At 35.8% G+C, this 63,838-nt stretch overlaps 4 protein-coding genes, 2 long non-coding RNA genes and 1 pseudogene across 8 annotated transcripts; 4 read left to right on the plus strand and 3 right to left on the minus strand.

The window, feature by feature from the left end:
- Positions 1-25: 25 nt before the first annotated feature.
- Positions 26-2,563, minus strand: LOC135801677 (uncharacterized). Its single transcript, XR_010550423.1, has 3 exons — positions 2,401-2,563; positions 2,225-2,300; positions 26-187 (listed from the first exon to the last, which is right to left on the minus strand). It is a non-coding gene; the product is annotated as an uncharacterized lncRNA (long non-coding RNA).
- A 702-nt stretch (positions 2,564-3,265) lies between these two features.
- LOC135801710 (uncharacterized) lies at positions 3,266-7,618 on the plus strand. Its single transcript, XM_065315211.1, has 5 exons — positions 3,266-3,820; positions 3,886-4,632; positions 5,070-5,558; positions 6,219-6,380; positions 7,025-7,618. The coding sequence occupies exons 1-5, from the start codon at positions 3,436-3,438 to the stop codon at positions 7,564-7,566; spliced, it is 2,325 nt and encodes a 774-aa protein (XP_065171283.1). The 5' UTR covers positions 3,266-3,435; the 3' UTR covers positions 7,567-7,618.
- On the minus strand, positions 7,617-9,779 carry LOC135801697 (tryptophan 5-hydroxylase 1-like). Of its 2 annotated transcripts, XM_065315194.1 has the most exons (8): positions 9,644-9,779; positions 9,226-9,562; positions 8,999-9,164; positions 8,828-8,878; positions 8,478-8,759; positions 8,295-8,421; positions 8,006-8,235; positions 7,617-7,957 (listed from the first exon to the last, which is right to left on the minus strand). In XM_065315194.1, exons 1-8 carry the CDS (start codon positions 9,740-9,742, stop codon positions 7,696-7,698), a joined length of 1,554 nt encoding a protein of 517 aa, XP_065171266.1. In that variant the 5' UTR covers positions 9,743-9,779; the 3' UTR covers positions 7,617-7,695. The 2 variants fall into 2 exon arrangements, with proteins under 2 accessions (XP_065171266.1, XP_065171265.1); XM_065315193.1 differs by having other exon boundaries at positions 9,226-9,742.
- Positions 9,780-11,111: 1,332 nt separating this feature from the next.
- On the plus strand, positions 11,112-13,113 carry LOC135801699 (JNK-interacting protein 1-like). Its single transcript, XM_065315197.1, has 5 exons — positions 11,112-11,254; positions 11,391-11,581; positions 11,638-12,320; positions 12,379-12,554; positions 12,623-13,113. Exons 1-5 carry the CDS (start codon positions 11,169-11,171, stop codon positions 12,693-12,695), a joined length of 1,209 nt encoding a protein of 402 aa, XP_065171269.1. The 5' UTR covers positions 11,112-11,168; the 3' UTR covers positions 12,696-13,113.
- A 431-nt stretch (positions 13,114-13,544) lies between these two features.
- Positions 13,545-37,943, minus strand: LOC135801698 (basic helix-loop-helix ARNT-like protein 1). Of its 2 annotated transcripts, XM_065315196.1 has the most exons (8): positions 37,533-37,943; positions 26,745-26,841; positions 17,236-17,402; positions 16,993-17,162; positions 16,676-16,933; positions 16,383-16,614; positions 15,632-15,861; positions 13,545-15,573 (listed from the first exon to the last, which is right to left on the minus strand). In XM_065315196.1, exons 2-8 carry the CDS (start codon positions 26,831-26,833, stop codon positions 15,187-15,189), a joined length of 1,533 nt encoding a protein of 510 aa, XP_065171268.1. In that variant the 5' UTR covers positions 26,834-26,841; positions 37,533-37,943; the 3' UTR covers positions 13,545-15,186. The 2 variants fall into 2 exon arrangements, with proteins under 2 accessions (XP_065171268.1, XP_065171267.1); XM_065315195.1 differs by lacking the exons at positions 26,745-26,841; positions 37,533-37,943 and adding an exon at positions 24,664-25,185.
- Positions 37,944-47,720: 9,777 nt separating this feature from the next.
- LOC135801700 (tyrosine 3-monooxygenase-like) lies at positions 47,721-56,940 on the plus strand (annotated as a pseudogene).
- LOC135801702 (uncharacterized) lies at positions 53,564-53,900 on the plus strand. The gene is made up of 2 exons (XR_010550429.1): positions 53,564-53,630; positions 53,758-53,900. It is a non-coding gene; the product is annotated as an uncharacterized lncRNA (long non-coding RNA).
- Positions 56,941-63,838: the final 6,898 nt, after the last annotated feature.

Below are 63,838 nucleotides of genomic sequence, written 5' to 3' on the forward strand. Positions count from 1 at the left end.
TTATCACTTATCGTTCTAAACCGGCGTGCTCGCGTATGAATAAGACTTCTAGAACGATGCATGCGCGACCAGATGAGTTCAACAAAGACAACAATTTCAGCACAGGAAAATGAGGAAAACCTGTACTTACCTCTATTTCTCGACTTCCACGCAATTCCTTGAAACCAGAACATGACGGCCGGCGCAACTGGAACAGGAATACAACGACACCATCAGACGACACATACAAGAACGTCCAATATCACTAAACATCGGAGGTGGATTATCACAAAATACAGTTTACCGAAAGAAAACCTCAACCCGATTTAAGGAATACCAAACTCACAACGAAAACGATAGTAGCAAAAAACGTGGCCGACCCCATGAACGCCCGGTGCAGGCCTAAGCGCGCGCATCGCGTAAGTCGAGTACGCAGCGACGGCATGCGGCAACAGGCGATAAGACTCATACTTACTCCAATCCGATCGAATCTACCGCGAATTAATACTCTTAAAAACGAGGGCAGAGACAACTAACTATCTTGAAAGTTAATAATTTTTATCGACGATTTTCTATAATTAATATCTCTTAAACTAAAAGAGATAGCAACCAGGAAATTGCCGATTATGAAATATTGGAAAATTCTCTATCAGATAAAAATATAAAATAATTATATTTCCTACAGTAAAAGGTAAAAAATCGCCACCAAAAGTACTAAAAAGTGACATTTTTCAATTTTTGGACAATATTATAATTACACGTCGAACAAAACAAACAATCTGTGCTGTTTACTTATATACTCCACGATGGGTTCTAAGCTGAATAAATCAACACGGGGGCAACATGTATCCGATTCACTTAACAACTCTACACCTAGTAGTTACAATTAAATAGTGGTTTGCTAATTGAATATAATGTAAATTTAGAAAACAAAGGTCCGAACAAAAGATACGCGACGCGAGAAATACGACCCAACCACCCAGTGACCGGCACGCAACTGGGCGCAACCATCGGATAGTGCATGCCGTAGCCGAGCAAGCTACGACGCGACAGTTTACGATAAGAAAGCAAGAGATGCGCAAAGCCGGCGCGTCGATGCCACCTTGTGCGCGAATTGCAATAGACACAATATCGGCGATCTAAACAAAACTAGAATCTGCTGCATGCGGCGTGAGGGGATTTCAGCGCCGGCACTTGGGAATCTCATGCGTAACATTCAACGCGGCGGAAGCGATAAGAAAGTAAATTGTGTTCAAAACAAACACAATTTTCGTGCCGAATTACAACGTTTGCCAATAAATATAGAAATAAAGAATACAATTCTATTTTATGATGTTTAGTTCATGCTAGTGCCATCTCTGAATGACACAGGTAGGTGTGCCAGAATTTAGATTATTATAATTAATGAAAAATTGCGCTATTTTACATTAACGATTTTACATTAACAATTTTAGAAAATAGCAAATGATAACATCACGATTTTACTCAAAAAACGCGACTTTCATGTTATATTTCATATTCTAGATATTTAAAAAAAAATCCATAAAGTACACAAATGTGCTTCTGCAACTTGAAATGCTGTTACTCACTCTTAGTACTTTTGTGCTGACAATCTTACCACCGGGAACACTCGTGGATTTTTCCACGAATTAATATTTAAATAATGCTGACCAAAAAAATCCGATAAGAATTCGAAGCCACTGAAAAGATATAGCGGGTGGCAATCGGCGGCATAAAGGCGCGCAAAAGATAAAACCACTGAATTTTCGATTTCACGCGGGATTAGAACCAAAAGGCTCGGATTTTATAATCCGACAAAGTGTATGAAGTTGCTGCCAGAAGCAAATGAAAAGCAAATGAAACACATGCGCCTTTACAAAAGCGCAGATGCTGCCGACACTGCGCCATCTAATATCGGCAATACGAAACAATTGACGCCAGAAAGTAGCGTGCACACTAGCGCCATCTAATTTTGACGGCACATACTAGTTTTGAGTTTGCTATTGTATTACAGCTACCAACATTTGAATGATTTGAACGAACACAACTCAATTGCCACTTGTGTGATCCCCAATGTTGAGTGACGCAAACACTAACCGGCAAAAATGCATTCACTTGAAAACTCTTAAAATTTGATCTTTGATACACAATAGTTAAATTTTTCTGGCATCCGCGGGGAAATGATCTCAAAAGATAGTAATGTAAATAATAAATAAAATTATTATTTATAATTTGATGCAAGTACCTGTATCCTGTAATGTCGGGTTCTGTTGCGAGTGTGATGGGTAACACCTTAGCGGCCTGATGAACCGCAGTACACACTGAATACGAAAATATTATTACAAATACAAATTGAAAACAAAATTCATATCAGATAGATGAAATATTAGATTATCTGGTAAAGAGTTATTTGATTCTTACCACAAATTAAACTGTTGTACGAATATTCACGTGTAATAAAGTCTTGTCAAAACATCAAAGTGACAAATTGCACACAATGTATGATACAATTGCTCCGATTAAAATGTGATGTCTCGCAGTCATCCCAAAATCATCACTGGAATAACAACCCAACAGACCGACTCGTGCCTACCTCTGCATGATTGCATTCTATTGCGCCTGCAGCGTGCGCAATGACTGCTGTATGTTGAGTTGCCTACAATTTGATTTATAAATAGTTTTTGTATGTTATATTTATCTCTCGATCATTATTCCTTTCTGTTATTTAAATAATATAAAAAAATTAATTAATTTATATTAATTGATTAAATGTAATAAGTAGCACCGTCACATAAATTTAGGGCACGCTTTGTCACAAGTGTGATGTATCTACATGTAGATTACAGAATGTCGAATGAAATTACCATTAAATTATAATTTCAAGGAATTTAATTATTTATGTATATAATTTTAATTATAACCCTTCCTTCCAAAAATAAATTAAATGTGACCTATTGTTGTTATTATTTTTGTGCACTGTCATTTTCCCTCTTTTTGGAAATTTTGTTGCTTAAAATAACATTTTATCTCAACCATTTTGTATAATTATAGAATACATGGCATGATTTCGATAAATCAATGTATTATAGATAATTCAATAATCAATTACACTCAAAATGTATAACTACCGGGTCTTTCTAATACTCATAACGCTCATTAACCAATATAAACATAGAAACATATCTTATCTGTAAAGTATTATTTGAATCTCAAATTTTAATTGTTAATTTGAGTCCCGAGTCCGAGGTGCGACGATATAACGCGAACGCGCAGTTTTTATCCTTGCGCGAGTGGGGAATACATTAGCACAAAACTTGAAAATATTCTACCACAACTCAATCCGTAATGAACGGTTACGATGTGAATCACAATTACGGCGTCAGCAGATAACACGCGATCGTCGCGCGTTTTGCACTGGTTAACATTGCTGGTAAATCACACGCACCAAGAACCAAAATGACGATCGAACAATCGGAGTATTCGACGGACGTCGTCCCCAGTGTGTGCCTCAGTCCAAATCTCGGTTCAAACGTTGATCGGTACACAATCGCAAACGAGCCTACCGGATGTGTGCTCTCGAACGACAACCAAATTCAAATGGCCGCTGACGATCTAATGCTCAATCAAAACACGTACATTGTGGAAAACTCAAACGACGTGGTCATTGGTCCGGTCACACATTTTCATTGTCCGGTTACCATCATTCAAAACGCACAAGACGGTTCCAGCATTAATAGTTCCAGAGGATCTCTTCCATCATCAAAAGATGTGAATCTACACAAAGAAAATGCTTGTGATAACCATGTTATCACATCGAAACATCAACAAAAAGATAATAACGGTACACTAGATAGTTTATTAGTTTGGTTATGTTATGCTTGAAGTATTTATTGTTGCTGATTACAGGCACGCCAAATAAATGGTCATTATGGAGACAGTTCAAAACTCGTCGAAAACTATTCAACATTATCCTAATCGCGATTACTGTGGTGTCATTCGCACTTGCCGTGTCGATTGCGATAATATTCATACAGGATTCAAGCACTGATGCTACCTTCACAACGGCACATATTGATAAAAATATGTCCGACCAGTGTCCGACCTCCAGCGACGACAACGACGACAACGAGACTTTACCCTTCGATCCCGAGGCAATTCAAATGATTCCAAGAAGAATGTGGGGTGCACGACCTCCGCTTAGCGTCCGGTTGTTGGAAACACCAGTGAAGTATATAATAGTCGCACACACCGTGAGCAGACCCTGCTTTTCACTGGAAACCTGTGCGGGAATTCTGCAATCATTGCAAAGCTATGCGGTGGATCACAGATCCCCTGATATTGGGTACAATTTTTTGATTGGCAGCGATGGTAACATCTACGTGGGACGAGATTGGAACGCTATAAACTATTTGCAGAATCATAGTATAGCTGTGGCGTTCATAGGCAACTTTTCATACGATGAGTTTACGAAGAAGATGCAAATGGCGCTGCAGAAGCTTATCACCACTGGGTTGGTGTGGGGAGCCCTACGGGAGGATTACATATTGTTGAGTCACAGTCAGACTGGGGGCACGATGAGTCCCGGAATGAAAATTCGCTGTGAAATTGAAAAATGGGAGCATTATTATGACAAAGACTATATTGAGATTCCGAACTGAGTTTACTGGTCAATTCTGTGACCAAATAGTGAGGCTTTATGGGTTATCTGAGGTTATTTGTGATGTTGTGATGATGAACTTGGGATTTTACGTAAAACCAGGACCGAACTAAAATTAGCATTTATTTATGCAACAAACAGTGAGCGTGGACTTGCGTGCACGAAAAGGACCTGTATAAATATTAATTGTTATGATCACCAGTGACTTGTTTATTGCAAGACCTTGGTTTAGCTTGAGCTCGAAACTGGTGCTCGCGTGTATATGTGCGCGCGTGTGTGTGTGATGGCGTCAATCCTCCCACCAGCGATTACTGGAATTTTGTCGGCTCGCTAAACCGCAGTGTCGCTTTCGCCATGGCTGCGATAGCACTCGATAATTTTAATAAGCTAATCACGCTTCGCTGAAGCTGGTTTGCGGCAGCGGCGGGCGACTAAATGGTCTCGGAAGTGCCTGACGTACGGCCGCCGACCCAAGATGGCGGCCAGGGCGGGGACGACCTCATTCTGGACCTGCACCCGCACAAAGTTCACCTCAATCAACAACAAGACGTAACCTATATACAATCTTCGGATTGCTCTAGTGATAGTGATGAGAATGAACCTAGTATGGGCTATGATAATGCCCTTGCAGTGAACCCATCCGGAAATGACAATAATACACCGAATGTTTTCGTGTCGGATTCGAGTGATGTTCATGTGGGGACAAAGAACATTTATCAAGGACCAGTGACGATAAAAAAGATCGTATACGCTGGTAATGGTGGCGGTGAAGTGCCGGACGTGCTGCAAAATGGCGGCGCGCTGACCAACGGGACATTAAAATGTGATAAAGACACAAGTGATAGTACAGATATTGATAACAAAACGGACAAAGCCGGAGACAAAAATGAAAACAACCTCAAGGCTCACATTAGCAAATTAAGTGAGTTCTCGTATCTTATTTTAACAATGTAGACAAAAAATTTAAGCGTTCGCAGTTTATTTACATTGAATTTGCATAAATAAACGATCTAACTGACGTGTGTGCTGAGCAGTTGAGCATTCCGTCTACTTCCACGAAAAACTAGCGCTAAAATTAATAAATAAATTACTATTCAAGTCACGATGGTGTTTACTGCATGCAATTATTTATTTATTGTATTTTTTTGGTAATTTGCGCGATAACACGTTTGCAGCGCAACTTATTATTGCGATTTGTTCTTATCAAAACCGATAATTACAAACTAAGCGATAAAAAATATCAGATTGTAATCTTGTTTCCTGTCTGTGAAATTTTTCTATTATCCATATCATCACCACGCAATAATAGCAGCTACCTTCATGTGTCAACAGAAATAATCCGAATTATTATCTGCGTCAATTCACACACGCGAAACCAATTTGTTTATCATTATCACAAAGACTGCTGGGTTTTATTACTCACATATTTGCATTTGCACATAACTCATCGACAATATAATCTAAAATTAACTCGACTTGAAATGAAAACAAAAGGCTACACACGCAATTAGCAAATAGGAGAAAAATGTCCACATTTATTTGCAAAGTGTAACCGAGATGTAATGAAATTTGTTTGTTTTAGGATACAACAAACCGTTGCTTATAACAGCGATAGTCTGCACACTTGCTATCATTGGAATGATTGCGCTGTTGTTTCTTTTACTGCGCGGTGGCAACACATCAAACAGATACCCGACTGATAGCGACGAACAACTCGGCCGACCTTCAGTCGATCCACCTCTTGGTAATAAAACACAATTACGTGTTGATTATATAAATTGTATTCATGCATCAATCATAACCTGCACGTTATAGAAACGCCCTTGCCGTATAACTTGGTCACACGCACCGATTGGGTGGCGCAACCGCCTGCCAAACCCGCGCCCCAACTGAAACAACCAACGCCCTTTGTCATCATCCATCAGTCGGATACACTCAACTGTACAACCATCGGTGATTGTATATTCTTCGTGAGATATCTACAGACCTATCATATTGATAGCAAACAAATGTGGGATATATCTTACAATTTCCTTGTTGGAGGAGATGGTAATGTCTATGCTGGAAGGGGATGGACATCTGAGGGTGCACACACCTTCAATTACAACTCTAGGAGTATTGGTATAGCGTTAATTGGTACTTTTGAAGATTATCTACCCGGAAAAGAACAACTAGATACTCTGATGAAGTTAATTAATTACGGGGTGGAAGCTAAGTACCTACAAGCAAATTATAAGCTGATTGGGGCGCGGCAGGTGGACGCGGTGCGCAATCCAGGCAGGGCGTTGTATGAGGAGATCAAAACATGGCCCCATTGGGTCAACATTAAACTTTAACTCATTATTCAATCAAAATAATGCAACATTGTTGATATTTACCCAATTATAGATCCTGCTGAGCTTCCTCCGCAACGAGTGAAGATGATTCTACGTCGTGAGTGGTTGGCACAACCTCCAAAGCAAGCTTTGGACAACCTTACAACTCCAGTACCTATGGTGGTCATATGGCACTCAGCAACTGAAAACTGTACAGACCAATCATCATGCACGCTGTTGGTGAAGTCCATACAACGTTTTCACATGTTATCCCAAAACTGGTGGGATATAGGTTACAACTTCCTCGTGGGTGGAGACGGGTATGTCTACGAGGGACGCGGTTGGACCTCCGAAGGGTCCCACACGAAGTTCTACAATAAGAGGAGTATTGGTATTGCGTTTGTTGGTACTTTTACCAATTATATGCCACCGCAAAGACAACTCAACGCCGCACGTAACTTAATCGCCTTGGGGGTTAACGAGTCGTACATCCAACCGGATTATAAGCTATACGCCTCGAGACAATTGTCTGTCACGGAGAGTCCGGGTCAAATGTTGTATGAAGAGTTGATTACATGGCCGCACTGGGCGGAGACGCCTAAGTCCAGACATTAGTTATGTTTTAATTTTGTGAATATTTTGTGATATAAAGACTGATGAATCGATACTTTTTACACACTTCTAATATTTTGGAACAACTACAGGGAAATACACATCGAAGGTTATGTTATGAGGTTAGGTAGATTAGCATAGCTCGTCGGGTTTTGTCATTTCAGCGCCATCTGTAGTATTGAGGCCTACTTGTAACAAGTTGGCTATTTTATCAACGTCCAGTGTTGAGTCTCGTGCGGAGATTTTCTTTAATGCATCGTTTACGATACACAAATCTCCACGTAGCTCAGAAACCAAAGCTGTTATTTTTTGGGCGTTGCTTAGGACTTCTACGCTTTGCGTGTATGGGTTGTAACGAATGCCAAATGGACGTTGGATCGTTCCAGCGAAGGTCCTAAAAAAATTAATTTAATTTTTTTGAGGTGATTATAGGTTAACTAACCTCATTTTTTCTTTGGCTTCGTCAAATGTGTCTGTATAATAGTAGGCGTTTTGATACGCGGTGATAATGCACTCTTCTCGGCATGTCACTTCTGGATCGAAGCGTTTGATTTTCTCTGGCGTTTCTAACGCGTGTTGTAGTTCCGCAACAGAACTTAATAACCCAGCGCCATATACACGTAGTTCGCCATCTTGTTTACACAAACCAAACTCCACCGTAAAGAAATACAACTACAAAAGTAATTAAACAAATGAAATGCTTAAGCAACTTGAATTTAATTGAGTTATACCGTGGCCAGTTTTTCTACATCTGCGTCAGAAGCTCCTAAAGACGCGAGGCCCAATTCTTGAGAAAACTGTGCAAAACTAGGATTTGCCAGTAGGGGCATGTGACCAAGTAACTCATGACAACAATCACTAAATTTAAACAATAATTAGCACCTTATTTCAATTATAACAATTGTAATGCTTACGGTTCAGGAGTGTAGAATGGATCCGACGAATGTCTAATATACTGGGTGCAGTGAAACAACCTGAATGCGAGCCCAGACAAAAAGTCCCTCGGACTTAAATATCCTGCAACCGGTCGTATTTGAAAACCGGTCTTTCTTTTAAGAAACGCGTTAACATCTTGCAGTTGCGGAATATTATCCTCGCGATACCCGCAATACTTAACCAACTGTGGCCAGTTTTCCAAAAATTCTTTACACGCGTGTTTCTGGTACAGTTTGTACAATTCATTCAGGACAATACCCCTTAAAAACGTTTCAAGTGGTAATAATTAATAAGTTATTAGGTTTAATTTAATTACGTAATGCATTACCAGGTTTTAGTTTCCATCTCGGTATATTGCACGCGTGGAATCGGCTGGCCCCTGAAAGGTAGCAAGATGGGTGCTAATTAATCACATTAGCCGTGCGTCAATTATCAATACATTCATCCTCACTCAAGGAGTAAGTGTGAGAGTGTTTTTCAAGACGCCGGCGGTACTTACTGTTTGTAGTTGTGTGCGATGCGAGCAAAGTGTTCGCGTCTCTTCCGATAGACTGGGTCCTTGAAGCCGGGATGATCTGCGTCCAGCTCGCTGCCGTACATTAGGACATTCTGTGCTTGATCAAGGTCAGAGATCTTCTTGGGAAACCACGGCATTTCATCAAAATCTGTTTTTAATTATTTTTTTTGAAATCAAAAATTTTATTGTGAAGATGAGTTTGTTGTTACCAAAACTAGCAGCTGCCGATAATGGTGTAGGTGGTGGAAAACTTTTATCGTTTTCTCCATCTCCATAGGTCCCGATGACCATAGTGACCACTTCCCGACGTAGTAGTCTCCCGAGTTGTTCCACTTTTTTTGCTTCGCATTCTACATCTACGAGGAAATCAACTTGATTGTCTTCGGTGATGGATGGTCTGGATTCAATGTGTGCTACGTTGATTCCCAAATCTTGAAAGCACTGAAGTGCCCGTACCAATCCGCCAACTTTGTTCTTCAGTGTAAATATAACGGAGATCTTTTCCAATTTGGGTGGAGCCTTAGGATCAGCAGGTTTGGGAGCCGCCTTCATGGTGCGTGCCGTGGTCAAAGTCAAAGCGTGAGCGTTGTAGTGAGAAATGAGTTTCTTTGCGCAATCAGTGATTACCTTTGTGCTGACCGCTGGCATGGGCACGTCCTCTTTGTAACTCCAATCCTCTTCGCTGCGGTACAGCCACAAACCCAGCAAGGGTTTACCGGAACTCATTTTTATTCACTTTTGTTTAACAGATTTTAAGTTGTTGATTTTAATATTTCATCAGGTGTGAATGTGTAACACGAATGGCGATCAACTGAAGCGCTTCCTGGGCCTCGGTTGGCCTTTTATAGAGGGTTTGACGACGCAAAGTCGCGCAGCGCACGTTTACCCGGTCATGATTGGCAGAATCACGGTTTTACGCGATTCTCACCGCCTCGCTTCTCTTCTCGCGAGGGATGCGCGACTCGGCGAAATTTATTTTTAGTTTCGATTACATCAGGCCCAACGGTGTATTTGTAGGTTGTATATACTTTTTATATACGACACTCAAAGAATATAAGAACACAATGACATTGTTCACACTGACATTGCTTTCAATTTCCAATGGATCAATGATGACACCAGTTGCGCATCATGAAAAAGAATAGCTACTATTTCTAACCTTCAAATTACACTACTAAAAACTACAAAGGATTCTTTTTCATTAAATTAAAGTTTAAATACAGGCCTCAAATGAAAAATCTTGTGTTTGTCTTAAACGCAAACAAAGAATTGTAATAGATTCTCTTGAGATTTTATTTAAGCAACGTGCCGATGAGTTTCCGTGCGCGAATAAAAGTCGATGGTTTATTCATCGAGAGCGAACCCCAACGTAAAACGGTTTCAATTACTTAGCGCCCACCGCAAGAAGAAAGCGACGTAACCCACATTTTTATTCCACCTCTGTTTTCCCCTTTTCTACTTTTCATTTCCACATTTATCTGAATCGAGACGAGCGCCCGCCGGTCGAGTGGCGAGGTGTGCTAATGAACTGTATCACTTCACCCTTTTCACGGATTGTTGATTGATGATGCTCAATCGTGGTCATGAATGACCAAAAATTCTATTTTCGGACAGCATATAAACACAAAATCATCTTCTGAAGTGTTTTTTGTACAATCGGTTGCCTATAAAAAACAAAACATAAAAACACAACCTAAAACTTAATCTACCAGAAGAAAAGTTCGGAGCAAATTGGTTTCATCAATGATCCTGCACAATTCCCACCCGCATGTTGCTTGTTCCCGTTTCTGGTTTAATTCAAACGTCTCTGACACTGCAGGTTCTGCACGATAATCAAGAGCGTCTTTGTAAACTAACTAGGCGTAACGCATAACATAATTTATCTTGTTTCAATGCATACACCTCCTCTGCATCATTCTGTGAATGATAACTTTGATTTCGTCGACTAAACGAATTAAAGCCCTAGATATCTTCCCTCCGCGTGGGTGGATTTCCCTAGGCCTGAACGGGGGTAGTTGTTCTGCAGAAGCGCGCGCGTTCCACGCCGCGCACTCTCCGCCACCCCCTTGGCACATGCGCCGCACAGCGTGTCATGGCGCGCTGTAATCAATACTAGCTTTTAAGGCACACGCACGCGAAAAACAACATAAACATGGCAGATAGCGAGTTCGAAGAATTCGGACATAGTTTTGAGAGGACACTACACACGACCAGCAAACAGGCGGCTCCATTTTACTCGTGAGTACTGCGATTATTGATGTGTGCGAAAAGAGATCCTGCCAGAGTGCTGCGGAAGAGTCCTGTCATTTATGACAGGATTTGTGTATCCACGAATGGTTTATTCATATTGCTTTGACCCGCGCGAATATTTTAGATTAGTGCACGATGTCTTGGTGGACGAGGAGTCGCCGACGTCTTCCAAGAGCGACCCGGAAACAGACTGTGATACGCAAGGAGTCAGCAGGCAGCAGGAGAATGCGCAAGGGCCACGGGCTGCTGTGCCCTGGACCGGGCCAGGCGAGCGACGGAGAAGAAAACTACCCGAGATTCCCAAAAACAAAAAACGTAAGTTATTTACTTCTCGTAGTGATAAAAATTTTTATGATCCTGAAAAATTTTAGCTGCGGTTGTGTCTCTTATAAACGCACACCAGTTATCCCGTGAGTTATCGCTTGCTGATGAATTGGGTGGTTGTGGGTCAGGCAGCAGTGGTCCCAGTTCCTTGCTTGTATTGAAATGTCACCTGTGGGACAGCGACTCGCCGGATTCAGATCGTCTACTGACAGACGCCGACAGTGGGCACAGCACAGCACACTCGCCCACAGATGGTCCAAAATCTATGTCCCCATTACTGGGGATGTCTCCGGGTACAGGCGGCGGTGTGCCCTACAGCGATGTAGACATGTTAGAAGCGACGCATCGTGGTTTGCACAAGTTTATTCCGCGGCACGAAGATGAAATCGATGTGGAGATTGGCGATCCGATTTATGTTCAAAAAGAAGCTGATGATTTATGGTGTGAGGGTGTTAATCTACGCACTGGTAGAATGGGTATATTTCCATCTGCGTATGCTGTCGACAGTGACTACAGCGATTGGGACTCGTCCTGCGAACATGGCAGACGCGAGCGTTATTTGTTGGGGTATTTAGGTTCGGTGGAGACACTTGCTCACAAGGGGACGTCGGTGGTGTGTCAGGCCGTGCGGCGTGTGGTTGGTAATAGTGGTACTGAACCGGAACCGCAGCCATGTATCTTGGAAGTGTCCGATCAAGGTTTACGCATGGTAGATAGACGAAAAAGAAATGTATGTTGCATTGTATATGTTTTCCTAAAAGATTATTAATGATTTATGATATTTGCAGTCTGATAATCCATGTATAGACTACTTCTACTCGCTCAAGAACGTCTCGTTCTGCGCATTTCATCCTCGCGATCACCGCTATCTTGGTTTCATCACCAAACATCCTACACTTCAAAGATTCGCTTGCCACGTGTTTAGGGGCACGGATTCGACGCGACCAGTTGCTGAAGGAGTTGGGTGAGTAATCAATCTTCTCTAAAAAAACTTAAAAACATTAAAAAACATCGACGTTGTTTTAATTCCAGGCGTGCCTTCCAAAGGTTCTATCAAAAGTTTATAGAGACTGCTTACCCGATCGAAGATATCTATATAGAGTAGAATCAGAGTACATAGTGCAATAATAAGAGATAAAGATTAAAAAATAATTTTACTTACATGATTACAGAATGCGCGAAGCAAGAGAAAATTGGAATAAACTAACAGGAGAGCGTAATTATAAGATTACCAAAAACAAGAAAACATTCAAATGTATAATGTAACATATTTAAGCATGATGCTGCTCTATTTACAGCGCCGTGACAATGGCGACCTGCGTCTTCCGACTCGGTATATAAACTATAAAATGCATATAATTTAACACGTTCTCCACATATCTTTTATTACCTGCGCAGCGCAGAGACACGCGATCAGAATCAGCTAGTCAAGGTGAAAGAGGCGAGAGGAGGAGGCAGCAGGTTGCCATTGGCGATTCGTGCGAGCAAAAATACAATGTTAAAATAAAGTAATATTTGTCTGAGTTCGATATTTTTTATAGTCGATAGTATTAAATTGATTAAATTCTATTTTGTTGAATCATCAACCATCATCATCAACAATCAAGGATATTGTGCTACAATAAGAATTCATTTACATTGAAAAATCAAACGAATTCATATTGCAGTTCAATGAATGATGAATAATTTGACTGGCAAACTTATTCCAAGATCCTTTCATCCAACATTATCATATTTTATATTAATTAATCACTTGCGTTGTAAACTAACACAACCTTTTCAGTTTGATCAATAAAACTTATGTACACATGTATACAGTATACAGAATAAGTATAAGAATAACAACATGTATAAAATATACATTACTCACACATCACACACACACATATATACAGGGTGGCGTTGATTAATAGATACAATTGCAAAATGGCGGATCTTTTCTTTGTGTCTTAGGTTAAGTAAATAAAAATTGGTTTATTCCGTTGTTTTACAAACAAATATTACAGATTTTCAACTTGTATTTTTATTTGTATACACTTTTTGCCTTTAGTTTTTGTTTCGTATTGTTTTTGAATGTGTAAAACAACACTCTGCATGAATTGTATCGAATTAAATCTACCAAGAAGTATCTTTTCATTGTTACATAAATAAGTAGTTGTAGGAAAATCAAAAAAAAGTATTAAATCTATTTCTATTTAAAGGTACTCAGTGAATAAATTGCTAGTAACCAATGAAAGCCGCTCGGATAAGTGCAACTCCAATGCTTATTATAGTAAAATGTCGAATTGTTTTCGTACGTAGCGTTCGTCGATGTGCATGTAAACGTTTACAAAAATTCATTGTCTTTTTCTCATTAAATTTAGTTTTGTTTTTAATCAGTCGTTTTTTCATTTATAGTTTTTTTGGGTTGCAGTTATCCGGAGTGGCGCGCCCGGCTGCAAAATCTAGTTAGTACATAAATATAGTGAATAAGATTGTTAAGATATTGTTGGTCTACATTGAACATGTTCTATGTAAAAATGATTTTGTACATAACAAAAAATTATACAAACATACGCTCGCTTCCTCTGCATATTATCCGGCAATCATTCGTAAACATTAATTTGTACTATGTAACAAAAACATGAATCAATTTAAAACGTAATTACAGTAATAATCAAAACACCGACATCTTCGGATATCGATGATAATGCGCGCGGGGGAGGTGTGGCTAAAACTATATAAAACCTATGCGCTAGTAAAAAGAATATTCATCACAGATACACTAAATTAATAAGTTATACAATAGATAGTACAATAATCGTATTTACATATTTATCATATTCATATTTATCAGCATATAAATTCATTTCTTGTTTTGCGTTGGGGGATTACAGTTCGTAAACAATCATTCGCATGATTTGTATTGTTTGTCTGTGAAATAAAGGTCGTTTTCCATTGACGATTGTATTGGTCTGCTCTCGGATATATAGAAATATCGGGTTTAGTGGCTTTGAGTAATGTCATTAAAGTACGTATTACAAGTTGAAAGTTGAAATGTGTACACACACCGAATCAAACATCGATTACGAAACGACTTCCGCGTGCTATTATTGTTTTTGAGCAAGTTACGATTCAATCTTTCCGTTCGCGATTTGTAAATGCCAATAGTAATACATTCCTGCGTCCGCTTTTTTAAATTTCTATCTTTGGTATATCATCCTAATCGTATTTTCTTACCAATAAAATAATTACCGCCAGAGTATTTGTGTTTGCTTGCATCTCGCATTAAAATTCTGAATCGTATATAATCTGATAAGTTCATCCGGTAGTAATGAATAAATTTTCCAGTCTTATTTTGTTTGAAGTAATAGGTAATTCCTCCTCCTTCACGTCTTCCGAAAATTGTCTCAGTCTCATAGAAATAAATGGCACCAATACAGATTTGCAGACAACAAAGTGAGTGCACGCACAATATACACGCACACACTGTTTACAATCTTTTACACAATCGTCTCTCTCTCTCACTTTGTCTCGGCGCCCGCGGTCCGCCATTTTGTGTTATGTCGTATTCGACCGAAACCTAATGAAATGTATGAAACTCAACGCAGCGAGAATCACCTATGCTCATCGGTGTAGCCGTTAAATGGCCGCTGTTGCCGATGGTTGTACGCCGCCGGCGACGTCACCTGCACTGGCGCTTCGATTTTGATGCGTTTGTGCGGCGCTGTTGGGTCAACGCTAGGCGGGCGCTTCGGTATGGTTTTGCCTGTTGACGGTGGTGGTAACGGTGGGTGAGAGGACGCGTTTGACGAGGTATCGCATGGCGACATGCTGCCAGCGGATGGTGTTGACGGACAATCGCGCAAACCATCGCTAGACGCATGCGTTGTTTGATCGGAGGTTTCCGAATCCGGGGACGGTAAGTTCGACAATAACGTCGCGATTGCCTCCTCTAACTCCATAGGATCTTCTACACTTCCAGTCGCTTCTTCATTTGTCAACTATAAAGAATTATTCGATAAATCATCAAATATTCTTATCAACACTAACAAAACTTACTTGTAATTGAGGTGGGGAGGATTTTACCAACGGAGAATATCGTTGCTTCATTTCGGTGATGAGTTTGACGCCTTCTTTCTCCGTGACGAGTTTATTTACACAAATGAAACTCTTTACGATGCCTGTTGAGTCAATTTCGAGGAAACCATACGTCCGTAGGTAGATAAACTGTCCTGTCCGTGATAATAATCGGTAACAAGAGTTTCCTCTCGCTTCACCTTTGTCGTACACTAAAACAAACAAAAAATGATTAGTTTAGTGTGTATTTGGTTGCCTATACAAAATAAAATTTCTAGAAATTAAACTAGATATGCAAAAATTGTTAGTTTGACGGTTTGCACTTTGGTGAGATAAGCGCGTTATCAGTTGAAATATGAACAGTTTACGATTTCTATAAGCAACATTTTATCGAAAACTATGATTGAAGAGTCTAGTAGACAAACAATCAGCGAATAACAACGCCGCACACAGTTCAATAATAAAGTTGTTTATATGATCCCGAGCTGCATTTCTAAGGTCATTTATAAATAGGCATACCACGCCACAAATTAGTTGCATAACTTTGCAATTATTTCCCGGCGCACGATGCACGATGAAAACTCATATGCAAGTCGTGCAATCAAAGAAAACTACTTATCGCCGAGTTAATGCGCTGATAAATGAGAATTACGCTGAATTAGCTTAAATGCGACGCAGATTGCAGTCAATTAAGACGTAAAATACATGAAACAAAATGGCGGCGTGTGCTTACTTTGCCTTAGCGCAATCATCACCCATCGGACGTCATCGCGATGCATGAATTTGAATGCGGTGAGGCCAGACACCTCTTCGATCATGTAACCGGCAATGAAAGAGATCCGCTGGTCGCAGTTGATGATTCGTCCGTCGATCAAATGCCGCGTGACGTACTCGTCTTTACTGGCTTCCATCAGTTGATCCGTGATTGGTTCGGGACGATTTAGACGCATAAAGAATACCCACATCTAAACAAATGAATCACACGTTAATCATAAATATTTAAATTTTGATTGTAGCTGAACTCACATCGGTATTCACCGCTTGTAAATCTCTTGAATGGGACTCGGCTTCAGGGAGGTGACTCCGCGTCACTTGCTTGACACCCATCACCTCAATGGCTTCATATACAGGGGATTCACTGCGTGGTCCAGCGCGCCGCAGCCGCAGGTTGAAGTACTTCCTCCAATCCGACTCTGTAACGAGGTCTGTGCGAAGGTAAGTCTTAAATCGGCTTTGGTCATCCGGGGCGATCACGTTGAAGACCGATTGCCCCATTAAATCAGTCTGCAATGAATAAAATTCAATAATAATACATGTTTTCTATACTTTTAGGTGTATTATACCTGTAAATGTCCTAATATATTCTCCACCGTAGGGGAAACGAATATCACCTTGCCGTTACCGGCGAGGATCATGAGAAACCCGCCGAGTTGCTCACAAACCAAGTTCTCCAGCACAATCTGGTCGATTTCACGCGGCATATTCATACGTTCGCAATTGCCGTTTACTAATGCTGGAAAATTAATATTAATAAATTAATAAGTAGTATACAGTCAAAATGAAGAGCTTATTTTAAAATTAATTACTTTGGTAGATTCTAAGATGTGTTGCAGTCAGTCGCAGGATACTTGTTTTGTCCATGCGTTTGGGACTTGTGGAGATCAATGGCACCAGTCCTGCCAGCTCCGATATGTAGTAGTTCAACTTGTCGCGTCGCATCTTTTCAGCCTTATTTCTCTGCTCTCGACTATTACTGCAAAGAAAAATGGAAGAGAAATTAATTTAATGTAACTTTGGTTGCCTATGTCGAGAAATAGCTTATTTTTGATGATTTTGCGCATAAACCACCAATTTTAACCAAGCAAAAGCAAGTAAACTACTTGTTATTGCAAATATTTGACTTAGACGGTGTAAAACAAAGAATAAAAGTTGGAATGGAGATTTTATCAAAGTTTTGGCTTCAAAATTTAAGTCAAGATGGCGCAAAAGTGCACTCTTAGCATTTTCTGATCTTTTAAAAATAATATATAGCATTAATAGCATTAAACTGCTTTTAAAAAAATTCTGCGCGTGCAAAACCTAAAATAATTCCATGTCTAACCCAACATAACCTAAAAATAAAATTCCAACTCATCATGTTGCAGTTCCTTGATAATAAACGGTTTGTTATGGCAATTGCGTAACATTTTATCCGAGTGACCGGAATCCGCGGCTGCATTCGTAAAATAACAAAGGCCGCGATAAACTCCCGCTCGAATTAGGTCAGCCATGACAAGATGACAACTAGTGCGCTTCGCGCTCGCCGCCCGCCATCTTGCAACCGGACGCTGGCGCATCAAACAACAAATTTAACGGCCGCGAACAATCTGGGAAAATCTTGAATGCTGATTAGCGTTGAATAACTTCCTAGTCATCCAGTCATCCTTTGTGATTCTACTCGTATGCAGTAGCGTAAGGTTTCCGTGTGTATTAGTTCATTAGCTAAATGTTACGCATATCGTCGACGTTTAATTGCTCCAGGGGGATGTCTTGTTATGCTAGCACACTAGTTATTCAATCAGCCGCTCAATTGAGAAGCAAAGCTTAACCAATTATTATTTTCTTGATGCCGGCGATGTTGTTAATTACATGCTCATGCATGATGTAAATTTCGTATTGAGATTATTACCGATTGCTTGTTATTTGTTGTTTGAATTACGCGAGCTGTCAAGTAGTTCCGAATGTTCGAACAACTAGTGGGACCTTATTGAAATGTCGTCACGGACACTCGAGGCGACATTAATAATCCATTAACGACCAGTTTTATGAGCGTTTTCAATTAGATCAATTTGTGGTGAATGGTGAATGATTTGTGCGTTTGATGCATAGTGCACCAAGCAGGCGCCATTTTGATTTTTTCTATTTTTAAGCTTAATATAAAAAAACCAAGAAATAATTCATAGAAGCTTAAAAATAATCTAAAATTTGACTTTGAGAGTGTGAATGAGTGCATGATGATGGCGCAAGCGCCATTTTTCACTTTTTGACCTACATTAAATTGAATTAATCAGATAAACATCCAGCTGCTGATATGCTCCGCTCTTCAAGTACGCGTATCATGCGTACAGTAACGCACAATTTTGTACGCATTGACTTTACTTACAGTACAGTTGACGAGTTGACACTTGACAACGAATTAAAAACATTAATTAATTGAGTTGTGACGTAATAATTCCGCATAAATGATTTTTGGTTTCTTGTTGAATAATTCGAAACATTTTCGTTTAACATTTTTTCGTGTTTCAAACCATAAATTATAGGCGGAAAATTCTAAAATACGTCATTGAAATGTAATAATGTATTTTGTTATTTAAATTTACGGCGGTATCACTTATCAGTTGTAACAAAATGTTCGTAAAGTTTTATTTTGGGTGCATTAGCAATTTTGCACACATTTGGTTTATAATTAATCAATTTATACAATTTCCACGTGTATAGTATTAGAAAAATATATAACACTGTTTGTTTATGTGTGATATTTAGACACAGCTGAAATAACAAGTGTTTAAAGTTCATTAGGCAATATTTTCAATCATTTTTGGCAATATTTTTAGAAGTTTCTAGTCAAAACAATAATGTTTGGTGTTAAAATAAAGAAGATGTCAAAACACAAACAAAGTGGTGTCTGTTTTATTGATCTGTGACACTTTCACACAGAAAAATAATTGTTTAACTTGAAAAAATAAACTTTTCGGTTGATTTAAATGCATTGCGAAAGTTTGTTGGGAATTGATGGATGTTTGTTACACTTTAACGCAAAAACTACTGAACCAATTTTGATAAAATTTTGTGAAAAGATAGATTTAAGTATGGAAAAGAGCATAAGGAAATAAGGAATGAAAGTTAAAATAAAGAATAAATCAGAGTTATGATTATATTTCCCCCCTGAGATGGCGCTAGATCTCAGTATATAATTTTAACCTTCAAATATTCTACATTAAGGGGCACACCTAGTGTTACGACTTAAAAAATGGCCATTTTTTGGAATTAAATATAAAGGAAACTAGTGAATCCACCTATTTAAAATTTTGAGGGTACATTTATACATGTTTTGTGAATACACAGTAAATTTTTTGAAATAAAATATTAATTAGTTTTGAAATGATACGCGATCTCCGGCGGCGCCAAAGAAAAAAGGTCCTCCACTGCTGGCGTGATTGCAGCCTTCTCCGTCGATAAAACCAAACAGAAAGAATTCTTCTTAAACTAAAACATATTTTCTATACAATGACCCTCGGGCGAACAAAAAAATCAAAAATTGACAAAATGGCGGCATTTTGAATAAAAAAGTTAAATTTTTCCCAAAATTTTGGTCGTTTTTTGCCTGTCAAAATTCGATTTTTAATCAGATCATAAAATTGGAGGGTCATTGTATGGAGAACTATATAGAGGAGATGCAAAAAAAATTTGATAGCGATCGGATCATTTGTCTTCAAGTAATCATGCCAGCAAATTCGAAAAATGCTGTTTCGAGAAAAACACGTTTAAAGATAAAATGCAACTATCTAACTGCCGAGCGGCTACTCTTTCAAATGGCTGTTACTCAAAAACTATTTCAGATATCAAGCTAAAATTTTAGTATGTCATTTATAAAGGTATAACCTATCGAAATATGGTAAAAAAAAATTTTCGATTTTTTGAAAATTTCACACTAGGTGTGCCCCTTAAATTACCCCCGTGCATAGCGCAGACAGATTGATGGCAGCAATGCAACTAAATACGGACTTGGCGCGACAGTCAGCAATGTTGCTGGCGTGATGCAACATTCAAATTATAAAAATAGATAAAATTAATTTGCATCGTGCGTGTGTTTTACTCAGCGGGCGTACGCGTCGGTGTAATAATAATTACCGCGACTGCAATCGGCAAAACATTGAATTTGCATCGTTCAGCGTATATTAATTGCCTCCAACGTTACAATTGTCATTTCTATACACTCAACGATGTTTCAAATTGTCAGTTAAAATAATTTACGCATTTCCATCCATATATTATTAGATGCATTTTTAATAAGTGCCATATTTTCATTGAATAAATAACAATTACGTTGACAGTTTTCATACGGAAAACCTATATATAAAATAAATATTTTCCTGCGCGTTTGAAAATTAAATTGCAATATGAAATTCCGACATCAGCGCGATATAACTTATTCATGCCGCATCCGTTCGAGTAGTACTCGCGTTGCATAACATATACTATCGACGATATCCGAGCAGCAAGTAGGATAATAAGCGCACCTCGTCGCATTTCCTCTGTTTTTCCCTCAGCCTAGGTTACCACGAACCGCAGTGACCTAGCTGCCTACAAGGGAAGACATAGAACGGGGGCGAGAATAAAAAACAAGCAACCCGCTGCATATTTAAAGCTTCAGGGCGTAGCCGTCAAAGTGTAGGCGATTGGTTTTTGTTCTAACTTGTTTTTCCAAGCAATCCTGCTGCGCAATTCGACGAGAATTGTAACAATGTGCGCGATGTGCATGCGAGGATATTGATTATTTTTCATAAAATCTAAATTTAAAACTATTCATGCGATGAATGAGTCTTAAAATATCCCATAGATGGCGACAGTAAAATATTTAGAAAATATTACATCAATGTGTGTTTTATTCCATGTAGAAACATCTTTAAAACATGTCGAGCGTTTAGTTACATAACCGTATGTAATGTGTAAGTAAATTAACATCTGTGACGTGTGTGGCCTAGGTTACACGACGGCGCAGTGTCCTAACCCATTCCAAATACAACATAACCTCAAAAAATCTAAAATTTCTTCATAAAAACTTTCAGTTTAATCTAATTTTAGTCCTGAATAAAATTGATTTTAGACGTGGTAGTCTGTGAAAAAAATGAAATACAAATGTGTTACTAGCACGCCAGTTAGTATAGGTCAAGGCGAATATTTAAAGATTTCGTCTACGGCGCGTCGCCGCCGAGTAGAATCCGCGCGTAAGGTGCACCAAATATTCTAATGGAACTTACTTAACGTGCTAAGTAGTGAGCAAACCGTGAGCGCGCCGTATAAAAGCGAACAATAAACACACAACTCTGTAAATACACAATGTAACCGTGTAACAAGGATGAGTCGAGTTGGTAAAATATGTGTTTTACATTTTAGAAACGATCAGTATAAAAGTTTGAAGGTTTTTCACGGAACGCAGCGATATTTAGCTCATCTATTTATTAATATTCAAGTTTTACTGTGTTATCGTCGGGTTTTTTGAGAATTTTTGTTAGTTACGTGACTGGTATTAGTAACAATCATTAAGTTTCGTGTAAGTATCAGTTTTTTTTTTCTTTTATTGTTTATGGAAATGTTGGATTTTTTATGATTTTCATGCATTATTTTGGGTATAACTACTAATTTCACCTGATTTTGATATTTTGGAGATGTAAACTTTAGATTTTATTAAAATGGGAAAATTGTTTGCAATTGCATTACTTTTAAATAGAATAGTTTAAGGTTATGTATGTTTGTTAGGTATATTCATTGTGGTTAAGGGTGAAAAATAAAGCCATCTGTGTTAGTGTAGCAGAAGAAAATTCGGATTTTTATAATATTCAATTATTTTTGATTTTCTTTCACATCAAATAGCAGAATACCTATTAAATACTCGAAAACTTCAAGAAAATAAATGTTAAAACATCTCAACATGATTTTTGTGAAAATTCATGTTTTATCAATAACAAATGTGATTATAATCAAATAGAAATTAGTTTAAGTTTTAGAAATACATGAAAATAAATTTCTCCTTTCGTAGTTATTCAAATTATTAATCTTTATAAACAGAAGCCACCTTTAACATTATCCTAACCCCCAAACTTACGTCAATTCCCGTCACTTTCCTACCTTTCCATACTTAATATGCAATATACCTCCTAATTTGCGTTGAATCCAAAAAAATTAAAGCGGCTAAAATGTGCTTGCCATGTTTGTGGAGCACACCTGTGACCGTCGTTCACAGTTCATTATTCGATGCTTATATAAATGAGCATGGCGGCGAGTTCAAGGCACTCACGGTCGCGAAATCCCACCCAAACGAAAAAAAAAAACTCGATGAATCAAAAAAATCTAGCGGTGTTTTTATTTATTATTATTTATGCGCTGATAGATGCATAAATTTCAAGTTTTATTCGCGACGTGAATGTCTCGCCAAACATCCTGCTACAGTAATAAATAATCCTAATTCTCTCATACCTGAAATGTACTTTATTAAAACGCTGCCAAAACTTAAATCTGCATTCGTTTTCGTCGCCTATTCGCCATAATTTTTGCAAAACGTATAAAGTATAATAAGTTAGGAACTAAATTTAGGTTATGTGTGGCTTATATGCACGAGTAGTCTATAAAAATTCTTGTGTGTTGTGCGTGTGGCCGAGATTGCAGTGTCAAAGTTTATTATCGTGCTATTAGGATGTACCGGGAAGTTTTTCTCGCGAATCACTTCGCCTGGGATGGCGAGTGCGTGCTATTCGTTCGCGATATTATTAGTTTCCTAGAACACGTCATCCCGCCGTCGCCGTCGGCAGCCAGCTCAAACCAGTAGGTTAATATAAAGTGGCCAGCGAGTCTGAAGGCCAACCTAGACATGATTCGACGCAGTGGAGAGGTCTGGGCGACGGCAAAACATTCGATTTAATTTAGAGTGGAAAATATGTGCGAAGTGTGCTTTAGCAATACAAAAACACCAGAAAAAATGCATCTAGGCCACACAAATTACATCCGTAGAATCCTAATAATATATTAGGTATAAATGCAAATGTGAATTTGTTCGTTTCTGACGCTTTCAAGCAAAAACCACTCAAGTAATTTCGATAAATTTTGGAGTGCAGATAGTTTAGATTATGGAAAAGAATATAAGCTACTTTTTGTTGCAAAAATTTTAGTAAAAAGGTGTGAAATAAGGGATGAAAGTTTTACGGAGAAAAATTTAAATTTAAATTAAAATTAGGACTTTTATAACAAATTCCGCATTTTTAAAAATAAAAATCTAGGCGGATTTAATCTAATATTTTCACATTTCTAAACAAAATATTGTCTGTTGAGATTTGATATAAAATCTAACGGAAAATTCTATTGCGTCGCAATGTTATCAACTCGAGAGTGTATTTATTGTACCTATATGTGCAAACTGCATCGCGTCTTGACCTTTTCCATGACCTTTCTACAAGAACCCGTTGCATTTCCGTGAAAATGCAAAAGGATAAATATTATTATCGCGCAGCGACATTATTGTTTATAAACACTCGAACGTGTTGTGCCGATAAAGAACACTCGCGTCACTTTCAGGACATTCGGATCACACACAACGCATAATGTAATCAAGTGCATCGCTTTTCATTGGAAATATATTATTTCAGAAAAATGCGAAGGGTGAATCGTATATAATTAGCAATACGTTTTATCTGTGCTATCGCAAAACCATGGCCAGACATGAAAACTTCGCGATAAGCATACCATCGCGATATCATACATACTGCACTTCGCAGTGTTGATCAAAAGATTCATCTCGATCGCATGAAACGTGAATTTATATCGATGCTCCGGCGCATGCACCAATTGAATTTGGATGCTGGATTTAATCAATGATTTTTGATAGATTTAATAAGATAACATTCACGTTTTATATTTAAACAACCATTTTACATACGGAGATGTTTACGTATCTAATTCAGTTTTTCTACGAAAACAAATGACGAATAATTTTATAAGCAAATCTCAAAGAAAACGTCGTAACTTACAAATAAAATAAAAATTTTCTGTACCAAGAAACAGGATACAATCATGCATTATGCATGTGATAAATAATTGATAATACAACACATCCGAGACGTCTCGAGCGCAAAACAAATAATAATTCACTTCAAAACAAAATAAAACAAAAAATAAAACAAATTTTAATTACTTTTTTAACCGATAGATGGCGTTGATGTGTAATATTATATTATAGGTTATGTTGTGTGTTTGTAACTGACCTAGACGATTGGTCCGCAATCGAATTGTAATTCGCCGCCAACATGTCGTTGTACCACGTCTGATCGAGCATGTTCATATAGTGGTTCATCGGAGGATTGTACGTTGTGTGACAGTTGCCATTTGTCACATAACCACCGCCGCCGGCGGTGCTCGCCCCCTGATCATTCCACGACATGATTTCTTCCTGATTGTATTCTATTTAATCCCAATCACTGTGATAATAATACACCCACATAATCCAATCGGTGAGTAAAAAATAAAACTCAATATTTTGTGTAAACAGTTCGTGGCATTTTCTTTTCGGTCAGCCACCTGTAGAACACACGGCAATCGGCACCTCCACCAAGGACAACACTTGACTTTGCGCCGCAAGTTCGAGAAAAAATTGTTGAATTTTTATTACAAACTTGTTTTAGTTGAGTGTGAATGTTTTCCAAAGCGCGCGAGTTGAGCAAAACGCTGACGAAATCAAATACATGCACACATATGTGTGTTTTGTGTTGTTTTTTTTATTATTATTTAATATACACACACGTTCGCGTCGCGCTCGAATTGAAACTGGCGACTGGCGGGACGAGTGTCGGGTGTTTGAATCGGCGAACTGCGCTTGTTGGCTCCTGCTACCGCTATGCTCCTCTATACTCGGACGACGACGCGACAACGACGAACGATGCCGAACCGCGCCGCTGTTTCCACGCAACTGAACCGATGATGCGGACTCTGATACACCAAGGACTCTAATCTACACAGACACATTCGCGCTTGCACTGGCTTCACGGACGCCGGCGCGCGCGAAACAAAACGCGAGCGCATACAGTGTGGACGTAAGTAGACAAACAACGGCGCGCAACATGTCTGGCGACGCGACGGATCAACGTTCAAGCGCATTTTTTGTAAGTAATTAGAAATTTGTTGTTAGAGTGTGTAAAGTTGCAGTTTAAAGAATTGGTGGATAAAATTATGTTATTAATGTGCATAATATGGCATAATAAGCATGTTTAGGTATAGGGTAAGAGTGGAAATTTGATATTTATTAGTTTTTAATTAATTACTCGAAAACTATTTGCGCTAGAATTATGAATTTTTCATAAATTGATTCTGGATTAAATTCTGCATACAATTATGCAGAAAACATGTAAATCGTAATAATACAGAAAAAGTTATAAACAATTAAAGATGATGTTGAAAGAATGAAGATAAAAAATATGATATTTATTCCTTTTTAATTAATAACTCATAAACTATTTGCACTATAATGATGTTTGTTATATTATTTGGTTCAAAATTAAATTCTGCATGTAACTGCTCAAGAACTTTGTAAATCGTAATAATACATTAAAAGTTACAAGCAATTAAAGTTGATGTTTTTAAAATTTTAGAAAATTAACCTAAAAATGTGTGTAACTTTTGATAAAAATCAAATATCACTCAAATTTCTTCATTTTAAACTCGAATTTCATACCAAATAATTATCCTCAAAAATTTAAGATATGAAATAAATTGTTGTCGAGTTATACTCGAATATTCATAACTTCTGTCTAAAAATATCCTTTTATTCTTGCATCCTGTCACATTTTCAACCAAACAAAATGAATCCCTTGCTTAAGTAAAGTGGGCGGAGCATATTGAACATTTTTCTCGTTATTCTTACTTGTTTATTTATTTAATCCTTGTTTTCTTTTATTATTGAATCTTATTTGCTTACTCTTTTCGCTTTTTCGTTTTCGGTTCGTTTTTGCGTTTCGTGTCCGTGAATTTATGCCACTGTAATTAACATCGTACCGTGTACATTAGTACAGTACATATTCTTCGTCCAACATGAAGAATAATACAAATAAACACCGTCGGAAAGCCCAGCAACAAAAAGCTCTTAAAATTCATTTTTACCAATAAATACTCAAAGAAGTAACTCATTGAAAAATTGCAAATATAAAATAAATTAAATAAATCTCAATGATAAATCAATTCATCTACCTAATTATTAATAAAATAATATTTTGTGGTGTAGCATAAACAAATTAAATTGTTTTTACATAATTATAATTCTAATTAATTACGTAATATTTTTTCGACGACTTACCTTGGAAGCTGTGAACCTCCGGGTGAAACGCATGCCTCGGGGGCTGAATCTTCTTCTGTCTCGCAATCCCCGCTATCCATGCTGCTCATGATTAAATCTACAACAAGCAAATGTACAATAATTAATTTCTGCACAAATTGTATAAATTTTTATCTATTTTTATAATTTGTGTTTTGATGTTTGGTTGAATCATCCTGATGACTTTGACCATGTCTGGCTTGATCTTTTTTTATTGTTTTTTATTGAAGCACGTAATAAAAGTCGACATTACGTGCGTCGGTGTTTGTTTAGTGTAGATATATATATATATGTGTGTGTGTGTGTGTGTGTGTATGTGTGTGCAGAGTGTTGTTATACTGATGTTTGATGTATGATGTTTGCGTTTCGCGATTGGCGCAGACGAAATCAGTTAACGTCGAAACTATTGGAAAGGTCAGCAGGCGGCGGCAGGAGAGCCGCCGGCACGATCGTAAAGCTGGATCGTGCTGAAATTCGGCAGTGGTTCATTCCAGACAAATTATTGTGATAATAAATTATTTTATTTTCGTAGCCATAGATGCGTACAGATGAAAGCGCGATTGAATAATGGCTTAAATGTTATTGCGCAGGCGTAAATTACTTTTTGTTACCATATCGCATAAAAAAAAATGAATGTGCGTGTGTATATGTTCGATTAATTCAAAAACGGCTGGTCGATTTTAATAAAATTTTGTAGATAATGTCTAGATGAGCCGATTAGCTGGTAATTTTAGTTATATTTCTATTTACCAACTTTAATTGCTTGTAACTTTTAGTGTATTATTACGTTTGACAAAATTATTGTACAGTGATATGGAGAATTTAATTCTGAATCAATTAATACAAGAAACATCAATATAGTGCAAATAGTTTATGAGTTATTAATTAAAAAAGAAAGAAATGTCAAATTTCTGTTTATAAACCAAATATCAACTTTAATTGTTTATAACTTTCTGTGTATAATTACGATTTACATATTTTTTTGCATAATTATATGCAAACACTAATTCTGAATCAATTTATGAAAGATTCATCATTCTAGTGCAAATAGTTTCCGAGTTATTAATTAAAAACCAATAAATATCACATTTCTAATAATGCATAATAATATGAAGCAATTATTTGAATAAAATAGATAAACTTCTAGAAAAATAATTCACATGTCCAATAAATTTTTAAATTTTAAACATTCTTCAATTATTCCTATGCGAAGTTCCGACAGGCCCATAGTAACGTGCTTATATAACATTTCATTGCTCATTATTTTGTATTTTCATTTGTAAGCTTTCCTAAAGCTCAAATTTCCGAATTCTCTGTAAGTACGTAATGTAAGTATTGTACTAATTAAAAGCATCGAATAATATTCAAGTTACCTACACATTTCATTCAATTTCCATTTGATTACACTAAAATTTAACGCTAATTGAATTTGATTATTATTATTATTTATACATTTTATCAATACACGTGTTTATAATCCAGCAAACAAATTAAAACAAAACGATAATAAATTTCCAGATAATAACTAAATAACACACCACAAACAAACCAAAATAATATTCATTTGTAGTAAAGTACATAAAATATGTACCAAAAGTTTCATTGCATACATATTGTGATGCTGCATTTTTGCCCTAAGTGCTTTTGGCAGCGAATGCAACGCGCAGTAAGTTCCGGCAATGAGCGTACAAATAGATTCGTTTTAAATATAACTTGAACATGAATATTTTGACAATGTTTCAAGCATTTTATTCATCAACACACGAATTTCAACCAATGAAAGCGCTGGCCAAAGTAAAAATGCATAATTTTTCGGTTTGTAATAAATTTTCTAAATATTATATGTAATAATAATAGTGATTATTTGGAAACGAACTAATTCTGAATGAAAATTAAGACATTCAGCGATGAAAACGTCTCGTCAACCACCCGCGGCGTAAATCGCGCTGAATATTAGCGTGCTGCGCACGCGGACGCGTGTCCTACGTGTCCTTTTCACGTCGAATGTAATTTTAATAATTTCCCGAGTGTTTCGCCCAAACACAAAAAACACAGCATTTATTTATAGCTCAAAATAGAACGATTAATTTTAATTTTTAAGATTTGAGATTTCGTCGTGATAAGATTTATCTGCAAGGACAAACAAATGGGAATATAGTTGTTGTGTTGAGGGTTGGTATACGATCTAAGATCATAGATCTAACAAGTTGTTTACAAAAGAGGATAATATTCCATTCGGGTTTGGGATTGAAAAATCCTTCATAACAAATTGCTGCGGAGGTTCTAAGAAAAGAAAAATATGATTTTTACTTTTATCCTTGCAGAAGTCCTTGTTGCAAGACAATTTTTGAAATAAATTATCCAAAATCAAAAAAGAAATTTAAAGTTACTGATTAATTAATTAAAATTTCAATTAATCTACAATGATCATCTGATTTGCTTTGAGGCACTCATTACACTCGAGTTCATCGTAATTAATTAACTCTTGAACGGCTGATTATTCCGTTGTGTTACGTTGACATTACATTCTTTGGTAAAATATATATTTAAGCAGATATTCGAATTTGCTAGCGTTTAACCGTGAGAAGTGAGAGAATTGAAAAACCGTAGGCGAGAATGAAATTATCGATTGATGGCGGCGGGTCTTTCAATGTTTCCATCAGTCATTACGTGTCGAGCTTTCCATTCACGAATTCAGCGCGTTTCAGCAAGGATTGGTTGCTAACGAAACCGATCGTCAGCACATCAAACAGCACGACGTAGGAGGCGAAAAATAAATCCTTCAATTTATTCTAAGGCCGCCATTTTGTTTCGTGCATCATATTTTTGATATATAGATATAAATTGAAAATGTTTCCATTTATTTGTGAAATTCTATTTATATTTTGAGATAAAGCGTGTTTGCACTGGACAATAATTGATTTCAACAAAGGATTAAATATTAGTTGAATATTAATTGTTATTAATTAATAACTCCCGAACTATTTACAGTAGAGTTGACATTGTTTCAAAAATAGATACTGAATTCAATTATTCATATACGAAAATTAAAATATGGTTAATTAGTGCTTTGTATAAACAGTTATTCATGTTTAAAGTAGGATTTTGTGAAAAAATTATAATTTTGATATTAATTTGCGTATAATTATTGATTAAACATTGTTATCAATAAAATCTTTTGATTAATCGATGTAGAATTTAATAATGAATAAACCTGTGAAGGAAGCATAAAGATAACTTGATTGGTTTATAAGTAATTAATTAATAACAATTGTTAAAAATTTCTTTCATGAAACGTAGAAGTAATGCGACTATATTATGGTTTTTAATTAATAACTCAAAAACTATTTGTACTAAAGTTTTCATTCTTTCAAAAATAGATTCTGAATTAAAGTATTTATGTATGAAAATTAAAATATAGTTAATTGCAGTTTTTATCAAAAAGTTATCAATGTTTAAAGTTGGATTTTGAAAAAATTATAATTTTGATATTAAACTGCGTATACTTATTGATAAAACGTTGTTATCAATAAAATCATTTGATTAATCGATGTAGAATGGAATAATAAATAAATCTGTGAAGCAAGTATGTGGATAAGTTAATTGGTTTACACGTAATTAATTAAAAACTAAGGAAAAATAAAATTTAATTTTCATAACATGCAACTAACTTTGCGGCTCTTATTAATTAATTACTCAAAAACTATTACTACTAAATCCATGATTTTTTCATAGTTCATTCCTAATTATATTCTGTATCCCATAATATTATCACAGTTTTAATCACATTAGTACAAAAATTGTTATCAACAATTAAAATTGAAATTAAAAAAAAACAAAGCAGATGATAAATCTATAAATATCGATAAATCCAATAAAAATCTATTGATTACCCGCAAAAATAAAATATCTACAAATTCATACGCCATTAAAAACTCACCGTAAATTATTTTTTATACGTCAACAAGTAAAAATCTACCTATATCAACATTTTTTGCATTGTCAAAGTACAAAAACACAACTGATAACGCTTCCTAATCAGTATTTAATACTATAACAAGAAAAAACTACTACAATTATTTTAATTGGTTGCCGATATCAGAAAATAACGTACATAACAATTCAATCATTTGAATAAGTAACAAAAATTTTGATATTAATTTGCGTATAATTATTGATTAAACATTGTTATCAATAAAATCTTTGGATTAATCGATGTAGAATTTAATAATGAATAAACCTGTGAAGGAAGCATAAAGATAACTTGATTGGTTTATAAGTAATTAATTAGTAACAATTGTTAAAAATTTCTTTCATGAAACGTAGAAGTAATGCGACTATATTATGGTTTTTAATTAATAACTCAAAAACTATTTGTACTAAAGTTTTCATTCTTTCACAAATTAAAGTATTTATGTATGAAAATTAAAATATAGTTAATTGCAGTTTTATCAAAAGTTATCAATGTTTAAAGGTCGTTTTTGAAAAAATTATTATTTTGATATTAAACTGCGTATACTTATTGATAAAACGTTGTTATCAATAAAATCATTTGATTAATCGATGTAGAATGGAATAATAAATAAATCTGTGAAGCAAGCTTTAATTAAGTTAATTGGTTTACACGTAATTAATTAAAAACTAAGGAAAAATAAAATTTAATTTTCATAACGTGCACCTAACTTTGCAGCTCTTAATAATTAATTACTCAAAAACTATTAATACTAAATCCATGATTTTTTCATAGTTCATTCCTAATTATATTCTGTATCCCATAATATTATCACAGTTTTAATCACATTAGTACAAAAATTGTTATCAACAATTAAAATTGAAATTAAAAAAAAAACAAAGCAGATGATAAATCTATAAATATCGATAAATCCAAAAAAAAAATCTATTGATTACCCGCAAAAATAAAATAGCTACAAATTCATACGCCATTAAAAACTCACTGCAAATTATTTTTTATACGTCAACAAGTAAAAATCTACCTATATCAACATTTCTTGCATTGTCAAAGTACAAAAACACAACTGATAACGCTTCCTAATCAGTATTTAATACTATAACAGGAAAAAAAACTACTACAATTATTTTAATTGGTTGCCGATATCAGAAAATAACGTACATAACAATTCAATCATTTGAATAAGTAACAAAAAAAAAACCACACACACACACACAACCAATACACGAAACGTATTATTATTCAAAAAGTCGACTGCAACGAACACGATCAAAGTTAAGTAAATATTGGTTGTACAATTGTAATTGCACTCGCTTACATTCGGTAGCCATAGCGAGATATAGTGATAATAAATAATCGAGCGAGTGTCCTCTAAACGACCTACCTTAATGCACGACTACTTGAACAAGCGCGGAGCGCTCGCGATTCGCATCCACGTCGACGCATAAACACAAAATACATTACATCGAACATCACATCAACGAAAAACCTCATTTCGTGTCTAAATATACTCACACAGAAAAAAAAACTCCAACAGAAATATAAAAATACGTATTGCTACGCTTAGGTTATTTTAGGTTATGTTAACATTTGCGAATTTCGTTAGCAGTACACTTTCTTGCGATATTTATAACTTGAATGAATAAGACACAAGTACACATGTGACGTGTACCTATCTTAACAAAAAACGTATTGCGATGGAGATTTTTTCGCATTTTGAATATCGCCAAGTCATTTCATCCGACGAGCGAATTTTATATATGTATGTGCAAGTCAGAATATTCGCGCGATATCGATTGCGTTGTTGTTTTCCAATTGAAGTTTTAGCGCTTCTAAACGACACGAACATTGATAAGACTTCGCGCGTTATTATAACTCGCATACACTAAGTTCAAAGACCTTTTTTATTGCTTTTATTTTGCGAAACAAAAAAATTTACAGGAATCTGTAATGTTTATATCATAACGTAATAGAAGAAAGATGTTGCGTGTTTAGTACGTTTAAAAATTGATGCTTGTATGCGCGTTCGTCAATTACGTGCGAAGGACGACGATGTTGCATCGCGAAAATGCACCTAGCAACACAACGCGACGTGCTCGCGGTAGAAAAACGTTTGGCAAACGTTTCCGCGCCTCGCGATCGCTTCAATTACCCAACATTAAGCTATTTAAAGTATAAAGCATGATATATCATCTCATCAGCAACATGCACAACTTGCACAATGTCTATCGCTATGTGTGCGCACAGATCAAGGCAGAAAATGTTGAGATATATTATATTTTATTTTAGATTTTATTATACCAAGTGGTTTTGTTTTGTTTTGGCAAGTGAAAAATATAATTCGCGTTTTGAATGATGATGAAATTTAAAAATATAATATGTGTCATTTACTGAGGCGTATATCCCTGATCTGTTGATCAGTGTAATCGAATTACGACGCGCAGTAAATGCGTGCTGCACTTAGTTGAATTCCTTCCTGGCAATAATCGCGTCGTTCGCGGCAATAACAAATTACATTTGCGACATTCAGCCCGGCTGTGGGAAAGCGGCTCGATAAACAAATGCGTAATGAAGGTTATTGCAGTCAATCAATATTGTTATTATTATTGTTTGTGGCATTCAATGGGCGTACATCCGCATGTGTTCATTCAAGAAAAATATACTATGTAATAATAAAGCTTACTTGCATAAATATTTTTCACAAATCATTCAAAATGAAAACTTGTTGTTTAATGAAATATTTTCGTAGTAGTAGCTGGCTAGTAAATGTTATTGTTGATGATGTCAAGTAACATAACATTATCCAGAGGATTCATTTATTTTTTTAGTATTTCCTTGAATTTTTCGAATAAAACGTCAACAAATCATAAAAATTTGTTTAACCGCTCGCTCTTTAGAACACATTTGAATACATTATACATTTGCATCTTCGATTTTTTCAAGACTTCATTTTTAGCAAAGAAATAAAAAGAAATTTCAAAGAAAATTTCAATTTCATTTAATTGTATTATATATTCAGTATTTCGTATAACTTTGCGAAAAAACTTTGTATTAAGATAAATGTTGATGTAAATCAAGATAATACGAATTATATTTTATTAAAAATTGCTTTTAGGAACGAAAATTGAGAGAAAAACAGTCCAAATGTAATTTTTTCTCAAATTTATGGACGTTTGAATAATAAAAACAAAGTAAAAACGTTAATTTTTGTAAACTGCCATCTCGGAAAAACTACCACCAAAAAAAGAATTATAAAATATTGTGAAATTTGATGTAAAATTGAAGAAAAAACAAAAAACTGTAGTTTTTTGAACTTTTAAGATAAAAAAATTGATTACTGCATCAAATAAGTCAATGCACTCATTACCTTAATCACTTCCTGACACTAATTTAACGACCTAACGCTGCGATTACATATTTCCACTTATTGATAATTTTTATTCTGGAATTTCAACAATTCCAAGAATTCTAGTTCTTTTGTTCAATAATATCCAACATATTCTGTTGTGACGAATGCACTCGGCATAATTTCGGTCGTGTAGGGGTAAATTTGTAATTATAATCCCGCGAGCGCAATAATTAACTAATCATAAACATGTGCGCGTGCCAATTGCAAATTGCAGCGCGCAAGTTGTTGATATGTTGATACAATAATTGCGCTTTCGGCTTTTCGACTTCTCCGACATACGCCTACACGTTCCACACGTCGTCAGCAGCCCCAAGTATGCAATTATTACAACTGCACAACCCACCTAAACTAATAATAAACTCAAATTAAAACGTAACAGTATAATGCACCTGCAACAACGCCATCTATATTATACTAGAAAATGTTAACGTTTTTAGTTTAACTGAAGTTATATTAGATATTTTTTGTAGTGTGGACATATTGTATACAAAAATATTCTGGTATGTAATATAGACGTCGTTCAATGTTCATTAAAACTTTGATTAATTTCCTCGACTTCTCGACTTTGCGTTCTGCGCAGTTAGCACATGCGCCGCCGACTAGAAACTTGTCTGTAACCGAGGCGAACTTTTCCAAAGCAAATATTTAATAATACGTTTTTATATGCGAATACATTTCGCAAAACTTTTCACCGGCTTCTTTCTCTTTTTCGAAAAGAAAAAAAAAACGCTTGTAATGAAAAGCGGATTCTGATTTCACATTCAGTTTTGTCGCCCGGCGCGTATTTGAAGAAGATTTAATCGAAATGGAGTTTGAATATTTACCGAGTTCTGAATTCGAATCGAATATTAGATTTTGTTTCATTTCCTTGAACCGCAAGTTGGTTTTTATTATCAAAAACATTACGATCGAAAAATAAAAAAAACAATAGTGCTACGCAACTGATAACGATGATCATAAACAATCCTACAATATTTACCTTTTCACTTTGTATTCTTTTATACTAAGACAGAGTTGGTTATGAAGTTTATTTGATGGTTACTGATTCGTGAAATGATGAAAGGTGAAAGGTGGATCGATGACACCCGAAACCGTGACTGGCGTGAGAGCGGAGCGCGCCGGGGAAACTGACCTGCGCCACAAAAAAGCCGCCAAGCCGCCGAATCCTAGCCCAATCGAACCATCGTTGCGGCTGTGCGAAAGCCGGCGATGGGTTTTCGTAGTAGTGCGCCGCGCAGAGAACGCGTTCACAGCCCCCGCACTGTCTGAAAACTCGAGGTCAACACCTCACACCACCCTCGGAGCATCGATCCACTCGTCGGGGCGAAATTCACCACCGCCGACGCGTAGTAGACAAAACTCAACTTTTAAAAAACATGTTTCATATTATATTTCAACTTAATATAAAAAAATATGCTTTTACTTTGATATTCATTAAACTAATCAATATCCGTGTGAAAATGAAGCGATGCGATGTGAAACAACCGATGTGGAAGCAAAACGGAAAACTGACCTCGCCCAAAAGCCGGCCGGTTGAGGTTGTCATTACATAACCTCAGAAAACAAGAAATTTCTTACCCTAGCATAACTCACACACCACATAACCTCTAATTATTACTCAATGTACGAGTATATGATTTATTTATTTAATGAGTTTCATCATTGCGCTGTGTTGCTAAGGCGTAATTTATAGTGCAACGTTTGATGTTAGTGGTTAGATAATGCATAATAGATAATGTAATCGTTTGAAAATGCACATTGTTTGCGTCATCTCAGCGCCGCCTGTATTTTTAGCCCTTGAACTTTCAACTCTCCGGAGCTTTTAAAATGCATGTAATTGAAATGCAAGAATCTTGTAATACTGACCTAATTATATACTATACCAACTATTGAATTATTGAAAATGTTAGTTTCCCATGGAAAATAGGAAATAAACACGCAATTGCTCATGAAAAATAAATAGTGAAAACCTGACAAATGGCATTATACGTTGTATTGTATTGTAGTGTTGTAGTTTGTAGTGTGGTGCAAGCAAATAGCTTTAAACTAGGTCAGGTTTTATAAATCAATAAAACCATTTCTTTACTCGCTACTGTTTTCCGGATAGGTTTATATTTTACATTTTACATGCACTGTGCATTGATTAATTGAATACAATGGATTCTAATCGGACAAATACATTATTGACTACTAAATTATTCAAAGTAGTTTAAAAAATAAAATAGACTTACACGATTTCTATATATATGTCAATCTTTGTTGCACTCTGTTGTAGATACTTCTATCACTTGTATGATGAGAAATATTTGTGTCTGGTTGTAATATTACAGCTTAAAATGTGCTTTGATGTTTATTGCGACACATGCGTTCTCAAACTGCACCCAACGGCCGCTGTGTAACAATGGATATTTTCTACGCCGCGAAGGCCGGCCGTTCAATTTTTTATTGCTAAACCAGCGGTGCGTTGCTGATATCGATGCACAACGTGGCAATGCAACGAAAACCGTGCCGGCTGTTGTCGAAACTGTGCATTTACTAGGCGGTTTAATAAATTTTAAGTGTTTACTGACGTTATTCTTGTTTTCCCGGCGTAAATTACGGCGGAGTACGTGAAGAGAAACGAAAACAAGCGGTAACAGGTCGATTTCGACATGCTAGCGCCCTCTGTTGGGCTTTATACAAAGTTTTACATTAGGATCATGTAGATCATATTTCTAAACGCAAAGTTTTAAATTTTTAACTGTGAAAAAACATTAAAACATATTTTATTACTGAACTAATTGTTTATATCGTCATTTTATACTAAATTTAATAAGTTAAGTCACTTATATCGGATTAAATTGAAAGAAATAAGAAAATAATAAACGTTGTGCAGGATCAATGTAATTTTCTGATCCAAGCTTCTCAAGTTTCCCGAAGTTCTGCGCAAAACAAAACACAAATTCACTCGAGATTTGGCACCATGACTGCACATGGTATGAGAGGAAAAACGTACACACGAATTGCAACTTCCCAAAAAACCCGTTCCCATCTGCCAGCTGCAGGGCACCCGGTTGTTGATCGAGTGCAACAACGCCCTTTCATCCACGACCGCTGAGAGCGCGGCGAATGAGGTCAACGACCGTGGCTCGATTAGATTTTTAGCTCTATGACCTATATAAATGTATGTTCTTTGCATCCAACGCTTCCAACATTTTCTATGTATTCACACAGCATTCCCACAAACTTTTCATACATCTCAGTTAATCTACACTAGGTTTGCACCAATCAAAACACTCGATTGTCGCTAGCGACTGGCCTATCCCAATTGTAAACAATTTGTTTTCTTTTGTTTTTCAAGGCGTAAATTCGTAAATGCCTAGTTTAAAATTAGTGTGAGTGTGGGTTTTACCTTGAATTAGACGTCTCGATGGTCAAATAAATGATGATCTGTCTCGAGGTTGTTGGTTGTTAGTCCGATTGGAGTTTTAACATTGATTGAAATCACTTGATGTTTAGCCCGTAGACGCACGGATATAGTACCGATACAGAGTTTAGTCGTTGCTCTCTTTTTTATTGTTTGATGCACGGCGAGATTCAGTCTTGTTTTCAGCGGCGCGTTTGTTTTCCTGCACGACGCGCGTCGGCCGCGTTCAGTCTCTCTTCGTGCAGCGCGGATTCTTTATTTGCTTTGAGAACCGCCCGGCGCGCATTCGTCACATGCTCGCGGCGCGTATTTCGAAACCGAAAATCGAGCGGAAATCGCGTGGATTTTGCGCTGCGAACGCCGCCGCCACTGTCGTTGCGTTGCGTTTATTATTGTCCGGCCGGAAAGCTGCAACTACTACGCGCGCATCAGCGCTACGCTTGTGTTGGTGACGGCTTGAAGAAGCGGTTGAAGCTTTTCGGGTGCGCTGGGGTGGGGGATGAAATCATTATTTCGGCGTGTACGCCGTGCTCCGAAAAGGTGGGACGGGTGGGCCTTCCACGCGCGTATAAAATGCACGCAAGTGGGACACGACGTGTGCGACGTAATTGCCAGCTTGCAAAACTTGCAAAACATGTTGACTGCTTTCTTTTATCATGCGCATGATGTGGCAACGCAAAACGCATATCGCACACGCGTGCGAATTGTAAACACCGTCGTTTTGTTAGCGAAAATCAAATACACACCGGTGGGAAAAACAAGATGAATCAAATTCCATACTGCTAGCGCTATCTACACATCATTCACTGAAATTCACAACATTGTAAGCATAAGTAGTAGGAAACCAAAGACTAAGGTGTATAAAAAGTTGCCTATAATGAAATATAATAAATGATAAATGCAAAAAGCAGATATTTTCTTTATTTTAAGATTAGAATGTTAATCGTGAGCATATTTTAAATATTTAAAAATAATCTTACACCTAATTGGTGCTAGTTAACTGCAGCAATTAATTTTTATTGATTTTGAATGCAATTATTCAACATTTTCAACATTCATAAAAGTGTAGTAAAGAGGTCATAAAATTAGCGATTTGCATTATTGGCATCACAAGCCAACCGCAAATTAAACAAAACAGATTAAACCGATAAAAACGTAATAAAAACGTGAACGTCTAATCCGAGCAATCAAACATATCGGACAAGGTGATTTTTGCTGGAAATAATTGTTACATGAATTAATCATAAATTATGAGAATGGTTATTTAAAACAAAGCAACAAGGAGGAAAAAATTGAATAAGCAACGGTTTGTATCATAATTTATTTATATCTATTTGTATATTGGATGTATTGATTTCGCTTGCACAATAATTAATTGAATTGTGGTCAAGTGCCCCTGAGAATTAAAATTTTGTCAAAAGTTTTGCATGAATTCATTGATTTAGAGGTTTATTTTGGGGGTCATTTGAAATTTGAAATTTAATAAAGTTAATTTGAGTGCCATGTTAATGACACGTGCATATTTATATAAAAAATATATATATAATTCGCTATTGTTTGTGTTTTTTTTTCGTTTTTGTGAGGTAATTGTGCACGGAATTCCATCAGAACTTGTCAACACTTGACTTATTTGTTATTGTGTACTAGACACGCTTCGAAATGACTAAGAATTGGATTCATTTTGTACCCGCACGCTTTTCACACGTTTCACACGCTGGGAAATCAGTCAGACGATCATAACTTACATGTCTACACGTGCGATGTTTTTTTCGTTTAATTTTCTTACACTGTGTGCGTTTGATTGGAATTAACCTAGGCAACCCAACGCACACTGTGTGGCAATAGTGCAGAATGTCGATGTCGATACGATTCTGTATGCGTGGTGGACGTGACAAGCGTCGTAGACCTTGAAATTGCCACACGCTCGCAAGAAGTGTGACCTTAGCGCTGTTTGCAAAAAGCTTTCCATCCGGTGTCGACCAGTCTACCAATCTCCAATATCACGTTGACTTGTATTTGAAGCATGGCTACGGATTTATAACCTCAAATTTGAATGACACACAAATGACATTTGACGGCTTTTTGGCTTGTGTTTATGTTATTGCGATATTTATGTTTAAATAATTTGTTTGTTTTGGTGTTTTAAATGTACCTAGAGATTATAGTGATTGTTTTGCGTCAGAATCCGAGCGATTAAGAAAATCAAGGTCGTGACGGCGTGTCGATGAAAAAAAAGATTTAAATTGCTTTTTGTTGCGCTCGTCGCGATTGGTTTGTTGTGGCTAAAATTAACAACCAACTACTCATCACGTACGCCATCATTGAATCATCTAATTTATAATAATAGAATCACAATCTAAGAAAACTAAGAAAACGAAAACAAAAAAGTGCTTTATTTTATATAATCAAAATCATTGTTACAATGTAGCAGGGCACTTTGAGCATGACTTAACAGGGAAGAATAAAAAAGGTCCAATGCATTAGGAGGGGTCATTCATCATGCGACGTTATTTTATTGCCGGAAATTTTTCACACTGAAGAAAATGATATATGCGCGGCGTGTGTCATGTGGTACACGAGAGCGCCATCCACTTTTCTGTAACAACTGTATCAATTGTAACAAGTGCTGACTTTGCTTAAAAACAGCATTATTTTGGGCATAACCTGAATTATAAAATGACATTTATTAAAACTTACGGAAATTAATCATAGGTGGCGGTAGTGTAATGTATTGCAACTTGTATCAGAACTGATTGAGTGTGAAAAAAAGCGACATGATTGGAATTCGACAAGCCGGACTTGATTTTCACGAGGCCGTTAAGAAAATAATTAACCATACAACAATATTGCATTAATCGCAAATTGTCGATTGCGCAATTAAACGCAGAATTACAGCGTGTATTAAATTTTTGTTTTTCAGCGTTTGCAAACAAAAATTGCCGTCTTTTTGTGTTTGTTTTTGTTTGTTAGTAGTGTATCGTATATTTGTTAGCAAAATGATGTAACAACGATTACAGGTTACACTTTAACGCGGCGTGTTGAATTTAATTTTGTCGTGTTAATCCTATTTGTTCTTTATGCGTTTGTTGTTCACTCCAGATTTATTTATTTTGCGCTTATGTCGCCGGCGAGGTACTGAGATTCAGTGAACCCGGATTTTATTGCTGTAGAAATAATTAGCAACAAGAATAAACTTCATTAAACTGACTTAAGTGATATTAAACGGAATATTCTTTAAAATTTAGACAATATAATATAGGCAACCCAAATATCACTTAACCTACTTAAAAAAACAAAATTAATTTAAAAGCAATCATAATTAATTTAAAAACTTAGATTGAGACGTGATTTAATTATTGTTTTATATTTGTTTTCATTTTCTCTTGCCGGAAATGTCATAATTACATCCACATCATAGTTGTAATCTTGTCCAGCTTCAAGTTCACTTAATTAACGATTAAATCATCGCGTTACTAATTAAAATTACATCAATTCACTTCGTGCCTAACGAACAAAGAATTAAAACCGATAAAAAACGCAACAATTAAATTATTGACGTTAATAAAACAATGCACGCTTTAATAATATAATAATATAATCGGTGTTTAATCATCTCTGATAATCAGATGCTAATAAATATTCATCGGTATTAACTCGATGGGTAAACAAGTGTAATGCGAGTATACAGTTATCAAAATCACAAGATGTGATTGGAATTGTTATTGATTGAGTTGAATCAAGTGTGAAAAATTTGATTTTATTGACATGATTACATAAACTTCCTGCAAATTATCTGTTTGTGATAATTACATTATGGCCAACCTTGTCAAGTTGCAAACTGTTAATTAATTAATTAAGTAATTAGTCTTTTAATTTTTGAACAATTAATGTATTAAAATAAGGAAAATTAAGTAATTTTTTTTGTATGAGACGCCATCTGTGATTGTGTAGATAAAATCTAATAAAATAATATTTTTATAATTATTTGTAAAACAAGTTGTATAAATATTATTTTCTTTATTAGGTTGATAATAAATTATTCAAATGCGTTGATTTTAACTAGTTTTAATTACCTCTCTATCACTTCGTCACTCAGTGCTCGCGTCAGGAGCATAATGAGACGTGAATGATAAAGTTTAAGTGCGCAGATAAAATGTTGCAATGAGGAAATATCTTTGTTTACACAATATATTAATTACTAAACTTACTTTTACTTTATTTCTTTCTCCACCTTCATAAAAAACAATTAAAAATGCACGGGAAAAAAGTAAAAGTTGATTTATTAAAAGTTTGTTTAATTTTAAACATTAATTTGTGGTTTGCGGTTGAATCAATTGCACTTGAATACGAGTACACAATTGATGAATCATATTAATTACTATTCAGATATAGATAGCAGATGTTAACTTGATTTTTTTTTGTTATGTGTAGAAGCTATTTGAATTATAAAAAAACGTTTTTAATTAATCTGTGATCGTTATTTTGTTCATTGATAAAAATTTCTAGTTTTATCTTGATTTGTCGGGTTTATCATTGATGTAACTGTTTTTATGTTTTCGGAATATGCAACATGCTTTTAAAGGAGTATGTACGTGTAAATATTTATTAATTAACAGCGTATTGTTCTGTTTCACGCTTTTTATTTTTGCGCTCTTCGATATTGATTTAATCGGTCGAGGACGATTATAACAAGCGGAAACGGTCCTCAATATTTCACCTCACTACTACTGCTACTACTGCTGCTACTGCACCTGATGCAAAACATTGAAGTGACTCAGGTTTGTATTGATTTATCTTGTTACAATTTATCTAAATAACGGTGTGACAATAATTTTGCTAAGCATTACATTTTGTTAATCACCCGTGACAATGTAACGTCGAACAAAAATACCGATATTGTTTGTGATCAAGGACGAATAATTTACATTTATAAGGAAAACTTGCAAAAACTTATAAAAACACACGATTTAAAGAACTTGTTGAAACTAGGCCAATAGGCAAATTTGGCAATCATAAATTCTTGCATTTTTTATTAATTAGATAAATCTGATTTAATTAAATTGTCAAATAAAATAAAGAAATAATAATTAATATGTTTTATAGGCTTTTAAGTTTTTGATATTTAAGTCAAAACTTCACATTTTTCAGTCTTTGGAATTTTTTTTTTTTCATATTTTTCACGTTGTTATCAAAAACTTTGGAAAAATTAATGTAAAAATTCGCCAAATGCTCAAATCACTTGATTTAACTGCAAAAATCTATTTTTGTTTTGTTTAGGGAAGCTTGAAGACTCCTGTCTTACATAAATTTTAATTTTTGCATCAAGATGGCGCATTTGTAAACATAACCTTATAAATTATCAAAAACCGTTGCGTTTGAGTTACCGGTTAGCTTTCTGAACTATTTTTACTCCGTTTACGTAAAAAATCTCTGCTTTTGCTAAATATATCATAATTAATTTAATTATTCCGGTTTGAAGCTAATTGAATTAAATATTTCGCACTTGTTGATAACGAATGCCGCCTTGTCCAGCCTACGCAGGTGTTCTCCGCACAGCGCATGCAAATTCAGCAAAAAAATTAATCATGCATTCTTTGATTAACAACTAATTAACATTACTGTGCGCTCGTTAAACACACGTCTATATCTCCAACATATTCTCAACGTTTAAAATTAGAGTGCTACTTGTTTTACTCTCAATAGCAAACAATAAATATTCAACTTATCATAGGCAACTCAATATACAATGACATAATGTAAACGAAACAAAGTAGATGAGCGAGTTTCCAAACGAAAACGTGTTCTGTCTCGTATCTATTTGATTTAATTACGAAAAGGACAAACAAGCATGCCAGTGTGTTATGTGTGCGTCTCCTTGATGGTGTGTTTATGTAATTGCGTGCGTTGCGTGCTGTTTTGCTTGGTCTTCGCGCTTCGGCTAACATTGAATTCGCGAATCTGAAATTCCACTTCTGTTGGAATTCCACAGCAAATCGAAACTGTTTTTCCAGTTCAGTGTCATTACCTGCAAAACACATATCTCTCTATCACTTATAACCAAAGAAATAAACAAATGCACTTGTTGTTAATCATTTTTACCTGTTGTCAAATAAATTCTTGGTAAACAAGCAGGAAATAAGCATTCAGCAGGAACTAAAGACGGTAAAAAATTAATTCGTACGCAATTCCGATCGAGATAAATCTTTCTTTGCTTTACGACTTGTAGAAAAGTATTAAATAAAAATCGATCAAAACGCAGCAGCGCAAACGTTCAATGTTAAATAGAATATGCTACGTATGCGTATCAATCTAGGAAGTGTTCTAATCAACGTCTCACAAAGTTCATTAAGATGCACGCCGCATTCGAAGTGCGTCTACGATGCGTTGTTTTAGTTGGGATTATAATTAGTTCACAATTCAATGCACATCGACCTTCTGGATTGATCTCTGTCACTCACCAAATTGAAAAATTATAAATTGGTAATAAACGGTTAATTAATATCATTTAATTTAATTTTAATTATTTTTCTTTGTTTTTCTTTATTTTTTGCTATTTTTTGTCAATAAAAATTAAAAATTAAAAAAAGAAACTAATTTTTTGATGGCGGTATAAATGTCAATATAGGCAACCAACTCTGCTTCTGTCATTTATTTAATACTTTGCAAGTAATAACCTCTATTATTAGCATTTTATGTTTTGGATCAAATTGAATCTAAAATAAAAATATGTGTTAATTAATGGTGATAGTTGTGATGTTATCTTTTGATCTCTCAATGTCGATTAGTGTTTTAATCAATTTCCGGAAGTGCGCAACGCCCAGGTAACTCCCGATGTTAAATGAACAGAATGACTTGAGCACTCAGCACACGACAAGGTCTTTAATTCTTCTATACTCCAAACAAATGCATTTTGATCATTTTTATTTCATTTTTGGAGCAGTTAATACATCATTAAAATACAATAAATATTCTTTTCGCAAGTTTTCAATGTCATCACTTGTATTAAGTTAGTTTTTTTCTCTATTCGTAAATTTAATGTGTTAAATGTTGATTTACTTAAATCGTTTAGCATATCATTTGGTTTTATTAGTTTTGTTTTGCTTTTATTTATGTTTTGTTAGCATAGAAATCTTCGTCTACAATCAAGTTGGTTTTAATGAGTAAAACAAGTTTTTTGCGAGTCAAAAATTCGAAAAATGCGAATAACTGTCTGACAACTTTGTTTTTGCACAGTTAATTTTTTGTTTTTGTTTATATTTTTAAGGTGTTGTAATAATGCATTAAATTGCAACTTAATTATTGTTATTATATCATTATATTGTGAAAAAGTTACACATTCGTGTAAAAAGTTTTTTTTTATTTAACGACAATGTAAAATTTTGTTAAATAATCAAGAACTACTAAAACAATGGGAAAAATTAAAATAAGAATATTTCACCGTTTTGAAAATTCTTTTTTTTCCATGAATAAAGAATTAAGCCAAAGTGAAGAAGCAAGAGACGAAGAAAAAAATCAGACCAAGAATATTTTATAAAAAACGAGTTTGTGTAATTTCCTTCCGCGTCATTGAGCGGTCAGTGTCTATTACATTACGAACGAGCACATACATAAAATTAGAACGTAAATTCTACAAATTCAAATTGAAGTGTTTTACCAGTTTAGCGGTTTTCGGTTTCTGTTCCGAGTAGTAATAACACAAGTTCTCTGGAATACGCTGTAATTAAAATTTACGTTTACGCTACTTTAAATAATAGGCTACTAATAATCTAATTCCTAATAAAAACAAAAACAAACAAATAAACACAAATATAGCTTGAAATTGAATTAATTTTTGGCATGATTTAAATTTTTATGACCAAATTTAGATAATTATTTCCGTCTGGGAGATTTTTATTATATTGGTGTAAAAACCAAGAAAATTCTTCTTAATTCTCTTGATGCAGAAGAAACTGGTTTATCTGCATCTTTAGCTCTTTTAAGATTCGAAGAAAAATCACATGCTTGGCACATGCGGTAAGAGGGAATTCCCAATAACCAAAATGTATTTACATGGGATGCCCCTACGAACTGTGAAATTCCGTGTGATAACATAAGTCAAAACAGTTATTCATTTATTAGACTAATAATTAATCATTACCAAAACGTAAACATCAATGGAATTTATATTGAATTTTGACGCAATTCATTGTAAAATTTAATATATTGCTAAAGTTTTGGCTAAAAAAATGATTTTTTTCAAAAAATTGTAAAATTTTACTATAACTTAACCTTTAAAATTAAACTAAATAAAACTTTTTTTCTAAACCAAAGTTGCGGAACTTTAATTCACGTTTCGTTGCATATAGAGTTCAAGGACAAATTGATTGCGCGTATTTTGGAATCTCCGCGCGAGTAATTTGTCAAAAAATCGATTTGTTATGATGTGTTTCTTAAGTTCATTCTCGAAACTGTAACGCCGTGCGTAGCCACCGTAGCGAAATTTTTTACTCACGACGTACATTAATTTATATACTTAATTAAATTGTAGATATTACTCAGATGTATTTGCGTTGGGTGAGGTTAGGTCCGGCTGATTTTCTTAATTGTCAGGTTGCATCACTTTGCCTCTTTTGTTCCGCCGTGCACAAAAACGTGTAATAAAAATGATCGGCATATAGAAATAGGTATGAAAAAAAAAAAAAAGATTTTAGATTCTAATTACGCAAACATTGCGCACGCCAGCAACGCGATCATTATTAAATTATCGCTAATTGTTGGTTGAGATCAGGATAATTGCGCTGGAAATGCGTAGAACAATTATTTTTAACTTAGATTTATATAAATTAAAGAAATAAAATATAATATAAAATTAAAAAAAATTAGATTTAAAGCAGATTTTTCATAATTTCAAAAAACTAAAAAATTGTTTTAGTTTTTTATTAACGAATCAATAATTATCTGCGACAGAGCAATTTTTTCTTCACATATAGATTCACAAATAAATTCTGCATAAATTTCTCTTTAAATTTTGTTAATAACATTATTATATAAAAAGTTATTAACAATTAAACATAAAAATTTAAAAAAATGTATAAAATTGATGCAAAATGTCTTGTAACTCTTCATAGATAATAGTTATCCAAACAGTTTTCTACATGTAGATTAAGAATTAAATACTACATAAACTGATAAATAAATAAATAACATTAATTAACTACTTCTTGAGTAATAAAGCATAGACAGGTATTCTTTACTTAATCCAGGCTAACAAAAACTATCGATTTACTGAATGAATTTTTTGTTTGCTGGATTTTACCAAAGATCACGAGTTGAAATTAGACATTTGACAGGGGATTCCCATAAATTCTAAACGTTTAAATGTACTTACATACAATTACAACCAAGTACAATTACTTTACATTGTATTTCTTACAAAAATCATCCGATTATTCGCGCCTTCGACGAAATGCACTAATTGCGCTGCAATTAATTTATTTGATTGCAATTTCTTTAGAAACATCCAACATAATCCACCAGTTTTTACGTAAAATAAAAAAGAAAACAATGCCGCAATAAGACACGTGCCTTACATCCTCGTGTTTTGAAAGTGTTGAGAATATCTACTTAAATTTCTATTCATTTAACTATCAATAAAAATGGATGAATTGAAAGTTTATTGATCCGTTGTCGATATGTATTGACGAAATGAGGAAGTATCGTCCTTGAAACCCCAATTCCGGAAGTCGCACCAAGTTCAAAACAATCTGATTTGACCGCGCGGCTGGTTTTCTGTAACAAAGAAAAGAGTTGTTTGTGTTTGGGTATTACCAAATTACGGCGGTGGCGGTGGCGGTCGCGGGCGGTGTTCACCGCAAGAGGACGAAGAGCACACGGCTGGTGATGACACATTTGACCGAACGTGTTGTCAAGGACTTTGAAATGTAGAAATTTCCTATGAATAATGCTCATTAATATAAAAATTTTCGAATTTTTAATGATTTTTGATTTAATTTGGTGAATTTTTGATAAAAATGAATTTTTATCATGATTTTCATATGTGGAATTTTCAGCCGCCTCCAATTGTGAGCGCATTCCCGCCTGGGGTTCCCTGTTGTCGAATGCGCTTGCGGCCATCATGAGGTGGTGGCGGGGGCCGCAAGTACTTAAGCGCGAAGCCCCTCGTCGGCCGGCACTCACACTCACGGTCTCTCCTGCCCGCTCTCGTGCCAGTAAACAGTCAGCGTGCGTTTGCGAACCAGCGATTTCTCATCACCATCAATAATCCACGACGAAAACGCTGAGAGCGAAATCGAAATCGACACGAGGACCTGTTCATTATCAGACAGACGGTTTGAGTCTCCAATCGTGGTCCGATAACGCACAACGCCCGGTTTACGCCGCCCGACTGTTTGTTCGCTCGTACACACTTCGAGGATTTCTTTGGAGGATTCGCCGCTCGGCAGTGAAAACGCAAAGCTTTCAGGCTGAAGCCCGCGTCGCCGTTGTACATCTACCACCTGCGAGAGTCAAATCTCAATCCCGACCGTCCCCAGCCCAGCAAGGAGCAGAAAATGGCTGCCGTCGCTGCTGCACAGAAGAACCGCGAGATGTTTGCCATCAAGAAGTCTTATAGTATCGAGGTAAGTCCATTAATACATAAAAAATTAATTTTTAAGGGTTGAGGGTTAATTTTTCAAAAAATAAAATTTTTCAAAAAAAAATATTTTTTTTATTAAAATGAATTTCATATTCAGTTGAAATTTTGAAAAAAAATGTTGTTTTAAATATTTTTGCAAAATTCTTTAATTTTACATTTTCTTGCTGTTGGCACTTGATTAAGCACTTAATGGCATTCTAATGTCGATGTTAATTAACGACCACTCAATGATCGTCGTGCGCATCGTACAATTGCAAAATTAAACAATCACCGCGCGCGGTGTGTCGCTAGGCGATTTTGCAGATTAGTCGACAGCGGCCGGTGGCAATTACATAAGTCCACCTTAACAACTTAACTTAAAGTAAAGTAACGCCGCGCGACTGCACTCTCGACACGAAACGAAATAAAATGCGTGCTAATGGCATGCCGTGCCACGCCACTTTGTGCATAGCATTAATCGCCATCGAAATCGCGATTTAGTTCGGTTCGGACACCGCACTGAGACGGTTTGGTCAATCAAAGAAATAACATTTGAGTCAGGTTTTCAAAACAACAAAAATTCTGCTTGTGCAATGCCGCCAATACAAAGCATACCAGAGATTGATTTAATTATTGATAATAAGGTAATTTGATTATTTTAATGTTTTATTTGGTAATATGACGCGAATAAGCTTATGAAAAATAAAAAAAAATGATTTGGAAAAAAATTTAATTTTTTAAAAGGTTTTTCACTAATTTCTCTCAAACTAATTAAGTTTTTTAAATTATTTTTTCATAATTATTATTAACACTAAATTTGGAATCATTGGTGTCAAAACTTTTCATAATAACTTTGTTTTGTTAAAAAATACAGACTAATTAGTGTCAGTTTTATAAATTTTTCAAAGTTTAACTTCAATTGTTAATAACTTTTAGTATAAAAATCTTAGGGCAGAAATTTTTTACAGATAGATTTAAAATTTTATATAAAATCTAATTATGAAAGAATTATGCTTATAAATCAAATAGTTTTGAGTTATTAATAAATTACTATAATATGTACATATTGATATGTTGCTTTATTGGAAAACTAGAGTAATAGTGTATTTTTTCTAGTTATTAATTACTAACTCAAAAACTAATTGATTCAGTTTAATAAATTTGATGTAGCTTTCTTAAGTATTAAATTCTGAAGAAAACTGAACAATTATTTTATTGATATCAACTTCTTATCAAAAGTTATAAACAAATTTATTTCAATACTCAAATCGTATTCTTAATCAAATTTTAATTGTTTATAACTCTTTAAATAATGGATTCATCTTAGAAATATTTTTCAGTTAAATGTAGAATTTAATAATAAATCAATTTTTGAAAAAATTAACCAAAAAACTATAATAGTTTTTAAATAAATTAATAAAAACTATAATTATCCACTACTCAATATTCCAGTTTGAAGCATATTATTCGAATCGGACATAAAACGCGATAAATGTCGATTTATCTACAAAAAATATTATTGCCCCTGTATAATAATTAAGTTATTTTCTGCGTTTTGCACACATTGCGTCGCCCCTGGTTAGCCTTCATGGATCCGTAAGTTCTTCGGCAAATTATGTTATTGAGCTCGATTCGCGCTCGTTTTCGCATTCGCCGCAAAACTAGCACGTTTGCTTTTCCATCCAACACTAAATCCACACACACGCCGGCGGCGGGGAGGGCGGTGACATCTTATCTCAACAACTACACACAAAATTCTCTAATCGGTAACAACCGGTAATTCACCAAAAACCAGCTGCATTCCGAAGTTAATCACCTCAAAATCCAACAAATTAACCTGCCACACACACACACTGGTCTCCGGTCGCACTGTTAAAAACCAGTGGTGTGTGTGATAATTAAGAAATTAACTCACAAATGTGACATTAAAATGTAAAACACACGAGCCGGTCGCCACGACGACGACGAATGACATAAGATCATGGTCATTAGGAGCATGAAATAGAAGGCACGACTGAATTCATGCCAGTTTGCCCCGAAGGAACGAAATATTAATAAGTCTTGACCTTGCGTCGCAGCGGCAATCGCCCGTCTTTTTGCGATAATTAACAATTCTTCACTCTCGCGATTAATTATCGTACTCATAATAAGCTGATTTTGCATTCTATTTGCGCGCAACACACAATAATTCGCTAGCATAACCTAAAACCCAACATAACCTCAAAAAAGTTTCGAGCGCAATTTCCTGACGCGCCCGCTAAGTTTCCGCTTCCGGCTGGGTGGAACAAGCGTGTTCGGAAGTGGATTGTTCATTGATCAAAGATGTCTGTCTTTTCGTTTGCAGAACGGATACCCGTCGAGGAGGCGTTCGTTGGTCGATGACGCTCGATTCGAGACGATGGTTGTCACCCAGACTAAGCAGACCGTCTTGGATGAAGCGCGTCTGCGTGCCAACGGTAGGTGGCGACACTTGTCAACAACATAACCTGTTTTATTCTGATTATTTTTGCACGAATTTATTTATTTTTTATTTTTTATTTTATTCTGTGTCGTATCGCATGATTAGACTCGAGCCTTGAACCAGAAGTCGATGACAAACCGCAAAAGACCGAGCAGACCGAGGAAGGCGAAGGTAACCATACTTTTTTTTTGCTGCTGCTGCTTGGTAAATTACTTTTGTAACAAGTATGCATTGTTCTGTAACGTTGCAAAAGAATGCGCTGGCTTAAACTTGACCTAAAGTGTAGCGATCTACGTAAATGCACTTTTAAGTGAAAGGAAACAATCACAAAGCGCGGCGTGCAACAATTTTTATACAGAGTGTTACAAAATATGAAAAATAATTTTTTTAAAGAAAATAATTTAATTTTTTTTTCTATAAAACACTCTGTATATTTATTTTTTATATCCGGCTGTGAATATAATTGCACTAAGAGCCACTCACTTTTTCCGTGCCCATGAAAGAGGCTTTCTAAATGTCGCGCCGTGATTTTCATCCCTTACATTCTGAAGAGCATAATTTTTCCACTCGGAAACGCGCGTTAAGCCGCTCAAATATACTCGTAAAATCTCGTCGTAAATCCCCAACCATTTTCAGATACTGGTCTAACCGAGGAGGAAGTCATCCTGCAGAATGCCATCGCCGAGGGTGTGGATGGTGACAAGGTCATGCAAAAGGCGGCGTTGGTGTTGCGCTTGCGCGATGGCATGTCCTCGCTGTCGCGTGTGCTTAAATCCATTGAGAAGTACGCGGGGTGGTGAACCACTTGGAGACACGCCCGTCGAAGAGCGACGCCTCTCCAACTGGACGTGCTCATTCATGCTGAGCTCACGCGTTTCGAATCTTCTGTTGTTGATTAAATCCCTCAGGCAGACGGCTTCGTTGACCAATGTCTCCTTGGTGGGTGATGACAGCGTCACCAACAAAGTCCCTGGTTCCCACGTCATGCTTCTGAGCTGGACAACTGTAATCATTTGATGACCAAATACGAGCCTGATTTGGACATGAACCATCCGGGTTTTGCTGATAAGGAGTATCGTGCCCGGCGTAAACTCATCGCTGAGGTTGCATTTGCTTACAAATAGTAAAGTTTGGTTAGGAATTAAAACTCGTAAAATCTCGTCGTAAATCCCCAACCATTTTTCAGATACTGGTCTAACCGAGGAGGAAGTCATCCTGCAGAATGCCATCGCCGAGGGTGTGGATGGCGACAAGGTCATGCAAAAGGCGGCGTTGGTGTTGCGTCTGCGCGATGGCATGTCCTCTTTGTCACGTGTGCTTAAATCCATTGAGAAGTACGCGGGGGTGGTGAACCACTTGGAGACACGCCCGTCGAAGAGCGACGCCTCTCAACTGGACGTGCTCATTCATGCTGAGCTCACACGCTCGAATCTTCTGTTGTTGATTAAATCCCTCAGGCAGACGGCTTCGTTGACCAATGTGTCTCTGGTGGGTGATGACAGCGTCACCAACAAGAGTCCGTGGTTCCCACGTCATGCTTCCGAGTTGGATAACTGCAACCATTTGATGACCAAGTATGAACCTGATTTGGACATGAACCATCCAGGTTTTGCTGATAAGGAGTATCGTGCCCGGCGTAAACTCATCGCTGAGGTTGCATTTGCTTACAAATAGTAAGTTTGGTTAGGAATTAGAACTGTCAATACGAAATTTAGTCTATTTTCATTATTTTCACTATTTACACACAGATGGCGTTAGTTGAAGTTGGTATTATAATATGTTTTTTGTTATTTTTGTATAGTGGTGATCCAATCCCAATTATTCAGTACACCGAGACCGAGCATAAGACATGGACTGCGGTGTTCAACACCGTGCGCGATTTGATGCCGAAGCACGCGTGCGCTGAATACCGCCGCGTCTTCCGCATGCTGGAGGAAGAGGGCATCTTCGTGGCGGACCGCATTCCGCAGCTGGAGGAGATGTCCAAGTTTCTGCAGTCGCGTAATATCACTGGCTATTTCACGCTGCGGCCCGCTGCTGGCCCGCCGACTTCGCGCGACTTTTTGGCGTCGCTTGCCTTCCTTCCGCATCTTCAGAGCACCTCCAGTATGTGCGCTAAGCATTAACTCTCCGTGGTATCACACTCCTGAACTGTAAGTAAAAATCTAAAAAAATTTTCTGTAAATTTTCGGAAAATTTTATTGTTCCCTTTAAATAAAAATATTAATTTTTGGCGTTTCTGATAATCTAAGACGATAGTTTGATCAAAATTTTTCGATAAATTTATGTTGAATTTAATATTTAGTTAATTCCTGCACCATATCATTGGGCTACTAATGTTCGCATTTTGATTAATTCACAATTAAGTAAAGAAAAATAATTGAATTGATTCATAAAAGTGTTTCTGGAGCATTTTTATTGCTAATAACTCCGCATTAAAATGAAGATATTAGAGTAATTTCTTCAGAAATATGTTCGGTAATAGATTATCTATGCATTTAAAATCTATCACAACCAAATTTCCGAAAATTAATTGCATTAATTTACAAATTAGCAAAAAAAACGTAATTTTTTCCTATTTTTGCAATAACTTCTTTAAATTAATCAATATTTTTAATTCTTTTGCATATTTGGCCATAAAACTTTCTAAACAATCAATTAAACCAAAAAGAAAATTTATTTAACGTTTTTCTATTAATTAATCAGTAATTAACTTAACAGTAATTAACTTAAAAAATACGATTTTGAACCAAAAGTAATTTTTTTTTACATAAATTTGTCAAACACACAGTATTTTCGTATCATATTAGATGCATAGGAAAGTTAAACTGATACAGTTACCGCCGAGAGAGGATCTCGATCAAAGAACACTTGTGATTCAATTATAAAAGCCATTAGACGGGGCGTAATAAGTGTTCGTTACCGACGCTGCGATCGCCCGTTTTGCTGATAAGGAGTATCGTGCCCGGCGTAAACTCATCGCTGAGGTTGCATTTGCTTACAAATAGTAAGTTTGGTTAGGAATTAGAACTGTCAATACGAAATTTAGTCTATTTTCATTATTTTCACTATTTACACTCAGATGGCGTTAGTTGAAGTTGGTCTTATAATATGTTTTTGTTATTTTTGTTTAGTGGTGACCCAATCCCAATTATTCAGTACACTGAGACCGAGCATAAGACATGGACAGCGGTGTTCAACACCGTGCGTGATTTGATGCCGAAGCACGCGTGCGCTGAATACCGCCGCGTCTTCCGCATGCTGGAGGAAGAGGGCATCTCGTGGCGGACCGCATTCCGCAGCGCTGGAGGAGATGTCCAAGTTTCGCAGTCGCACACTAAGAGTTTCACGCTGCGTCTGCTGCTGGCTCGTTGACTCTGCGCGACTTTTTATGTCGCTTGCCTTCCGCATCTTCTTCAGAGCACCCAGTATGTGCGCCACATTAACTCTCCGTAATACACTCCTAACTACCGTAAGTAAAATCTAAAAATTTTCTAAATTTTTTCGAAAATTATTAATTTTGAATAAAATATTAATTTTATGTTTCTGATAATCTAAGACGATATTTGATCAAATTTTTCGATAAATGTATGTAGAATTTAATATTTAGTTAATTCCGCACCATATCATTGCTACTAATGTTCGTATTTTTGATTAATTCACAATTATGGAAAGAAAAATAATTGAATTGATTCATAAAAAGTATTTTGGACATTTTTATTAATAACTCCGCATTAAAAGAAGATATAAGAGTAATTTCTTCAAAAATATGTTCGGTAATAGATTATCTATGCATTTAAAATCTATCAAAACCAAATTTCCGAAAATTAATTGCATTAATTTCATAAATTAGCAAAAAAAACGTAATTTTTCCCTTATTTTTGCACACCCCTTTAAATTAATCAATATTTTTAATTCTTTTGCATATTTGGCCATAAACTTCTAAACAATCAATTAAACCAAAAAGAAAATTTATTTAACGTTTATTAATAATCAGTGAATTAACTTTAACAGTAATTAACTTTAAAAATACGATTTTGAACCAGTAATTTTTTTACATAAATTGTCAAACACACAAAGTATTTTCGTATCATATTAGATGCATAGGAAAGCAACCGATACAGTTACCGCCGAGAGAGGATCTCGATCAAAGAACACTTGTGATTCAATTATAAAAAAGCCATTAGGACGTGGGCGTAATATGCTCGTTGTTACCGACGCTGCATTCTAATTAACGGCGAACTTCAAATGACACGCGTACTGCATTGTCGTTGGAAATTACCGAAGCAAAAAATCAAAATGACATGCTAATACTACATTCGCCATAAAATGACAGCACTGAATACAATTGTTTCCATTTTTCTTCACTTTCTTACTCTTTTCATGATTCCATTCACGAATTATTAAATGCGCCGTCATGTTGCTTCACCCGAGCTTCGCGCAATTCTCCCAGGAAATCGGCTTGGCCTCCCTCGGCGCTTCCGACTCCGAAATCGAAAAATTATCCACTGTAAGTGCACTTTTACCTTTTTTTTGCTTCCATTTTCTTTCTAAAGTTAAAGAAAAGATAATATTCCGCGTGCTCCTGTAGTTAAGACGTAGCAAAATTCTCGCAGTGAATTGATTTAATTCCAGCATAAGCAATTAAATGGTAATAATATCCGAAGTCGGTTGGCAATTGGCAAATCTAAATGTATTGCGATTAACGTGTCATGGTCAAGCGCACGTGACACGCGCTCTCGCGCGCCGTTCAGAGAAAAACGGACGACGGATTTGCAAAAGCGACAAGAAGTCGCAAAACGCGCACATGGTCATTTACCATGTGTTTCCACAAAACAAGAGACGGAATAATTAACGCCGCTCTTTGCATAATCACCCAAAATTGCGACATTTACAATCGCGAGTTCTGCGCGATTCATTACCGTAACGTCATTGGGAATCATGGTTAATGACTCTGATAGCAATTTTACGACTATATTAATACTCATAAATTAATTAGAGCATTCAATTAATTTCTAACCTATTTATTAATAGATGTCACTAGTAATCTAATTTTTCTTACTAAAGGTCTACTGGTTTACCGTGGAATTCGGCCTCTGCAAGGAAAACGGCGCTGTCAAGGCGTACGGCGCTGGTTTACTGAGCGCTTACGGTGAATTACTCCATGCGCTCAGCGAGAAACCCGAACATCGTCCATTTGAACCCGCTAGTACCGCCATTCAACCTTATCAGGATCAGGAATACCAACCGGTGTACTATGTCGCTGAGAGCTTCGAAGACGCCAAGGATAAGTTCCGGCGTTGGGTGTCGACTATGTCGCGTCCGTTCGAGGTGCGTTTCAACCCGCACACTGGCCGCGTCGAAGTATTGGACACCGTCGATAAACTCGAATCCCTCGTCCACCAGCTGAACACTGAGTTGTTGCATTTGGCGAACGCCGTCAACAAGATGAAGGCGCCCGCGCTTGAGTAAGCCGCGCAGCCACCAGAGGTCGCCACCATGCCAAAAAGTATCTAACCAATGCAACCAATGAAAAACACACAAGCAGAAAACAAAAAATTAAAAACAAGAGAAAAAAGCAGGTATTGTAGCCGTGTTATGTTTTAATTCGGTCGCATTTTGGCACCGTATGCACACACTCGTAAATTTTAAGCATGGGATCAAAAAATGGGAACAAAATTCTAGTTTAGCAATATTTTTGGGAGGCAAAAAGTTGTTTGACTCATTTCTTAAGTAACGTATCGGTATTTTCATTGTGTATAAAGTCGTCCATTTCTTCTACGTGTATTATAACTCTGTTAGGCATCTATTATTATTCTATTATTGTATTATTAATTATTGATAATTTTATTATACACTCACACAACACGCAACTCACACACAGCACACACAATTGTAGATAGTAAGTGATCGCACGGCGTTTGGACTATTTTCTTGCGGTAGGCGATTGATTCAGAAACAGATGCAGGCGAACACAACACGTTCGCGGTGTTGCGCAATGCACCCGTAACGATTTAACGAGAGCGCAATTACACCGTCGCTAATTACGTCTGCGTCTCCGGCCGTTTACACTTGTATTATATAAATTATTATTATGTGTGTGTGATGGCTCGCCTACTTTCAAAACGCAGAAACAAATGCTGTGTGGAACTCACTTTTCGTAGTTATTGTAATTGTTAATAATTGTGAAAGAAAACATGTAAGATATATAAATTTATTGATTGTAGAGTTTAAAAACGCCTGTAGAAGGTGAATTAATCAAAAAACTATGTATGTAGATGTTGAGTACTTATAAATAAATATGTGCAATGTGAAAATATATGCAGTATTATTTAAATTTAAGTTTAATTGGGATAAAACGAAGTTTTGTTAGTTACAGCGCTTATAACTCAAGAAAGGCTGAACATATTTTTATTATCTATGATTTATTGGATTCTTCATGGTCCAGAATAAAAGAATAAACATTAAAATATTAAAAATTATGATTTAAAAAGTGTTAAATAAGTGATGAAAGTTGTTATGAAGTTTTAATCATAGTTATAGTTAAATAATTGACTCCCAGATGGCGCTAAAGTTCATTATTAGCAATTCTCAATTCCTTAAAATAAAATTGTGAATCTTATTGATGAAACCAACACGTTTTATGCCCAAAAAAGTAAAAATTAATTATAGTTTAACCGAAAAAACTCAAAAACAATTTTAAATGTACTAAAATTTATATTTCTATATCAATATTCAATATTATTATCATTCCTCATTGGCGTTATTAAGATGGTACAAATATTTATGTACATTTGGTTGCCTATTCCTTCGCTGAAACTTCTTTATACCTTCCATAGTAAAATGGCGGCTTAGCCCACGTTGCCCGATGATTTGCGATGAGTTGTGGCCCGATAACTGTTGCATGACATGTTGTACTAGGTTCTTCTATACGTGTTATACTCGAGCAATGTGAAAATATATGCAGTATTATTTCAATTTAAGTTTTATTGGGATAAAATGAAGTTTTGTTAGTTACAACACTTACAACTCAAGAACGGCTGAACAGATTTTGATTATCTATGATTTATTGGATTCTTCATGGTCCAGAATAATAGAATAAACATTAAAATATTAAAAATTATGATTTATAAAGTGTTAAATAAGGGATGAAAGTTGTTATGGAGTTTTAATCATAGTTATAGTTAAATAATTGACTCCCAGATGGCGCTAAAGTTCATTATTAGCAATTCTCAATTCTTTAAAATAAAATTGTGAATCTTATTGACGAAATCATCACTTTTATGCCCAAAAAGTAAAATTAATTATATTTTAACGAAAAAAAAAACACAAAACAATTTTAAATGTACTAAAATTTATATTTCTATATCAGTATTCAATATTATTATCATTCCTCATTGACGTTCTTAAGATGGTATAAATAATTATGTACATTTGGTTGCCTATTCTTTCGCAGAAACTTCCTTATACCTTCCGTAGTAAAATGGTGGCTTAGCCCACGTTGCCCGATGATTTGCGATGAGTTGTGGCCCGATAACTGTTGCATGACATGTTGTACTAGGTTCTTCTATACGTGTTATACTCGATTTGGTTGTTTTAGTAGTTTTGTCGTTTTCACCGTTTTACTCGCATTACTCACGCCATTTTGACTGCTTTTCAAACATTGTTTACTTGGCGTTTTGCTTGTCAACTTTTACTATTCTTAGATTGATTTTTATTGATAATCCCATTAAAACAAAACGCAGCCCTTCTTTTCATGTCAATTGTATTAAGCAATTCCTTTCCCAGTGCTTGGATGATCGATGATGGCGACGAAATGAACACCGGAAGTATAAGATCATTATACGGCATCGCCATACGGAGAATCGTATTAATCTACAAATGAAAACAAAATTGAATTAAATTTAGCATGAAATAGATTTAATGTTTTGTGAATGTTCGAGGTAATGATAAACAAGTCAAACACAATTAATTAAAGCAACCAGTATGACTAATCAAAGGCGTGCATATCGCGTGCGCACCGCGTGTCTCGTTTTATTTTATTGTAATTAATCGTAGCATTTAATTAACGATGTCTCCGGCCTGTCAAGCGACTCGCACGCTCACCGGTGTGTATCTAATGCAAATTCAAGTGCGTTCTTTTGTTTCACACTCTCGATTCGCTTTCGCGTTCACATTCACGCCAACACAGCGTGAACTGGTGAGGTTTAATGTGCTAATTACCGCCGAAGTGATTAAATAATTAATTTGTGTGATAATTACAGGAAACCCTGTGTTATTTAATGTTTGTACTAATATTTACCCTTTGTGATTGAGCTATGTTGAATATATTCACGGCGTGCGCCAATTCATCATTCAAATTCTCCGCGTTTAAGCGGATTTCCTTCTTTACTTCGTACACTTCTTGAAGAATTTCACATGCTTCTTTTTTTGCTTGTTTTGGTGTTTTTATTTCGATTGGTTTCTTTGGGATGGCGTTACTGGTACTGGAAACTGGTGATTTCTCGAATATTATTTCCTTTAGGCCTGAAACTTCTTTTGGTGGGGGTTTGTTTATGACTGCTTTTGATGGAGTTGCTATTAGACATGTTTTTGACTCTCGGGTTAAATTTTTAACTAGAGGATTAACTAGTTTTGGAGTAGGTTTGTCGATTTTTTTAGCTTGATCTAAATTTTCGGTCTTTTTGTCTACAATACCTTTTTTATTGTTATTTTCGCATGTTTCTTGTAAGTTTTCTTGTTTTTCTTTGACGTTTTTCATTTCGTTTAATTTATTTTCAACTTCTATAAGTTGAACGACTGGTTCATCCTTGTAGACTTGTTTTTCATACAGTTTTAAACTGTCTTTGTTATCATTATCTTCTGCTTGATTGAATGCATCCGTTTGTAAATCGTCAGTCGTTGTATGCACTGTGCGGCCGATTGCAAAATTATATGATAAGTTACTGACGTTTGTTTCCATTTTATTCATCTGAATATTTTCTTTTTTGATATTTTTTGTTTCCTCTGTGTCTTTTTGATTTTCACCATCAACATTATTACTTTTACTTGGTTTGAGTGCACTTGCTGTTGAATCAGCAGTTTGTTGTTGTAATTTATTTGAAACTTTATCAACAATCGGCAGGTTTTCTTTGTTTTCCTTTTGAATTTCTTTTTTTGTTTGTATTGGTACCGTAGGCAACCCACTCTGCTCCTCCCTACATTTCTTGTCACTTTCGGCTGCCTTCATCTGCATTTCATTCAAAGTCACATCTATAGTTTCCAGTGGTGAAGGCAAAGGAATGTTTGTTGTGGAGTGTGCTAATGCGCTTTGAAGTAATAGTCTGTCATTGTTAACAAAGCGAGTATTCTTTGCGCGTAGAGTCGGTGCTCGATTAATATTCGCTGTTAACTTGGAAGGAATGCATTCTCGGCTAGGTGTTGAATTGATTGCCATCCTTTGAGGTATCTTGCTGTTGCAGTATTTTTGACTTGGTTTTGCAATTTTGCTTTGGTTGTTATTTCCGAGAATATTTACAGTTGATGGTGAAGAACTTGTTTGGTCTGGTTTAAATACTGGTAGTTTAGATTTAGAAGTACTTGCAGTTAAAGCTAGTGATTCATCAGACATAACTGAAGTGGCTTCATTTATTTTTTCAGGAACTGTTTCTAATGGAATTGGAGGTTGTGGTAAATCATCTGTATATAAAAAACAAAGTGGTGTTAGTTACAACACGTATAACTCAAGAACGGCGGAATATATTTTGATGATCTATGATTTGTTTAATTTGTTTCAGCCTAAAATAGCAGAATAATAATTAAAATATTGTAAATTATCACTTAAAGGATGTTGAATAAGGAATGAAAGTTTGTGTCAAAATTCAATCATGGTTATAGCTAAATAATTGGACCTCAGATGGCGCTATAGTGCATTATTAGCATTCCTTGTTTCGCCATTTTATTTTGTGTTTTACTTACCTGTAGTTGTTTGTATATTCAACCGAACTCGGTCTGCAGAACTTTGCGTGCTTATATTTTCAACAATTGGTTTAATATCAACAGTAGCATTAACTTGTTTTTGATTCACTGAAAATCACAATTTTATAAATTATAGATTTCAACATAGGTTATATCATACCTGGATATGATATTTCCGTAGAAGTTTCTGTATGATTTGCTCCCGGAAGAGTTCCCATCGTCGTAGACACCGATTGTCCTGCCCATGCTTGCAGATATTGATGTGTAGAAGTTCTCAAGTCAAGCAAAGCCTTCTCCAAGTGTTCGCTTGTGTATTCAAGCGCGCTACAATTTTCCATTTTATTTCTAGCGTTGCTTCTCGTTGCTTTTCTTTCGGTTTCGTTAGGCAACCACGTGTACACGTCCTTTGTCGTCGTGTCTGCTACACTGCTTGTAATAGATTGGGTAGATGTTGATGGCAATGCATCATCGTTTCGCTGATTTGATAACGGTCCGCCACCGCTCATGATGCGTGCATATTAACGAAGCAGAACGTGATAATATGCGTGTGCTTGAAACTGTCAATGGGGCTGATAATGAGGATATAATGCTTCTGAATTAACAATTATCACAAAAACAAATGCTGTGTTTTGCTGCACTTAACATTAAAATGATTTTGGATTGAAATTCTTGATTTGATTCTTACTTTTCACAACGGATAGAATGGATTTTGTACACCAACGATGCGCGAAAATTTTGACATATTCGTGACCGGTGAACAAAAAAAGTGGTTGGAATATATAAATAATCGATTGTTTTGTGAATCATCATGACAACGAAAGTGAAAAACAAAATTTAACATTTTGTTCAGGATTTGGTTGTTAAAAAGAAGAAATAGGCTAGTTTTTGCATAATTTTCTTTGAAAGAATTTTTTAGATATTGTCTTTCTGTAGATGTTCAAAGTTTTGTTAGTTACAACGTTTATAACTCAAGAATGGCGGAACAGATTTTGATGATCTATGATTTATTAGATTCATCTCAGCTCCAAATTACGGAATAACTATTAAAATATCAAAAATTATGAATTAAAGGGAGTAAAATAAGGGATGAAAACATTGGTATAGGGATTTAATCATAATTATAGTTAAGTAATTCTATTTTACATCAAATATTTAAGTGATAACTGCTTAAGTGATCTGCTGCTGATAAAAATGTTTTGCTGATGATGATTTTTATAATAAACAATTCCACCTAATGTAACATTGTTAGTTATATTCATGTTTAAAATACAAGTTTATATTTTACATGTCAACAGAATACATGATGCCATATTAAAACAGGACTTACGATCTGCATATCCGCGCACATGGAAACAAGTACCATTTAGTAAAGTTCTAGTGGGATAAAGAAATTAGCAAATAGCCTATTTCCTACGGGGAAATAGACACACCTACCAGTGCAATGATGAAGAGATTTTAGATCCAGGAATATATCTTATCAACTGAAAACACGTGCAGAAATTAACTGACACTTATTTCTTACTTAAGAACACTCTAACCGCCACAACTCATCAAACAAATCAGCCACACATGCTCGTTACGAATATTTTGCTGATGACAAAAAGAATACACGACGATTAATTGAATAATTGAAGTCTGAAAACGCGGGGCTAGTAGAGACGCGCTCGCGGACCACGCGGTGAAACGACTGCCGTGTGCGCTGGGCGTTGCCAGGTACAAGGCAGGTACGTCGCGATAATACACGTCAGTCGAAAAAAAAGTTGTTTATAAACAAACGTAGTGGTAAACACGTACTTGAGAAAACGAAAGTAAAAATTCACAATATTGAAATAACACACATACACGATATCTACTTTTACTTTCAATATTTCTCAGCATAAGAAACGAATATATTGTCTTCGTATAAATTTACTGTATACCTTAGTTAATTAAATAATTGATGTTCACAACATCGCGGCTAATTTTACTATTCTCTATAAAATAAAGTATTAAAATCGGAAGTATTAGAATCGGAAAAATAAAAAGTGAAAAAAACTCATAACCAAAAAATACAAGAGCCCTTTTTTCCCAGTTTTTTTTTTTCAATTCCGAATAGCACCATTTATATTTTATATTTTATGAATACGACTCACTATCGCTACCTTCGAACGGTGCCCTGAACACGAGTCATTTCTACCGCTACCTTCGGACGGTGCCCTGAACACGAGTCACTTCCACCGCTACCTTCGTACGGTGCCCTGAACCCGAGTCACTTCTACCGCTACATTCGTAGGTGCTCTGTACATCGACTCACTTCTACCTCTACCTTCGTAAGGTGCCCTGAACACGAGTCACTTCTACCGCTACCTTCGTAGGGTGCCCTGAACACGAGACACTTTTACCGCTACCCTCATACGGTGCACTGAACACGAGTCACTTATATCGCTACCCTGCTATGGTACACTGAATGAGACTCAACTAAATCAACAAAAAAATTAACAAAACCCCTCTTGCGCTATCAGAATCCGATAAAAAATTTGAACATTTCACATAGGTTTTCCGCAATATAATCTGTTTTCCATATTATCATTAAGTGAAATATATACGCGCCCCCTAATTCACGGGCTATTGCGTGAAATGTGATAAAACATTTAACCGTATAATATAACTTAATTATAAACTTACCAATGCAGCGCTCATCGGATTGCAAGGGTACAGCAAGTACTGTAATTAAAAGAAAACATAAGTTAATATATAATTGTATATAATTGTATGAATTATACGAGTATGTTATAAGAAAAAAACTACAATTCCTAGCGCAACGAGTACCACCGCGCACACACACAACTTTCAATATAACTCGCGTCACGGAATTTTCTGACCAAAAGCTTTAATACAGGGGGATGCAGAATTAAATTCCGCATCTGGGATTGATTCCGAACTTATTGTGACGCCGTGTTCGCGTGTTATCACAAAAAAACCACAATTGGTAGCGCAACGAGTACTACGGCGCAAACACAAATTTCGTTATAACTCGCGTTACGGAATTTTCAGGCAAAACATTTTTATACTGGGAGATGCAGAATTAAATTCTGCATCTACGAAATTCAATTCAAACTAATTTTGACACCGCGTTCGCGTGTTGTGACAAAAAAACTACAATTCCTAGCGCACCGAGTACTACGGCGCAAACACAAATTTCATTATAACTCGCGTTACGGAATTTTCTGGCAAAACATTTTTATACTGGGAGATGCAGAATTAAATTCTGCATCTACG

The sequence above is a fragment of the Atheta coriaria genome, unplaced genomic scaffold (assembly GCF_025399875.1).
Source record: "Atheta coriaria isolate IRGN ID8LTWV9N9 unplaced genomic scaffold, Caltech_Dcor_3.1 hic_scaffold_12_pilon, whole genome shotgun sequence".
Classification (NCBI taxonomy): Eukaryota; Metazoa; Arthropoda; class Insecta; order Coleoptera; family Staphylinidae; genus Dalotia; species Dalotia coriaria.

Coding starts and splice junctions, on each gene's coding strand:
- LOC135801710 (XM_065315211.1), top strand. CDS start 3,436: ATGACGATCGAACAATCGGAGTATTCGACGGACGTCGTCCCCAGTGTG. Junction 5,559..6,218: donor GGCTCACATTAGCAAATTAA/GTGAGTTCTCGT, acceptor TGTTTGTTTTAG/GATACAACAAACCGTTGCTT. Junction 6,381..7,024: donor TTCAGTCGATCCACCTCTTG/GTAATAAAACAC, acceptor ACCCAATTATAG/ATCCTGCTGAGCTTCCTCCG.
- LOC135801698 (XM_065315195.1), bottom strand. CDS start 24,839: ATGTCGTGGAATGATCAGGGGGCGAGCACCGCCGGCGGCGGTGGTTAT. Junction 17,403..24,663: donor ATTGCGGACCAATCGTCTAG/GTCAGTTACAAA, acceptor TTTTCTTTGCAG/TAATAGTCGAGAGCAGAGAA. Junction 15,862..16,382: donor GATGATTGCGCTAAGGCAAA/GTAAGCACACGC, acceptor TGTTTGTTTTAG/TGTACGACAAAGGTGAAGCG.
- LOC135801699 (XM_065315197.1), top strand. CDS start 11,169: ATGGCAGATAGCGAGTTCGAAGAATTCGGACATAGTTTTGAGAGGACA. Junction 11,582..11,637: donor GATTCCCAAAAACAAAAAAC/GTAAGTTATTTA, acceptor GAAAAATTTTAG/CTGCGGTTGTGTCTCTTATA. Junction 12,555..12,622: donor CCAGTTGCTGAAGGAGTTGG/GTGAGTAATCAA, acceptor TTTTAATTCCAG/GCGTGCCTTCCAAAGGTTCT.
- LOC135801697 (XM_065315193.1), bottom strand. CDS start 9,742: ATGAGTTCCGGTAAACCCTTGCTGGGTTTGTGGCTGTACCGCAGCGAA. Junction 8,879..8,998: donor ATCGCACACAACTACAAACA/GTAAGTACCGCC, acceptor GCTACCTTTCAG/GGGCCAGCCGATTCCACGCG. Junction 7,958..8,005: donor GAAGCCAAAGAAAAAATGAG/GTTAGTTAACCT, acceptor TAATTTTTTTAG/GACCTTCGCTGGAACGATCC.